Here is a 72089-nt window from a genome sequence, read left to right on the forward strand (position 1 = left end):
ATGCTACATTTTTGGCAGAAAGGTGCCACTAATACAAGTTAAATGCATAATGGTGCATTTTTGGCATAAATGTGTCACTCATACAATTTAAATGCATAATGGTGCATTTTTGGCATAAATGTGCCACTAATACATATTTAATGCTTAAAGGTGCATTTTTGGCAGAAAGATGCCACTAATGCAAGTTAAATGCTTAAAGGTGAAGTTTTGGCAAAAAGGTGACACTAATGTAAGTTAAATGCATAACGATGCATTTCTGCATAAAAGGTGTCACTCATAGTTTAACTGAAAAGGTTTTAAATGATTCTCATGAAGTATACAAATTATCTCAGATTTTGATAGTCATTATATGCTTATGTATGAATTGTAGTTTATTTACAGTATTATGCCTCACTAAGTAAATACTTAATGTGTGTTGATTTTATGCGTAGGTAAAAGCAAAGACTAGCCAAGTAAGGGGTGCAGTAGTAGCTATCATCTATATGAGGTTGACTCATCAGTAACAGTAGGAAAAAATATTTATTTTGAAAATTAGCAGGCATGTAATTGAAATTAAGAAAATGCTCTGGAATGTATTTAAAGCGATAATTTTTGGTAATATGTTTTAATGAATGTTTTATTATTGTACTAAATTGTTTTGTTTTAAATTTCGAAACAAAATTTTATGGGTTTTACAAATGGGTGAATATTTTTTAAAGTCATGTGACACCTATGACTTGTGTACGAAAACGTATATGGGAAATGGGTGTTAAAAGAAAGCTCATACGATAAACATCCATATATCAATATATATATATATATGTGTGTGTGTGTATCAAAAAAGCCGTAAAAAACATATACATAGAAACATACCAGTAATACATATATATCGAAACAGAAGCAAAAACAAGTGTCACCAAAGTATAAAAAGGTATATATAGATATACAGTGGTACAAAAAATAGGAGTAGTCGGTCCTCCTAATGCCAAATCTGCTAGCCTACGGTCTGCTACTGTTTGAAAAGGTTAAAATTTACAGAATGAGCTAAAAATCTAGTGTTCTCCTTAAGGTGTATAAAAAAATAAAGATAAAATGTTACAGTAAAATCAGTTAATCAAACATGTTTTAAAAATATGAACACTACCCTCATCCAATCACCAGAATGTGTAGGTTCCCAAGAACCATACACCCAACTGTACACCCGGTAAGGGCCTTACTTACAGATCATAAGGACCTGCAGTAAGGACTTACCCTAAGCATAAAGCCTAGGAGCCTGCGGTAAGGTCTTACAAGTCATAGACTAGGCCTAATATACTTCCTCCAATGGTACCCCTAATGACAGTAATAAACATATATGTATTCGAGTAAAAACAGTAGTTTAATTTAGAAAAATGAAAATATTACAGACTCAAATCAGATACAAAATACATCATTTAGAGATCATATTATAAATGTATAGTAAATCAATTATCATATAAACAATATTCATAAAATCAGGTATCACGTCATAAAAATATTCAGTATTATCAGGATTCTAAAGCAATTCAGATGAACAATTTAAAACAGTAATGTAATACCATCAGGAAACACACATGTATCAGTATGAGTAGTTTGACAAAAAAACCTATTAATGAGTTTGTCAATCAGCGACAGCTAGGGCTGTAAATGAGACGAGATAGATCGCGAGCTACTCGAGATCGACTCGATCAAGGCTCGATAAATACTCAAATCGAATGAACTCGTCTCGAGCTCGACTCGAGTTGAGTTCTTAATGAGCCTAAACGAGCTACTCGATATTCGACTCGAAAAGCTTGTGAGCACCTTGAAAAAATGTTATATTATAATTTTAGATTTTTTAAAATTACATTATTAAAAATATATTAAAAACACACTATTGATAATTATAAATTTTTTAAAATATATTAAAAATTCTAAAATACAACTACCCTAAACTTTTAATTAATGTCCTTGTAATGAATCCCAAACCCTAAACCCTAAATCCTAAACTATAAATCATAAACCTTAAACCTTGAATCATAAACCCTAAATTATACTCACCTCATAAATCGGTACCAAGACGATTAATTAATATCTTTACAATAAACCCTAAACCCTAAACAATAAACTATAAGCCCTAAACCCTAAAACCTAAATCCAATTATAGGATAGGGGTTAAGTTATGCACATGAAGGTAACATACAAATTATGCAAAATGATGTTATGTGACTCCTAAATAAATCAATCGCATACTTATACATAAACATATCAACATGCAAAATAAATATACACAACTAATTAAAGAAAACAATCCTAAACAGGGACTAAATTATGAGAAATCTAAATGTGAGGACTAATTTAAGCTAAATATACTAACTTTAGAATGATATTAAATTCACGTAAATGTAAAATTAAACTTACAAAATTGAATTAAACCAATGACTTAAATACAAAATGCGCATAAACTACAGGGTTTTATATGCAATTGATCCTATTCGGTTTAAGCTAAAATAATATGGAAAATAACATAAATGACACCTGAACATTTAAAACAATTAAGAAAATTTAAACAAATATGATTGAAATACAAAAATTAAAATATAACATACCAAACTATAAATTTATTAAACATGCATATACATATTAAACTAATGACTAAATTTAAATAAGCGTAAAATTTAACATACAAATCAAGAATTAAATTAGGATTTACAAAAGGGTTCTCAAGTTTGGGGGACTATAACTTAATTTACCAAAACATTAATATGAAACCTAAATTTAACTAAATTTCCTGAGATACGGTCATTGCCTTGGAAAGCTGATGCCAAACTCATCATTGCCCTGGAAAGCTGATGCCAAACTCATAGTATGAACTCTCATCAGCTTTTCAGATACGGTGTGGTCGGCGATGGCCTATCGTACTCAACCTCTTATTCAGCTTTTCCTTCAATACCTAACAGGCAAGCTCTACGTTTGCAACCACATAACACTGCTAGATCCACTTTAGTGTTCTTACAACAACTATAATGTTTGTAATAACCCTACAGTGAGTAAATTTTTTACTTGGACTCATGGTATTAGCTGAAAGAGCTGCAAAGATTACAATAAAGCATGGAACACAATGCCACAACCATAAATCAGACCAAAACTAAAGGAAAATGCCATGTTCATTATATGCAAAACACAAATGATTAGTTGTAATTGTTGTGGTTTTGAAGTAGCAGGTGAAAATTCAAGAATAAACGGAGAAAGAAGATGGTAAAAATGAAGAGAATTACCATAATCAAAGGGAGATCAAATCATACAATTGAAGAAAGATCCTCATAAACTTCATTTTTTTCTTGACAAATCACTCTCAAACTAACATAATCATTTTTCTTCTTTATTGAATCCTTAAGAAGTGCCTGAAACTTTGGGAGAAGTAATCGGGTTGAGTGGCAAGAGCTAAGGCTCGGGGTCTCTAGGAGTTGACATGGGCGATGGATGCAAGTAAAAGCCTTTATCAGCTATATCTTTGTCTTCCTCAGATGAATTCCCTAAAGAAGGTGAAGACTTGTTGTTAGGGTCCTCATTTAATGGTGTAACAGGGCTAAGAGCTAGCTTTGGGAACTCAAGCAAGCTCAGAGACAAGATCTCAGTATTCCTCGGTGAATAATAAGCACCACCGTCGCCGCCGTAGTTGTTTGCAACACTGAAGGAAAGAAAATATTGATCATCATGAGGTTGTTCTTCTGGTTACTGTTCCTCCTCTCGTAAAGCTTGAAATTTTATTGTTTGGGTGAGTTTGTTTTCATGGGAGGTATGGGAAAAGATGATCTTGATGGTGGTATCCCCTGATCTTGATGATGATGATGTTGATGTTGCTGTGTTGGAGTCTTCGATGAAGCTTGTTTAGCAGTCTCCGATGAACCAGTGAGCATTTGGACAACCTGTTTGAAAGTAGTTGTGTCAGCTTGCAAAAAGGTTGTTGGGTAAGGGTTTGCCTCAGATCTGGAGATGGGGATCAGAGTTGAAGGTGGGTGTGAATTTGGACAACCCCATTTTTGTTGTTGTTGCTATTTGAAAGTAGTTCATATCCTACATCTGTGGTTCTTGGGGAATAAGGGGTAAAGATAGTGTATAAAAGGGGGATGGGTTTCAACAAATGAAAATTAATCCGTCTTCGAGCTTCAATCGAGCTCAAAGTCGAGCTTGAATTGAGATCAAAATCGAGCTTGAATCGAGCTCGAGTCTCGAGCTTCAATCGAGCTTTTGAATTTTTTTTTTGAGTTCGAGCCTTTTCGAGTTCGAGTCGAGTTTTAATAATATATTTCAAGTTCGAGCTGAGCTTTATAATATTTAGCTCATGAGTTTTTGAGTCGAGACGAGCTTACATTTAAAGTTTTTGAGTTTGAGTCGAGCTTAGAAATACTCGAGCTCGACTTGGCTCGTTTACACCCCTAGTTCGATGTATCTTTTCCTAAGATTGTTTTAATTGGGTAGTTGTTTTAGGCTTTGATGTTTAACTACAGAAAAGCTGTTCTTTAGTGGTATTTTTAGCGGCGTTTTGAGAGTAAACGCGACTAACTTTAAACATATAGGGGTGTTTACATTCCAAACGCCAAAAAATAGTAACTTTAGCGGTGTTTTTTTAAAAATGTCACTTTAGGGTTCATCTATAGTGGAGTTTTTTCAATAAATGCCGCAACAGGTCTATCTATAGTGGTGTTTTTTCAATAAATGCCGAACAGATTAATACTTTAGCGGTGTTTTTATATAAACGTCGTAATAGGTCTATGTATAATGGCATTTTTTAATAAACACCTCAACAAATTATAACTTTAACGGAATTTTGGTAACAAATGCCACAAATAAATCGTACTTTAGTGGCATTTTTCAGTAAACGCCGCAAATGTTTTTAACATTAGTGGCATTTTTAATTAAAAACGTCGCAATTGTTTACACAGCAGTGGCGTTTGAATTGTTAAACAACACAAAGTCAATTTTAAATCTCCTATAGCCCTAGCCATTTTTCATCTTCTTTTTTTGTATACTTTCCGCCATTTAAAACTTACCCACAAAACTACAGTAGGCATCCACTGGTCAAAGCCATCATGGCCTTCACTGCGCCCAGTCTTCTTCGCCTCCAACGTCGTCGCTTCAAACACCATTCCTGGTGTGTTCTTCTCCCTTCACATTTGGCATCTCCCTCTGGTAATATCCTATATTATCTTTCTAAGTTTCCCATTCTCTCTCTCTTTTTCTCTTGGGTTTGGAGGACCGCTAATTTCAGGCTCAGCCCTTGTTCTTCGATTCTACACAATACATATAGGTAAGCTTCATTCTCCATTAATTCTTCGTTCTATTGTTAATGGTGGAATGAATCAAGATATGGGTAAGCTTTATTTAAAAATTTGATTATATAATTGAAGAAATTAAAAGTGAAATTTGCCTTCTCCAAATGTATATAGCATTAGCAATACTCAGCTTCCTTCAAATTTGTTTACCTTCTCCAAATGTATGCTCGAGAATCTCAGCTCGCACTGCTGTATGCCAGAACTAGTGCTATTTTTTTTTTCTACAAAATCTTGTTCATATTAATTTACTTAGTATTTTAGAAACGAAAATGTTCTTTGGGATTAAGAATTCCAATTTATGTGTGTGGATTTTGCCATTGTTATTGATAAGAGCTTGTATCATTCAGCATATTATCATATGTTGTTCGAATAATGATTTTACATAATAGGAGGTGTTTATCTATAGGAGCATCAGTAGTGCTAAGGAAAATTTAGCTGATCCTGGAATATAATTCGACATGATGATTAGATTATGATAGAGGTAGTAATAATTTTTTCTGGAAAATCTTAATCATAGAATGTTGGAATAAAAGCAATCACAAAATGATTGGAGTGGATTTGTGTGCTGTTCTTCAGCCTAATTTACTTTTCAGTCTGTACGTTTTTCTTGTTGATACAAGCGTCTATGCATATAAAAAGTTTGTTTTCAGCGAGAATATTCTAAAGAGTAGTAAGAGAAACTGATTGTGGATTAAACTTAAGAAAATTTATTCCACAATCCCTAAGCAAAATCGTCAAAATGTCCACGTGGCGTATTTGCTCTGACTCCGGATCAAATTATTGTTGGGAGGCTTCTGGTCCGTTCTTACCGTCAAAACCCGATGAAGACCCAAAAGGAACTCCTATTGATCAATATCATTCCATGGTCAATCTCCTACTTCAAGGTAATAATCTCTGAATATTTCTGCCGTTATATTTTTATTTTGTACTCTCAAATTTTATTGATCGTACGCAGGATGTTCGAAGCTTATTGAGAACGATGATAGAGGAGTGGATAAATACCCAATGTTTAGAACCGGATTGGGGAAATCTGTAGTATTGAAAGAATCTTCAATGGCAAAAGCAATATATATTCTCAATGAATACGACGCTGCCTCTATTGTTACTCCAAGTAAATGTTTCTCTATTTTACTTTAATTTTTTGTTTAATGATTGATTTTGTTCCCAAGCCACCTCCAATCAATTTTCATACTGTAGGAGGAAGGTCGTTATTTGTTTCAAGTGAAGCATTGAAGCGTGCAAGGAGTCTTCTTGGTGAACCGGAGCTAGGGGATTTATTTGTTGAAATTGATGAATCAGTTCTCCATATACAATTTACACGGAGGAAAAACTTAACGATGTTTTATCAAACAAGGAAAACTTGTTTTTTACTTCATTTCCCCATGAAGGAGCAATGAAGACTAAATTCTAGTGAATAATATTGTTTTAATTGAAAGTGAAAGTACCTAGACTAAATTGTAGAGAACAATGTCAGATTGCATTTAATTTTAATATTTATAAATTTTAATTTATTTTGTTGTTTAAATTTATGGTTGTTGTTAATTAGATAAAGCTACATGATATTTAATTTAGGTGATGTAGAGAAGAAATGAAAATTGCAAAATACAAATTAATCTTAGAACAAGAACGGTAAATAGCGACGTTTGTATCCAAAAACGCCGTTATAGATTTGAAATTTTGTGGCGTTTGTTCCAAAAACGCCGCTATATATCTTGACCTTCTACAGCGTTTGTTCCAAAAATGACGTTATAGATCTGACCTTTTGCGGCATTTGCTTCAAAAACGCCGTTATAGATCTCGACCTTTTGCAACGTTTGTTCCAAAAACGCCGCTATGGATATGACCTTTTGCGGCATTTTCTCCAAAAACGGCGCTATAGATCTTAACCTATTGCGGTGTTTGTTCCAAAAACGCCGCTATAGATCTAACCTTTTGCTATAGATCTCAACCTATTGCGGCGTGTTTTTTACAAACGCCGCTAACTTTAGCGGCGCTAGTATGGCCGGCGCTTCTTGCGACGTTTTTGCTATTGCTGCCACTGCTTTTAGCAGCACTTAAAAACGCCGCTATATGACTAAAAAAAACGCTAAAGAACAATTTTGTTGTAGTGTAAGTTGTAAACCTACTTATTAATTAGTTTATTTGTAAAGATTGTGTTTTGTATACCCTAGATGTAAGTACTCTTTTCTTCCATTTAAAATTAGGGACGTTTTTAATGAGGCTTAGATTCTAATTGTTTTATCTATCAATATATTCTATTGCCGAGCAAATAAAAATAATTTACTTCATCCTTTATTTGAGTATGTCCAGAAAGGCTTGGTCCTTTCATGTTTTTTTTCCAACAATCATTCAAGGTTTTATTATTAGAGAAGATAGAAAGTCCTATAGTATCAAATGCAACCAAGTTAGATTCAAATCAAAGCTGCCAATATCGAATGAAAACTCATGCCTCATAAAAAAACACCAATAGAATTCAAAGAATTAATCATAACATCGACACTAGAACGTAGCCCAAACTAGACAATCATAATATCCTAAAATTAGCATCGAAAAATCCTAAGGTGTTATATATTTATATAAGACTTCGGAAAGTACAAAATCTCTACTAGACAATGTCGTTAAACAAGTTTATATGCCAATTAAAGCCTCCAAAGAGCCTTCCTCTTTCGGACATGGGTCTCTAGAATGATTTCGAACAGAAACCTCTAGGATGACTATAGTATACAAACAAGACCATTAATAGACCCACATAACATTTCAAAATGAAATTAAAGGTCTGGGTACAAGATGTATCTAACTCGTTAGTCTACAAATAATTATCATTACCCTATGTCTGATACCACCAAACTGTCACCATAAATACCACTAACTAAAAACTCATAAAAGGGCCAAAATCCTTCACAATCCAAACTGATCTTCATCTTCCTTCTTATAACCATCTCTCTCTTATAAATAAACATTGGCCAAAGGTTGCTCTTTTGCTGGTCGAGATTCTCTATCCAAACCAAAAATGATGAACTACTAATGATCGACAAAATAAATATATTCAACTCAAAACTTGGCACGGTGAACGATACAAACCTCTTGACCTAGAGAATCAATCGAGAACCAATCTTAAAAGTCAAAACAGTTATCCTTACCTTCTCCTAAATCAAAACAACAATCCTCATCTCTTTATAGTCCATTGAAGGAGACTTGGGATGCTTATGAAGGGGAGAAGAAAGGTGAAAGGGAATAATGCAAGCTGGACTACCATTTCCTTTCACCAAGGCTGACCTTCACATAGACTTATTTACTTAGACCTCATACGACTTTTCTTAACTAGGGGTTTGGGCACAAAAATTGAAGGTACGAGCTATAACGAGGTAGTACGATGAGGAGAAACAGAAGCCAACATTTCACCCTCAGTTGTGGAAAGGATGAGAAAAGATTAACGACATATAAGAAGAAGAATCCAAGAAATCACAAGTAGTCGCACCTTGGATGACGTTGTCTACAAGAATAGCATGAAAAATCATGTGTGGCTACTACAATCTTTAGAGACTCACGAGCCTTACCTATAAACATGTAAGAAAGGAATAAGATGTAGTATTTAAACAACTAATACATGCAAGTATTATGATATTTCATTGTAATACCCAATTTTTTTTCGGTATACCCTTTTTCCAAGGCCCAAAACATTTTATTACAACCAATTTTAAAGTTTGGGATATTAGCCAACTTGTAACAAATTTTTATGCAATATCCAAATGTTTTCAAGACATGATTTCTTCTTAAGATAAAACCTGTTTTAAGTTAGCTTTCCAACGCATCTTGCAACACCACAATAAAACATCATAAACTCAAAATATGCTCATTTTAGTGAAGATAGCGCATGCAAAAAATTGGATAAGTGTGTAATATAGAAATTTTAATTTATTCCGAATTTTCAATTATAAAAAAAATCAGCTTTATACTTTCTATTATTTACTTAGTGCAATTTATGATTTTTTCCCATTGTGTTAATATTATTTTTCTTAATTATTGTATTCAAAATTAATGAAAACAATCTAAGATTTTTTGTTTTTAGGGTTTTTTGCTTTATTTTGTGGAGAATTTTTGGTTTTGAGAAGCTAAAGATTGTAACCTAAGAGATTTGAGCAATAAAGGAAAACTTTTAACCAATGCATTTCTTTTAATTTTTGTTTCTTTGTTCAATTTCGTCTTGTCTTTGTTTTCTTTTTTTATTTTTCTTTTCTTAGAAAACTCTATCGGAGGAGATAAAATCGAGGAACAAGGAAAAAAGGGCTTTTAAATAAATCTATATAGATTTAGCTTTCATTGAGTTTATCAAATAAAATCGACGATCATTTTATTTATTTTTATTATTTTATTTTACTTTTGTTGTTTTAGTCAATCACGATCTTGATTTTTTACTCTAAAAAATTCATTGAACGAGAGAGAAATGAAGAACAAAGGAAAAAGAGCTTTTAGATAAAAGTTTTATAGATTTATTCCTCCTTGAGATTTTTCGATGAAAAGCAATGGTTGATGTTTAATGAATTTCTTTACCCTTTATTTTATTTTGATTCAATTTTTATTTTTTTATATTCAATTAAGTGACATGTAACCCGATCTAAATTCCTATGGAATCAGCATGTTTTTCCACGGTTAGTAGATAATTATGATCATTGTCACTATAACTTCATCTGAAAATTTATTTTAGTCCTATTACCTACAATTATATTTTAATTTTCTTTAAATTAACCTTGAAATTTTATTTTTAATTTTTATTAATAATTTTTAAATTCACTTAATTTATATTTTACCTTTAATATTATGTTTATTATTGCATTTTAATTAGTTTCCATTTTTATTTTATTTGATTTCCATCATTTTTTACTTTTATTCTATCTTAATTTTTCTTTTTCTTTTAATTTTCATTATGACTACTTTTTTGTTTTGGTTTCTAGTTAAAACTTTCCCTTTTATAATTTGCTTATCAATATTATTTTCATCTTTGTTTTGATTTCATATTTACATTTCCAATTCAATTTTTGTCCATTTTCTAAGAGATTTAATTTCCATGGCTCACGCCATTTTTTTGTTTGTTTTATTTTTTTTAATTTTATTCTTCTTTATTTTTTTATTTGATATATCAAGGAATCTCCTTTTATTTTAAACTAACCCTTTCTTTTTTTTAACTTTAATTATTTTTATCAATGAAATTTCTTCTTATTTTGTATTATATTTTATATATTTAATTATGTCGTTGATTCATTTTTTATTTTGGTACACGTGACCCTTTTACTTCATGTTTGCAGATTATACCCATTTTTTTATTTTTTTAAACCCCTTAATTTATTTTATTTTACAATAACCAATTCTCAAAGGTAAGTAGTTTAGATCGAATCTTTAAATTTTTGCCTAAAATTAAATTTTCGCAAGTAAGACAATCGGGTAATCGTGTTAGTACCAAAAGGGAAATATAGGGGTGCTAGTCTTTCCTTGATTGTAGCCAAATCTTGAATCCAAAATTTCTCTGTTAAGATGCAAATTTGGTAAAATGTTAAGTTTAAGATGTCCGATCTACCTAATTAAAAAACGATCGGTGGCAACTCCATCACACAAATCCAAGTCTCGAAGAAAAACCGAGACCACTCAAAGGACCAATGCAATAGCTTGGCGACTCGGCTGGGGACATAGAGAGTCGACCCAAAAATTGATTACCATGTTGCCTTCTTAAGCGAAAATTGTAAGTTTAAATTTTAATTTATTTTCTATCTATCGTTATTTACCTTTTATTATTTTCTTTCAAATAAATAGTTGAACTAACAATTTTCTAATGATTTCAGTTTTCAAAAAAAATAAAAGGAATCACATTTCAAGAGCTAAACCTAAGCTCCGAAGACATTTAAGGGGGTGAAAGTGAAGTCTTCATGGGAATTTATTCTCCGCATAAGCCTAGCAACAAGCCTTCGACATTCATCTACCTAATGTCTTCGTAAGAATTTATTCCTCGCATAGGCATAAGGAAAGTATTTCCTCGAGTTTAACTTAGCCCGCATAAGCCTGTAATGAGCTTACGATTGAGGGTATGATTGGCCCAATGGGACACCGACAAGGAGAACTCGGGTCCTTTTCTTAGAATCTAAATTGTGTCACTACAGAAATTAGAGCCCATGCTGAAACCGCATGCAAACCCTAGGATAACGTTGTTTTACTTCATGCTCTTTTATTATTGTTCAAGCATGCAAATAGAAATTCACGCGGTTAGGATTTATTGTGAAATGTGAGTAGATATCATTTGGTATAGGAATCCTTATAATTTTTTCTTTTTATCAAATCTATATACTAACGTGTTTCTTTTTTCCCTTTTTCTCTTTTTTTATCATCTACATCATTTCATAGAGACGTTGATATGCAAAGTGTTTGTCACACTCCAAATAGTCTTTGCTAATGGATAAAGGGGTTATGGTGCAAGAGGTAAAGAATGCAGAAGTACGACTATGGTCTGAAAAGACTTAGAAGGAAAAGGGGAATAGTCTGACAGAAATTTATTTGTCAGGGTTATCGGAATACGCTTCAATCAGTCTAGAGCATAACTGTGGTCAATAACTACATAATATTTGGGATAGTTGGAAAGATGGTAGAAGAAAGAAGTTTCGTGAACATTATGGCTACATTACCTATCTACTGTATGTTAGGGTGGACGAGCCTTTGATCCAAGCCTTAGTTCAGTTATGGAGTCCAAGGTATAACTCCTTTACTTTTAACAAAGAAGATATGATGCCCACGATAGAGGAGTACGCGACTTTGTTACACTATGAATGATCCATTTGAATAGGGTATGCATCAATATCATTAGCAATCTGCCTTCTAAAAACATGCCAAAAAAAGATTACGGGGGTCGATGAAAAATGGGTGGTCAACCGAATGAGACACAAAGGTGTAAAAGAAGTAATCTCTTGGATCCACTTTAAGAAACTATTAAAGGATCACCCCGATGAATGGAAAGTGATAAATACATTTACATTAGGGATCTACGGTCTAGTCATTTTCCCAAAGACCTTGGGATATATTGAATCAGCTGTAGTGGAATTATTTGAAAAACTACTAAGGAGGGTGAACCCTGCTCCAATAATCTTTGTAGAAACATTCTAATAACTGAACCACTGTCAAAGAGTGAGTGGATACCACTTCATAAGCTACATATAGTTTTTGCATAGTCAATTCTATAAAACTAATTAGATCTCCTATCAACGGTTTGATGATGAGTATTCACCTATAAAAGATTTCCTCGAACAACAATGGTAGGATGATGTCCAGAGAGAAAGATGGCCAAAGATGTTCACACACCTTCAGGATAAGAGATTGTATAGTGAATCCCTTGGTTGACACTCAGTGATATAGTATACCATTACAGAGATTCGAGCATAGTGATGTTACTCGGACTATGGGGCCCGACAGTTCATTCCAGTCACTCATGAACATTGGAAATTTAAGTTTGTATATCATGAGGAAAATTAAAAAAGGAAGGTTAAAGTCATATATGAATCCTAAAATAAGATATTTTGAACTGATGCCATGGGAGCCCGGGATATGCTCACACCAGACTATGTTGAATGGAGAAAACAAAGGAATAATGACAACATCACAATAGCGGACCATGAAGACACTCGACCCATGGAAGAACATCTCAAGGTTGTCCCATCTAAGACAGAAATAACAATAAGTGAATTTGAGGAAGAACAAAGAGAATAGGAAGAAAATTTGAAAAGATTGGAAAATAAAAAGTTCTAATGGAAGGTAGAGATCCAAAAAGACACCCACAGGCAGAGAAAGAAATAAAGTTCATGACGAGCTCGAGGATCTGATAAAAGGGTTTAGAAATTAGGCTTAGGTGATTGCTAATCTAAAAATGTCATTGGAGTTTTGGAAAGATGAAATATACAGCATGAGGAAGAAAACGAATAAATAAGGTAACAGAGAAATAATGAAAGACCAATTGAAGGCTTCCCATAGACAACTATCATAAAGTCAGTACAAAAATAAAAACCTGAAAACAAAGAATGAACTCGAGATCAATGGGATGGAATCTCGTTCAAACAATCACTGGACCAAATCTCCTAAACAAGTTCCAGAAAAGACTCTCATTAGAACAATTCTTATGACATATGTGGAGTTACTCCCAGTGTTTATTGAGAAGAATCTTTTATCTATTGTTGAATCGAAGCCAAAAGAGCCCCATTATTCGGAAGACAATAATTTCAATTAATATGCTGCTACCATGAGGGGAGTTCAAGACATACTACTGAGAATTGTGTGGAACTAAAACACAAGGTCAAAATAATAGTAAATTCAGGAGCATGGATATTTGAAGAGTAATAAGTCATTCTAATGCATTCCCTATGATGCACATGCATTATATGTTGTTCGAACTTATTTTTCTGTTTTATTTTCTTTTACTTAAAAGTCGATGAACGTTCAATATGTCGAATAAAATATTACCTTCTGTGGTTATGAGCAATGAGAAAATTTTAATCTTTGAGTTATTTAAATATCAACTCAATTAAAGGCTCTTTTAAGATTTTGGGTTATAGACCATTGACAAGTAATACACCCCTCGTAAAATCGATTCATTCTCTCTTTCACCCAATACAAAATCCCTTGATTTTTTATCGAAGACAAAATCACCCGATTAGTCTTTCTTAAAGAGTCCAAATTTACACTATAGCCTTTTCAGGCATGAAAGAGTTATTCTTTCCATACAAATCGAAAGTGATATACAAGTCTTTTCATAAACAGGTAAGATGAGGCATTTGACATACATGATATTGCTAGACCATTTAGATTGTTGTTATTTTTAGGATGTTCAATGATTATTCATAATCTACAAAATTGAAATGGTGGAGTAGATAAATTTTGCTTAGGCTAGTTATTTGGAAATTGAGCTCTAAAAATGAAATTTCTTGACTTTCAATGGAACACATACTATAACAAATTCTTTTTGATGAGCTTAAGAAATCTTGAAATTAAAAACTTAGGGAAGTAATGTGGTATTAATGCAAACTAATATTATTGGGGGCAATCCGTTGAAAGTAATAAGCTTCTAATCTTTGAAGGTAATGTTTGAAGCAGCTATGGAGGTAATGTGCGAGCTTTATGAATTGAGTTTTGTTCAAGTTTTCACATCGAAGACTTTCTGACATTTGAATCCTCTAATTAGGGGTATTATGCTAAAGTAATAGACTATGTCAAAAGCCCTGAATTTATGAATAGGATTGCATTCTGATCATGATACTTGTCTCTATGTGTCGATAAGAATCTCCCATAAAATCAAAGCTAGGAAAAAGACATCAAATTTAATGAAATATATTCTCAAAAAAGACAGTAAGGCCTGAAATTTTGAATTGAGAATGAGTTTCAATGGAAGGTGGACTAAGGGAGTTGAGAAATATCTATTATAATTGACTACACAAAAGCACTAAGGACTTCTATTTTAGATCAATATTTCCACAATGTATATGCAATAAGAGTCTATGAATCTTTAACAAATGAAAGATTTTAGAGAGCTGAAATATGAAAACTCTCTAAAATGTCTAGAACTACAATACCAAATGTGCCTACATGGGCATTTTAAGCAACCACAACCGATTTGTGCATGCTCATTTAAGGTCCAAGAGCATCTCAAAGGTATACGTGAACACATGGAACTAGTGTACATGATCAAAAAAACCAATGAATCCCTTAAAAAAGTCTTATGGTGGAAAAAGGTTTCTCTCAGGTATTTTTAACTTGTACAAATGTTTTGTCACACTATTTTTTCTCACTTGCAGATTCACTCACCTCTAGTGGTCATTCTTTTGGCTTTTATCAGTTTTGACCTATTTTTCCTCTTTTTTGAAGTTTTGTAAATTATTGGAAAAGAGCAACATAAACACTAGGAAAATTATTGAGGCTAGTAAAGCAAAAAATATGATGTCTTTGAAACAGATAAAGATGCAAGTCTTATAGTGGGAAAAGGTTTCTCTTGGGTCTTTTTAACTCGCATAAATGTTTTGTGACACTATTTTTTATTACCAACAGATTCACTCACCTCTCGTGGTCATTATTTTGTCTTTTATCAGTTTTGACCTCTTTTTCCTCTTTTTTGAAGTTCCAAACCTCCTAAAAATTCTTTTATGATCTTGGAGAATGTCTGTTGGATGCATTGGTCGTAAACTATATGGTTTACCATTGATGTTCAAAGAATACTTGTTTACCTTACCATAGTAAATGACATCGTTGTCATATTTTCGTGGTCATCCTAAAAGAATATGAGATGCTTGCATCGAGAGTACATTACACCAGACATCATTACAATATTTGTCGATATTCATATTAATGAGGCTTTGTCTTGTGACCTTCAGTTCATAACTCTCATTAAGCCATTGTAAGCAATATGGCTTAAGGTGTTGATGTTAAGTGTCTCCACCACATAACTATTAATCACGTTAACAAAGCTTCTATTGTCGATAATCAAAGAATAAGCTTTATCCTTTATTTGACATATTATGTGGAAGATGTTTGTTCTCTGAATATCTGAGTCGTCAACTATTTGAATGCTTAGATTTTGTCTCACAACTAAGCATAATCCATCAAATCCACCATTATTGGTTTTAATTTTTGTCTCTTTTTTTGTATGATTGGGACAATCTATTTTCGAATCGATCCAACTAGTACCCTCCTCTCAGACTATCATGTTTTTCAAGTTCAGACAATTGCGATTGATATGACTATAACCTTTGCATTTAAAGCAAACATGTTCTTTAAGAAAATACTTTTTAGGGTTTTTAATCATATCCTTAGACACCTTTGGCTTTTCATCCCTCGATTTCTTATTCGCGACAAAATATGGAGTAGAAAATAAAGTGATAATAAATTAATTACCTTGGTAAAAGGATGATGTACCTTGATAATTTTATTTGAATCAAAAGCTTTTTCGAAGTTATGCTTCTATTGTTTCTTTAATGTTTCTTCTAAACTTTCATAGTCATGTAAGTCAAGAAAATCAACTATGCTTTTATTTAAGCCACAACAAAACATGACACGTTATATCTTATCTTTAGTGATTTCTGCTCAGTTTATGAGGGACTTCATTTCTTTGTAGTAGTATTCGACTGAATTCTTCCCTTGTCAAAGTAGGTGAAGTCGTTGTTTTACTTCCATCATATAGTGTGTCAGAAGAAAATGGTTTCTCATGACTTATTTTAATGTTGCCCATTATGTAATGTCTTGGATCTTGTTATCTTGAATTGCTTTTCTAGTCTAAATCCACCAAGTTTAAGCATAACCCACAAATTCCATAGTGACAAGTAATACATGTTCGATAATGGGACAATCGTGGTAGGAAAACATGAGATCGATAATTTTTTCCAATCTATGTAGTCGTCTATATCATAGTCTTCTTTGAATGGTGGGAATGTGAACTTAGGTTTTGCAAAGAGTGTTGGCATTTCAAATCGGGGTTGTGCACATCTAGGTATCATCACATTGCTCTGGTGATTGTCGTCATGTTGTCTTGCTTGCTTAAAGTGGTGGTTGTTGTTGGAGTCTCAATGTGTCATCAAATCATTTTTGAAGTCCACTAAGAGAGGTTGTTTGATGTTCTATGGAAGCAAAAATATTAGCCATTTTCTCATTGAAAGCATCTTCTCTTGCCATCCTGAAATCACAATAATCAAAGAAAAATTTAAGGAGAAAAAAAAGAAAAACAAGAAACCGCATAGTTACTCCAAGGAAGCAACACAATGAGAGGCAAGAAAGCCAATCTTGTACTCTTTAAAACTCTTTTCTCCAAAAAAATCCTTTAATGTTCACATCAGAGTTCAATCGCTGATAAAGGAAACAAATGTTACTTAAAGATTCTAAGAGTCCAACAAAGTAAGACTCCAAGAGAACGAGAATCAAAGGAAGAAGAAGTATACAAACTCTTTTAATCCTATTAAAAAAGGAAGAGAATATTTTAAATGATGTAGAGGAACAACGAAAGGTAAAACAAAAGAACCTAAGGCAATAAGAGTCAAAGAAAAGTTTGAAAATATCTAAACCCAAAAAAACCTGGATTGTTAGATTAACTTGAGAAACATTTATGAGGGGGTGTCTGATCTCCACAAATTCTAAAATGGTTTTTGGATGTCTTACAATAAGTGTAGTTTCTATATGGAAAATTTTAGCATCAAATTCTTCCCCGAAAATTCTGGAAAATTCTACAAGAACCAGTGCTCAAATCTATAATTCAATCTGGAACGATGGATTATAGGAGTCAAATGAAGTCTGATTGTAAAATTTGAACTGGTGATTTCTATTAGGATGAGTCAAATACCTGCAAAAAAATTAGTCCAAAATTCCTTTGTTTCATTTTCTGCATTTTTTATTTTTTTATTTTTTCTCTTTTTCTGTTCCTTTTACCCTTTTTTATTTTTTATGAAAATAAAAAACTAACAATAAGCAATTGGAACTAAACTAAAATAAATTGAAAATAACCTGAAAATGATGAAGTTGTCTCAACTAGCTTCGTTGGGGTACCTTGATGTAGTATGCTTATAAGAACAATCAAAAGTGCTTGATTTTCTCTAAGAATCATCCTAAATCTGATACAAATTCATAGAGAAGTGGTAGTGGATGATAAATGTTGCTCTTCGTTGAGGAATCAAACCTAGAAAGCTCTAGACTCGATTAAAGAACGGGAGGATGAGAGGGAGATGTGGGCGGCATCAAGGTAATTGGATTAGGGTTTTGATTTTCTTATTTTAAGACAAATAATAATAAGTTAAGACAATGAAAGCAATGTAATATAGTTCTAATGAAATTAGGACAAAAGAAAAACAAGGGTAATGAAATAAACTAAAGATAAAACATATAATAAGGGAATTAAGCTTATTTCCCTCATAATACACGGAAAAGGGGCTATTTTTTATTGATTTTGATTGATAAATACGTGTTTGAAAGATAACGAGATAAGGATTGTAACAGAAAAGATAGATTGAAATTTACTCCGGTAGGTTTGGTGCTTAACGTAAACCCTAGGGTTTGTGTATGGTGATGGAATGATTATTTAAGAAGAACATGGTGGCTAGTGGATGATGAATATAGATGTATATGTCTTATCGAACTCTCCAAGTCATAATAGAAGGCAAACTCGACAATACGAATCTAACCAGCCCTCCTAATCGCAATAAGAAGGAAAACTAGAGTGTGATGATCTTCCTCAAAAGAAATAAAAGAAATTGAAAGAAAATAATCTTTAAAGGCACAAGGCTATCAACTCTTGCAAAATCAATCTCTCATTTTATTGAATAATAAAGAAGAAAACTTGATGATTACAATGGTTGGAGGAGCATCCATTATATAGGTGTGTAGGAATCCTTGTTGTATCATGAATAAGAAATAAAATAACATTAAAATAAGAATAAATAAAAACTAAGGTGTATCATAATTGCAATGGGGTAGGTGACATTGATGTGAGTCGTTGATGTAGCGTTTTATCCGATGGCAATGATGAGATCAGGGACTTTGATGTAAGATGAATCCCTTTAACTTAATGAATAACCCGAATGAGTATTCTAGAAGATGAATTATTGATAATACCTTGTGGAGCAAGGAAGGGGGTAACTATGGAGGAAATTATAGTTATTTAAGGTTTCTTTCATTACAAGCAATTACCCTTTTACCCTTATCCTAAGAAAATAAAAGTAAGATAACTTAAATGACTAAAATTTAAGGGAGAAAGTAATCTATGCTTCATAATTAAACAATGGATACATTTTACAAGGGTTTTAGTAATTTAAGGAGGTTTAAAGCTGGTTCCAGGAATATCTTCTTGGATTGTGCATTTTGGTCATGGATTGTCTTCAACTTGGGATATTGAGATCCAAGTAGATGTGGGAGGGGAAATGCATGGGTTTCCCTTTTTGAATTCTTCTGTTTCCGTGTGGGCTTGAATTCCTTTACTAACAATACCTGAATTGATGTCTAGAGTTCATCCTTTAGAAGTTTGGTCATATTTCTTGTAATTGGGCCAGGTGTAAGAAGTTAGACATCATCTTTGGAATTTTGATGTGTGGTGCATGTATCAATGAATACTCGTAAGTGCACTCAAGCATCCTCAGTGTGCATCCCACTATATTACCCAATTAACTCCAGCATTTGGAATATCACAGGCTTCAGCTTGAAATGGGCAGCATGGATGCTAGGCCTCACAATGCTAGGATATAAATCATCTAATGTTGGCGCAACATACTCTCGGATTAACCTGTTGCGGTCATCAATGTTATAGCAATACTACAACATTGGAACATTTAGTAAATGTGGACCATAATATTAAGTCATGTTTGGTTGTTATTGAAATTGTTGCGTGCCATGCACCAACAACGCTATGATAAAAAAATTTCTACAAAAAAATAAAATTAATAAAAAAACAACTCTAATTTAATAACATTACTCCCTAACAACGGTGCCAAAAATTTGATGATAGAAAATTGATACAACATTCAACGCAAGTGCAGGTGTCGTAAATCAAGTAATAAAGTGGAAACTTCAAGAGTTTCGAGTGTAGAACCCACAAAAAGCGTTTGTCACAATAGAGTTTTGTTGGCAAAAAGAAAAGAGAAGTAATGTATATTTAAGAAGGTAACAAAAACACAACAAAGTAATAAACTCAAAATAATAGAAGTATTAGAATGTTATGGCGATTAGTGGAGCAATCAGACTAATGGACCAAAGAATGATGTTGTTATCATGTACCTAATAGTACGATTATATTCTGGCAATACGATTATGAGTCATGCAGCAGTTAACACATTAATCATCTTTCAAGAATTAAACACTTAACCAATTGGAATTAACTTTCATTAAAACAATCAATCAAACAGTTAATGAAGTAAGACAATCAGCATCATACATCTCTATGTAGTTAAGATTACTTTCATAAACACTGATGCTGAAAATAAAGTAGCATGTAATCTCAAAGATTTATATTTCTAAAAATAATTAAGATCGACATACATGTGGATGAATCCATCTCTAAAATCATACATTAAAAAAACTCAGTTAAAAAATAGTGTTTTAAGCAAACTCATAAGGAAGGCATTTCATCGAACAACTTATGTTCAAATTCGAATAACAACATAAAATTAAATAATTTAAACTTAGAAAAATGTCTCCCTTTTTCTAGAAAAGAATACTATGGAAAGCTTGAATCTTGTTGAACTATGTTTTGATTTAACAATTATGGAAAAATATTTTTGGACTTGAATTGAATTTATTCAAAGTTTTCAAAAGGTTTCAAAAATAATTCAAAATCCATTAAATTCAAATTTGAGCAAAATTGCAAATGTGTATCGATACCCCTATGAGTGTATCCATACACTGGTGTACCGATACCCCCTGCAGGTGTATCCATACACCTATGACTGCTCAAACACCGAATGCAAAAAGGGTACCAATACCCCTATAAGTGTATCCATACACTGACTGCAACGGCTAGTTTAATTTGAATTTAATGAAGGTGTACCGATACCCTATGAAGGGATACCGATACACCTTGTTATGGGCAGCCTATTTTTGCAAAATAAATTATCCCTAAACGGCTCCAAAACATCCCCAACGGCTAGATACGACTTCAAATACATTCCAAGCTATAAATACAAGATGAGGACACTTGAAGAAAATAGAGAAAAACCATCCAAGCAATCAAACACAAGAGAAGAGTTTTTCATTCTTATTTCATCTTTCTCTTGTAAATATTTATGTTCTTATGAGCTTAATTCTTGTAAACGCCTACCTTAGAGAGGTTTTCTTGTTTACATTTCCTTTCATTGTAAAGGGGTTTTGGTTATAGATTAGCCTACTAAAAGCTAGGGTTAAGGTTCTAGTTTAGCCCGTGAAAAACTAGGGAGCTGCAAATGTTATCTCTTTGTCCTTGAAAAAGAAATAACAAATTAGTGAATTTGTTGGAAAATCCTTGGTGAGGAGCTAAGGTAGTGGATGTATACTTGGTTGAGAAGTCAAACCACTATAAATCGCTATGCAATTCTTTATCTTTCAATCTTCTTACTCCCTAAACACAAAAACCGATCCCAACGCTCTTTGCAAACCATTCTAATTGTCGATTCGAGATTTCGCAAATCCAAACAATTGGTATCAGATCTTAACTTGTTAGAAGGCTTAACATCCTTGAGACAATCCTCAAAGAAGCTCTACCGATTCCCGATGCAATTGAAAAAATATGGCTTCAACCTCTGGTGCTTTCTACATTAAAGATTCACCTATTATTGATTCACAATCGGTCAACAAGCCACCCTTTTTCAATGGAGAAAATTATTCTCATTAGAAGAATAAGATTATGTTCTTTATTCGAGCTTACGATCTAGGTGCTTGGAAATCAATTATTAATGGTTACTTCACTCTACCCGGTGAATACGACTATTGGAGTAATGAAGAGAAGAAAAAGTTCCAGCTTAATTATAAGGCTATACATATTCTTTTTTGTGCTTTAGGCCCAGACGAATATGGAAGAATATCCTCTTGTTATACTGCCAAGGAGATTTGGGATAAGCTCCAAGTCACTCATGAAAGAATCGACGAAGTGAGGGAATCAAAGAAATGTATTCTCAACCATAGCTACGAGAACTTTAAGATGAAACCTGATGAAGACATCAAAGCTATGACGGATAGATTTTCCGTGATTATCAATGGTCCTAGGGGATTTGGAGAAGTAATCCCTAATGAGAAGCTTGTAAGGAAGATGATCTACTCTCTTCCAAGTTCGTGGCAATCGAAGAAGACTGCTATTATCGAAGCTAAAGAACTAAAGTCTCTCACTCTTGGTGAATTGATTGGTTCTCTTCTCACTCAAGAGATGATGGTAAAAGAAGAGGGAAAAGGTGAAAAAAAAGAAAAACAAGAAGAAGAAGAAGAAGAAGGTAGGCATTGCCTTCAAATCCACCAATGAAAGCTATCAAGATTCAGGTGATGAGGTGGATGAAGACGATGATGAATAAGAAAATGAGATGGCCAAACTCTTAAAAGAGTTAAAGAGATTCATGACTTCCAAGATAGTAAAGCATGATTAACCAAGAAGAAGAGTCCCCTGGTGTGCTTTAATTGTCAAAGAACAGGGCATGTCAAGTATGATTGTCCCCTTCTAAGAAACAAGGGATCATTCAAGAAGAAGGCATATGTGGCAGCTTGGAGTGATGAAGATGACTCCAATGATGATGAAGTAGTCAACCTATGCCTAATGGTCACTCATGAAGAATTCGAGGTATCTTCTAACTCAAATGAATTTAATTCATTTACTTTTGATGAGTTGCAAGATGTTTATAATATGTTGTATTTGGGATTTGATACCATGAATTCCAAATATACGAAATTAATTTCAAAACTTAAAATTTAAAATAAATCGATTTTGAAAATCAAAATGAAATTTTGAAAAATGATTTAGAGCTTTCAAAAATCAAAATATTGTATTAGAAGTTAAGCTTGAAAGCTTAACAAAATATAAAGAATTAATTTCTAAAAACACTTATTATGTTTATAAATGACTAAATGCTCACATTATCATATTCATGGTCACTTGGAACATGCTTGTCCTATAAAGAAAAGAATTTTTTTTTTAAACTTAGACAAGTATGGGTTCCTAAAAGAACAAGGGGCATTGAAACTAACGTTCAAGGATCCAAACCAATTTGGATACCAAAATCAAGCTAAATGCCTCTTATAGGTGTGTGGGAGCAATGGTGATGAAGATGACGAAATCAAGATGCTCTAGCCATACATGAAAAAGGAATGAGTAACCTCTAAGCTTAATTCTTTTGATTTTGATTATTTGGTTGCTCATTTTGGTTTAAGCATGCATGAGTTTTTATTTTAAATAATTATGTATTGTTTCTAATATCATGTATGTTGAAAACAATTGGTATGATGAACATTTTAAAGTTTAAATGATTTTTCATAATTTTTAGTTCATCGTAAGGAATTTTGGTCAAAATTGGTTTTAAATGCAAATGATATCTCTCTAACAATTGATATCAACTTTTTAAATATTTTGATTTTATAAATTTAAAATTTTTGACCTAAATTTAAATATTTATGCATATGATTTAAAAAGTAAATGATATCTCTCTAACAACTGATATCAATTTTTTTTAAATGCATAACATTTTTAGAAAACTTTATGCATATGCACTTAATTTCAACAATTGATATTGCATAAAAAATTTAGACTTGGATATATTGAATTTCATATGCTACTAACATGTTTATTATTCTTTGTTGAAATTCAATTTTGTTTAAGTGTCAAGTTTTTAAAGCTAAATTTTGTTTGGAATTCACTTAATGAGGGGGAGCTTTGTTTTTTCAAATAAATTTTAATTGTCAAATTTATCACTTACACTCCAATGTTATTTTAGAACTTCAAAGATTGAATTATTTTTTATATAACAAAAAGGGGGAGAAGTTTGGTTTGAAAAATTCAATTTCTTAATGAAAAAGGGGGAGCTTAACATTTTCATATATTTTCCAACAATTGATAACAATTAGTATCTTTTTAACAATTAGTATCTTTTTATTAAACATTTTATTAAGGGGGAGTTTTGCCAAAAATAATTTTTCAAATTTTTTGTTATATCAAAAGGGGGGAGATTGTTGAACTAAGTTTTGATATAACAATTATGGAAAAATGTTTTTGGACTTGAATTGAATTTATTCAAAGTTTTCAAAATGTTTCAAAAATAATTCAAAGTCCATTAAATTTGAATTTAAGCAAAAATACAAATGTGTATCGATACCCCTATGAGTGTATCCATACACTGGTGTACCAATACCCCATGCAGGTGTATCCATACACCTATAACTTCTCAAACACTGAACGCAAAAAGGGTACCGATACCCTTATGAGTGTATCCATACACTGGTGTACCAATACCCCCTGTAGTGTATCCATACACTGGCTGCAACGGCTAGTAAGAACTAGTTTAATTTGAGTTTAATGAAGGTGTAACGATACCCTATGAAGGGGTACCGATACCCTCTGTTATGGGTAGCCTATTTTTTTAGAAAAATCATCCCCAAACGACTCCAAAACATCCTCAACGGCTATATACGACTTCAAACACATTGCAAGCTATAAATACAAGATGAGGACACTTAAAGAAAACATATAACAACTATCCAAGCAATCAAACACAAGAGAATAGTTTTTCATTCTTATTTCATGTTTCTCTTGTAAATATTTCTGTTCTTGTGAGCTTAATTCTTATAAACACCTACCTTAGAGAGGTTTTCTTGTTTACATTTCCTTTCATTGTAAAGGGGTTTTGGTTCTAGCTTAGCCTACTAAAAGCTAGGGATAAGGTTCTAGTTTAGCCCGTGAAAAACTAGGGAGTTGTAAAGGTTATCTCTTTGTCCTTGAAAAATAAAGACCAAATTAGTGAATTTGTTGGAAAATCTTTGGTGAGGAGTTAAGGTAGTGGATGTAGACTTGGTTGAGAAGTCGAACCACTATAAATCGCTGTACAATTCTTTATCTTTCAATCTCCTTACTCCCTAACCACAAAAATGATCCCAACCCTCTTTGCAAACCATTCTCGTTGTTGATCTGTGCTTTCGCAAATCCCAACAAATCTCGATCGGTCATCGCTGCTACATTGTTGCTCAACACTGTTGTACACTCCTGGGTGAATGACTTTGGTGGAAATGGTGATGGTAGGAGAGAAAAATATAAGGCATATAGGGTTTTTGATGATGAGAAAAATGTGTAGAAAATATTATATTTATAGTCCATCAAAGTCAAACTTTCCACCAATAGAAAAATCCCTTTTTGTCTGAAAAGTACTTTTTAAATTCAAATTCCTACGTTTTATCCCGTAACTTTATCAACTCCTAAAATTTATCCAACCGCCTTGTGACACAATAGTTACTGTAAAATCATCTCAGCAATCCAGTCCAACATCAATGTACATCAACGACTACAACATTAACAATGCCACAAAATTAGTATATCAATTTGCAGCAAAAACATTAAAATTAGCTTAAGTATCAATAATTCACTCCCAATATGCAAATGATGTAAAATATACTAAAATAAACCTAAATATGATTCTAAAAATGCTAAATTACAAGCTTAACCTATGTAAAAAGGCTCTAAATAATAACTGTTTTGGAAAGTTATCAGTTCCCTCAAAGGAAATGTAAGATCTATCGACAATTTGAAGCATGACTGTGGTCGGTTTAGGATATCCAATGTCGAGCCATATGAACATAGATTTCAAAATAATATTGATGTATCCCCCTAAATCACAAAGTACTTTGCCCACATAACGATTTTCAATCGCACAATATGATGAAGCTGCCCTGGTCTTTTAGTTTCGAGGGAAACTGATTATTCAACATTGTCATGCAACCTTCAGTCAAGGTTACCCTCTAAGATTCAATCAGTCTAGTTCACTTGGAAGAAATTTCCTTGAGGAACTTGATATAATTGAGCATCTGATCAATTGCCTCCACTAACGAGAAGTTGATGTGTACTTGCTTCAATATGTCAAGAAAATTAATATACTGATGTTCTTGCTTCTACTTCCTGATTTTTTGTAGAAAAGGTGGGGGTAATCAATTTTCAAAGCTCAATTTTTTGCGCTCCTTGGAAAAATAAATGGGTAGGTTGTGGTTGTAACATCTATAGGTTCAATATTCTATGCTACCATGGCATCATCTATCTTTTCTTCCTTAGTTGTCGACTCTACCTGTTCAAAAATTTCCTCATATTTTTCTAGAATGTCAATTACAACTTTATCTACCTTAGGGGTAGGCCCTCTGTGCACTGTTTTACCGTTTCTCAAGGCAATCATTTTACACTGCTCATAACCGTGTTTCTTGCTACCTCTGTATCACTAGGTAGATTCCCTGACTACCTTGTGCTAAAAACTTAGGCAAATTTCCCCACTTGTTTTCTAACACCTTGAATGGTGCTCCTTGGTTTTGATATGCATTTCAGTAAGGTTCATAAAAGAGTCAGTCTTATTGATAAATTCAATAGTTGCACCCATAAATGAATCAGTTTTATGCATGAAAGCTTCTAAAGTAGCCTCTAAAGAAAAGTTTGAGAAATTTTGTTGTAGAGGCATTTTTTCTATTACATTGGGCGCAACACATTCTTCTAGAAAACTGGAAGTTCACCTATGGCATTTTGGCGTGCTTGATTGCCACGACATTTTGATTGGTACACGAAAATTTTAGAGATTGGCTCCATGAAATGATTATGAAATAAAAAGCTGGGACTCGACACAAATTATTTTTAGGTGCAATTGGAACACTAAAAATCGGGTAATTTTAATAAAATATTTTATTTTATCAAAATATTAAATTTGGTTCTACAAAACTAAAAATCAGGTTCTGGATCGGTTACACGTAGAGAAAGATTAACACTCCCACATCACCCAGAAAATTAGTACCTAATCAATTACCCTACAATTAAAAATTGAAAATTTTGAATTTTGAATTTGAGGTTTTAATTAATTTAAAATCATTATGGGTGCACAAGGATGTTCCTTTATTGAGATCAATAACATCCACCTTTAAGCATTTATGAGAAAGTTCAATTATTGATCACAATAAACAAACATTTACTTATAGATTAAGAAATCATGATATGGGGTTTTAAAAAGGATGTTGATTTACTTTGAGAATTACCAGTGGTAACCCCCTTAACATAAAGCGGAGGATACATTATTAATTCCTTGATAAATGAACATTTCCTTGTTATTTTAAAATCAAGGTGCAATTAGACAACCTTTTAAAGACCTAATTATGCTAGGTGGGTTAATTAAGGCTTTCCTAACTTAAGTGTCAAATTATGAAAATTAAAGATCTTAGAGGACTAAACCTAAAAAATCTCTAATATTAATCCTAATTTATTTTAACAAATTATTGAATCAAATAATAGATTCGAACAATTGAGCATCTTAATGTGAAAGACAAACCATATTATTCCCTAAATTAAAGGACTAAGGTGAAACTAAACCTAAAGTGACGACTCTAATTAATAACCTAATTAATTATGTCAAATGAATATCTAATTAAAAGATCAAGGATTATATTGCGAAGAATCTAAAGTTGAGGCTCTAATTATTAACCTAATTAATTCCTATCAATTATGGAATCGAATAATCGAAATGAACCCTCGGGCATCTTAATGCGAGAACTAAATCGAATTATTCCCCAAATTGAAAGATTAAGTGTGATAAGTCTAAATCTAGGGTTTAAATATAAAATCTAACGCTCTAATTATGAAGAAAATTAAAGAAGAACCTAAATCTAAAAGATTTATCCTAAAATCTACCAAATTAAAAAAAACTTAAAATAAAATAAATTAGCAATTAAAACTAAAATTAAAGATATCAACATGTAAAAATAATAAGTTAACGATGCAAATTTAGTGAAAACTAATTAATAATTTACAAATTTCAAATGAATTTATTAGGCTAAATTTATATTATGGTTAATAAAATAAATAATCTAGGGACGAAATTAAAATCAATAACATAATTTAGGGATGGAATTTAAATTAGTCGTACAAATCAGCATAGTAACTAAATAAAAATAAATAAAAATAAACATTCGAATTAAAATAAATCAGAAATGACGTAGTGACTAAAGTGTAGAAACACGTTAAAGTTATGGGATCTAAAGCAGAATTATACGTTTTATGAAACTAATATATACTAACAATTAAAAAATGCAAACTTTTGAGATCAGGATATTATGATTAAAACAAAAGCAAAAAGGGCAATACAGGTGACTAGAATGTAAACTCGCGCTAAAAGTAGAGTGACTAAAGAGTTATTAACCCTAAGTATTCTAATATAAACATCTAATTAAGACTAATTTTAACCCTAACATAAATTAAACCCCTCTCAGCCGTTTGTATGCTTATTCTCTCAAACCCCTCTACTCTTCATCTAGACCGGTGCCTCCCCAAAGATCCAAAGCCAATGCCACAGGCCACCGTGCATCAGTGGCCCTATTTCAATAGACCGTTGCTTACCCTGGCAGTCGAAAGTCCTAAACCGAACCAAACCCGAAACGCTCTTCTCCCCCTCTAATCCCCTTCGAATGAGAGCCATGGAAAAGCTTCACCGCCGCTCAAACCGTCGTATATCCGCTCTTTTGGAACTTCGGCCCCACCAAAGGTGGCCGGTTAAACCTAAATTAAATCTAGAACAACCTAAACTCAATACCTCCCTCTCTTAAACTTAGAACCGTGACTCACAATCCCAAAACGACAACCCTTAAATTTCCAAAAGCTTAACCTTTTCCCCTCTCCTCCGACGAGATCCCAGATGGCCTTAACTCCGGTGATGGCTTGGAAAACAAAGGTAAACGGCTTTCCTTATCTCTCTTTTTCTGTTTCTGTATTGAATAAAAGCTTTGGGTCGCTGAAAATTTTTAGAAATCAAATACCTTAAAAAAGGTTTTATGTATTGGTTTCTCTGAAAAAAATGAAAAGAGCCCCTTACAACTGTTCTTTTTGGGTCTTTATAACCAATATTACGTAGGTAAAAAATCTTAAAAAATCTTAAAAAATCCTCTAATTTTATGTTTTTTTTTTTATTCCCTTGCATGGAAAGTTGATCATATTTTGGGAGGCTCGATCGAATATTTTGTTGAAGAGGCACATTCTGTTGGAGGGTTGTTAAAGCGTAAGTTAGCAGCTGAAGGGTGACGTGGGGCAGGGCATCAATCTCCTGCTGATATGGTTTCACTAGAGGCTATCGAGATCACTATCGTGACCATTAACGTGGATGGTGGAGGGCAAAATTTGGGAGAGGGAGCGGAAGCAAAGGAGCTTGGGAACTAGGGTTTAATTTCTCACAAACGTTGTGCTCAAGATTGAGTCGGGTTACTGGGTTAATTGGTTCATGTAGAAATGGATTTGGATATCTTAATTTGGGTGTGTGAATTTGGGTTAAATGTAATGGACTTTGAAAATGTTTTCTTGTTGTATTTTCAATGTGAATGAGCATGGAATGTGCAAAATTGGGTCTGAAGGGTTTAATTTGTAAAATGGACCTTTTAATATATATATATTGATATTTGGATGAAAGTTCATAATTTAATTTGGGATTTAAATTCCCATAAATGAACTTATGGTCTTTAAAGCTTGCAACTCATCAAACGTTCAAAGCTCCAATTGTCCAAAAGCAACAAATGTATGCATTAACTTCCATTCCTCGTTTGTTGCCACTAGAGTTAGCCATTACGCAATTTTCAAGTTGGCCCTCGTTCTCTTTTCATCTGATATAAATTATTTGGACAAAATTAGGGTATAATAGCTACGCCTCTTTGCTTGTTGTTGTGAGACAATAACGAAACAAAAACAAAAGATAGCCTAATTTTGTTTGATCTCATTATAACTTTATTTTCCCAACACCGACTTCCTTCTTGAATCTTCTATTGATTCATTCTTCCACCTTTTAAATTGAACGATCTGTTCCTTTGCATCTGAAAACTCACTTAACTTGTCTCAAATGTTACATACGTTGATCTTTTCAGCCGATTAATTAGCTTCTCTGGTCTAGAAATCTTCTCACCTGGTTTTGCCCGCAACCTCATTAATGTTGCTAATACAACAACACAAATAGCATTTATTAGCAAGTCTAGGATATATTTATGTCATTTATTTACTCAGTTTTTTTTTTTAATTTTACATTTTTTTAATTTTTATTAAATGAGAAACGTTGTAAATCACTTTCTCATATTTCAAATATCATATGAAAACATCATGTTTGAATGTCTTATAGTTGGCTCGAAGGACTTATCACCCTACTCGAAATACTTATAGATGATGCGAATGATTTAAACATCATGCTTGAAAGACTTACTGATGGCCTAAAGGACTTACTCGTCTTGGAAATAGTCTACTAAGTAAGAAACTTTGAAAATTGCTTTCTGTTTTTTTTCAAAAATATCATATGCAAACATCATGTCCGAAGGTCTTATAGATTGCCCAAAGGGCTTATCATCCTGCTCGAAAGACTAACAGATGACCCAAAGGATTTAATCATCATGCTCGAAAGACTTACTGATGACTTGAAGGATTTAATTATTAAGAAACATTTGAAAATCAAATTTGACTTCTTTAAAAATTCATTTGAAGACATCATTTCGATCAGGTAATTAACAAGAAACCTTTTAAAATCAAACTTGGCCTCTTTAAAAAATCATTTGAAAACATCGTATTAGGCGGGTAATCATCAAGAAACCTTTGAAAATCAAACTTAGCTTCTTAAAAAAATCATTTGAATCGTATTAGGTAGGTAATCATCAAGAAACCTTTGAAAATCAAACTTGACTTCTTTAAAAAATTCATTTGAAAACATCATATCAGTCAGGTAGCATGTCCCACTTCAAAGTAATGATGATTATGTGGATTGGGCTCCTCAATTCTTGAGGTTCTGTCAATCTAAATATAATTCCCTCTATTTGAGACTAGAATTATGGTTTGCTCTTCTCTATTTTCTTTCTTTGGAATATTTGTAAGAATATGCATATATGTATGAAAATATGAATATAATTAAATACATCTAAATATAATGCATGACTTTCTCATATGAAAAAAATATTAATTATTAATCTTTCTCTTGCCTAAAAAATTAAAGAGCTTAATCTTCCTTCACTTGACCACTCTTGAATAGACCATGCCTCGATATCAGCATGGAAACTTAATAACTTAGGCTTGTATCTTCTAGAGGGCAATTTGATCATATTATGCAATCATGTCTTTTATATCTTCTATCTTTTGGTTTCTTCATTAAAATCTTAGAAGAAGTGTTTTCTCTCTTGAATTCTTGTTACGGTCAAATGTATGGGTGGACGCCCTATTTATCCCCGACTCAATTCTCAATCAAAATTGTTTCATTAGAGCCTTTCTACCGATTGAAGCATGAATGATTTTAATTTTCCAAGATAAGCTCTTCTTGTCTTCATATTTTCCCCCTGCCATCTCAAGCGATAAAGATCATCTTCAATGTCTTCTTAAATTGAATCTTGTTATCTTAACATGAATTGGGTCTTTAGTAATGCCCCAATATGAGTGCCAAAAAATTTCAAATTTGAATGTCTCATTTTCGTTCCATTTATCAACAATTAATACTCTCAACTTGGGTAAACAAAAGTTTCACCAAATGTTTTTCTTCTTTCCTTTTATGATCTAATAGTTTAAGGATTTCCCTCTTATGAGGTATCATAACTAGACAGAGACTCAAGAAGTGATCAATTCTTCTATAATAAATGTCTTGAATCATTGCTATAAGCTGAGATACTAGAATATATCATGCCCCATCTTATTAAGCGGTAGTCTACTTCCTGATCGAATGTTGATGTCGATAAAGACACCAAGAAGTGTGAGAAATTTTATCTTCAAATCTCCTGATTGTTTAACATTATTGATATGGAATTAGAGAATGTTTTATTCACTTATTTTCCTTGCTTTGGTTTTACTGTCTCTCTTCTTCATTTAAGACAGAATGATCCTCATCAACTTCAAGGACCACATTCATTTCTCGAGATTATCCTGTTTCAAATTTTTTTCTCCTTTCTTCGTTTTCTAGAATTAATAAGAAATTAAAGAATTATATAAAACAAAATGATGCCCCCTTTTTCAGGCTCACAATTGAAACAAATCAACAATTTAGTGAATATTGAGTAAATAAAAAATTTATTTTTAGAAATTATAACCCTTTGACAAGTGTCAAGATCAAAGGGTTAATTTTTGGTTGGCTTCTTATTTCTATGGTTTAAATCATCACGGCATCGTTTTTTTCTCAATGTTTTCAAGCATCATGACATGGCCATCTATCTCGACTTAGTATTCCAATCGAATGCGAACAAAATGAAGCAATCAGCATATTCAATTGGTAAACCTTTTAGAACACATCCATTTTGGTTCTCTGAAATCTTTCATTTGTTCAAGCTTTATCGAATTCTTTAGTAAAGACATTGAAGAAATATCAGTCTAAAAACAAAAAATTCCTGAGTGCTTGTGTGAAGTTTATTATAAAAAGTGTTTCTCAGCTCCCTTAGTCCATTTTCATCGATAATCCTTATTGACTCAAACACTAGGCATTATTGCCTTTGTTCCTTGAAATTTATCAACTTTAAATTCATTTGCCTTTATTTTGGCATAGTGAAGGATTCATCTCATCACAAAGTCTTTGACTTGATAACCATAGTGGAGCAAACATTGAATTACCAGGTATCCGATCAATGTCATGGTTTGAATGTTATCTATACATAAAGCCAAGGCTTTTGTATTACCGCTATAAACAATTTCTTTAGCGGAATAGCTCAGCCTTATGACATTTATCTTATGAAGACACTTCATTAACTTTATGGGTATATGAATTGGATTTCTTAAGCTTATCAAGAAGAACCTGTTATAGTCTGGGTGTCGTTGAAAGTTATAAACTATCATCTTTAGAGTTTAATGCCCAAGGAACTGACCTGAACTAAATTCATTTACTTCATTATCATATTTTTCATGAAGATTATGATCATCATTAAACGTCCTCAACAAAAGTGTGGTCTAATCAGTTTCGTAACTTCATACTTGAGAATTACTTTATTTTGTCATCCCCCAAACATACCTTAATTCATTGTCTTTGTATTCTTGGTCATGTAAGGGGAAGGTATAATCCTGCAAGAAAATGGTGTGATATTCGAGTGTAAACTCTAAATCATGATTAAGGTTATCATTTTATAAGGGTTAATTCTTGCCACTTTTCAATGGCTATAAGAATAGTTTATTGTATTCATTAAACTTCAAAAAGAAATTTTTTTCATTTCTCATAGTCTAAACATGAGTAGTGTTTGTTCAATTAGAACTTTAAAAGCATCCAAAAATAAAGAAAGACAGAAAAACAAATTCAAACAAAACATGAATTCAATTAATCTTCACAGAGGGTAAACAATAGCCTGATATGTTGATTCCAGAATGTCCTCTATTTTCCATCTGATGTTAATGCACTTGGTTCAATCAAATGCTACATTTTGTGTATTGATGTCATATTTGGGTTAGTCATCCACTGCTTCACCAAATCTTGAGTTAGTTCCCTATTGCTAACAAGCGTTTCTATCTATTTCATCAATGGCCCACAATTCCCTGTAGAATGCCCAGGTGCTTCCATGTGGAAATCATAAACACTATTTTCATCGTAACAATGAGTAGAAGGGTTTGAAATCACCTTCATTGGCCTGAGAGTAAGGTGTTGCGCTTTAATCAAATAGGGAAACAAATCTGAGATGGGTGTGTGTAAGAGATCTAAAGCCTTTCTTACTCGAGGAATCTTCTTTAGCTAATTTGAGTGATTAATTGTCTCCTTTCTTTTACGATTATAATGATTTTGAAAATGACATTCATTCACCTCATCATCTTTTAATTTTCGGTCGGTTGGAGTTTTGGAAGACACCTTCATGTTTCCTTTGGTAATCGCACCCTCTATTAACTCCCCATTTTTCACAAGACCCTTGAAGGCATTTGTTGCATTTACAAGAATTAACACAAAGAAAGGATATGAGAGGGTGCTATGAAACATGTATGACATTTCTTCCTTCGACATAGGAGTTTGAACTTGAGCTACCATGCCTCACCATCTCAATGCATACTCTTTAAAGCTTTCATTAGGTTTTATTCTCATTCTCTAGATATTTTGACGACTCAGAGCCAAGCCATTGACATATCGATATTGTTCTAGAAAATCATTGGCTAAATCGACCCATGAACTGAATTGTTCTTTGCTCAATCGATTATACAATACTACAGCGAGTCCAGTAAGGCTGTCATGAAAGTAATGGATCAACAAATTTTCGTCATTCAAGTATCCCTCTACCTTTGTATTATCCCTCCATCTTTCTAAAAACATATTTTAATGGATCAGAAGACAACTGTTACCATCATATTTTTCAAAATTGGACAGCCTAAACTCTTGTGGGATAACCAAGTCAAGAACTAACCTGAGTTCTCCCACATATAGATTATTGTGGGAAACATAACACCTTTCATCACTTTATCAAATTCCCCTAACTGCTTAAATTTATCTCTGATTTGCTCAAGATTAGTGATATTTTTCCCTTAATTCAAATAATATACCTCAGGGAAGGTTGCCAACCTTGACACGCCAATCTGGTAACACCGATATCCCTCAGCATGCATTTTATCTTTGTCAACAACTCTTGTAGGCAAAAAATATTGCCATTTGACTCAATAATTCTTTTTCAGAATTTAATGCTTAATTCCTCATAATTTGTTGCAATGTGGTTAACTGATATTGAAACCGATCTCGTAAATCACTTTGGGACTGCTCTATTACTTTCAACCTCTTATCCATAATGACGAACTTGGTGTTACTTTCACGTAATCCTCCATGAATTATTTTTATATTTTTATAATGAATGCATGTAACAAATATAAATAAATAAATACAATGAATGTATGCAAAAAAATGTCTCTCCAAAGTGACAATCTTAAACGATTTTCATTGAACACCAAGTTTTAGTAAATAAAATTGCCAAACTTTACATATAATAAAAAGCTTTAACTCCTAGCTTCTCTATCTCATTCTGGAGCCAAGTTAACATCCAATCATGATCTAGTGTTGAGTAGTCAATATGCTTCAAATCTCTTACAAATCTAACTAAGTTAAACAACTTGTGAGCCACATCACTTGCTTGAATAATAATCTTTTTCATTACATTTTCTTTTTCCTATTGCTTATGTTTCAAATTTTAAAGTTGTATACAATATTGATAACTTTCCCCTGTAAGAGACTCAATGTAGTTATGAAGTTATCATCTAAGATTTTTATAATCATGTATAAACTCTGTTAATGTCTTATTCTTGGCTCTAATGCCTACTAATTTAGCGTCTTTCTCACGATTGTGGCTTTGAAATGAAGCTTTTGTGTCAACAATGATTGTTCTCAACATTTCATTCTTTGCTTGACATATCCCTAAATTGTTTAAGGTTATGTTGTGTTTTCCTTATGTAATATGTAGACAACGAAATAACTTCTTAGCTCAACCTTCATTCACTTTGCAATTCTTTTTCCATTGTTTAGCTTCATTCTTCAATTTAGAGACTCCTTTTGCCCATTCCTCTAGAGTATCACCTAAACTAATATTTTGAAAATCTTGATTGATTCTTTGAAAACCATCTTGCATGACTTTCATTTCTCTATTCAGATTATCCTTTTTCATTTTACAACTAGCATATTTGTGATTCATCTTGGGTGCCCCCACTAATGTTTTTATCCTTGAACACTCTTAACTCCACCTCAACTAGGCCTTCATATATCGATCTAGGTTGACCTTCTATGTAAAACTCTAAAACCCCATGCTCTAAAAGCACTGAATTCAATGTTTAAAGGCAAAGTGGTTCTTCATATAGTGTTCTTGAGCTTTTGCGTGATATTCACAATTAGCATTGATATCATACCACTCTAGATATATAGTGGCCAAGGCTTTACATATTGTGGGTTCACTTTCTTTGCTTCCAAAAACTTACTGTACAAGTCTCCATATAATATAGGAATAAGATAAAAATAAAGACTATAACCTCCTAGCTTTTGGTCATCATTTAGGCGTGACACGGTTGAGTGAGGACATACTTTTGGAGCCAGCTTCGAACACTGAGTTGCTATGGTTGGGTTCTTGTTATCCTTCGTTTTCATATTCTCATGCACTCGAATAACTACTGAACTTTTGGGGAACATGAAAATACCTTGCTTGAAACTCAACAACCCTATATGGATAAGATCTCTGACTTTGTTTATTAATGCACTATAATTTTCTGTAGTGTGTCCTGAGCATCCTATGTGATAAGTACATTTGACATTAACATTATATCCCTTAGGATACAGGGGTTCTTTCAGCTTGGACTGAATTAGGGTCGTAAGGTTCCTCTCTACCAACATAAGCAATAGATTCTCAAATACTAGCAAGTCTTGATCACATGACTCATCTTCATCTCTTTGAACTTTTATAGTTGTAACCACTTCCTTGGTATCTACAGATAACTTGTTGATGTGAAAGATGACGGTGCATGATTCTTCGTGTTTGCTAGGATCACCTTGCTTTACAATATTCTCTTTTGTATCTGACATTACAAGATTATTCTCATCGAGCTCTTTCCCTTCTTGTGTAGAAATCTTTTTTCCTTTGGCCAATGCAACTATTTTATCCATCATACTGGCCATTTGCTTTCTCGTATATTTTGTGTCTCTTGGTACTCTTTTTCGGACACACGATCTTTGGTCACATGGCTTTTTAGTCTTCTCGGTGCGTCTTGACAATGTCACCTCCTAGATGCATCATGGTTTACTAGATCATGAACTCCTTATACATTGTGAAAACCTTTTAATTGGTGACCACTCAGAATCAACACCTTTTATGTATATCATGTCCATATGATGTAAGGAAAAGGAAAGCAGAAAGTAAACAAGTTAGGACATATAGAACAATAAAACAAGTAATGTGTAAAGGTAAATGCAAATGTGAAGATGTAAATGCGGGATACAAATGTAAAAGATATTGATATGTCATGTTTATGTAATGATAACGAAAATGCAAGGCTAAAGACAAACAAAAAATCAAGTTAGTAAAACTAAAACAGTTACAAGAAAGCAATAAGATTTAATTAATAAATTGTAAGTAAGATAAATGAGAAACACAAATAAATTTAAAGTCCTAACCTCATGCGTTCTAATTCTCTTAGGGTGTCCACATGGCTCTAGTGGGGGTAGGCTTGCTAAATTCTTTATATGAAGTTCGGTTCTAAAAAGGTTCCCAAATTGTCCTTACAACCTGCTAAGGTTAATAAAGACTTCAATTCTGGCCCATTACAGACTTTACGAATTGAATTCAGTTTTGTATCACACCACTAAATGTATGTCACATAAGACAATATCCGGACAAACACTTAGAATGCTTTCGAGAGGTACTTTTCTAGGCCTACACGAGGAAGACCAATGTTCCCCTATGGCGTGACGTTTTCCCCTACTTAGGTGAAACTGGGTGAAGCTTGGGTATAGAGTTATGATATGCAACAATTCTAAATGTATTCAATCAAGTGAAAGAATTAACTAGAGATAATATTTTGTTTGGATTTTAAAAAAAACATAATTATTCGTAAATAAAATAAATTTGAACTTAAAATTTCCACATTCCAAATGTAGGGTATTCGACTCGTAGCTCGACTCTCTATTTGTTTTAGAAAATAAAAGTCCCCAACCGAGTAATCAAGCTATCGCAATCAATCCCTTGAGGGGAAACACCGACTAGTTGTAATGATGGGTTCTTTGAAATGATTATGAAATGAAATGTTGAGAGTCACCATTAATCATTTTAAGATGCAATTAGAACACCGAAAAAGCATATAATTTTAATAAAACATTTTATTTAAAAAAAAAAAAAACAAAAGTTGGTAGTCACCGCATGGCACGTTGATCATGATTTTGGGAAGCTCGATCGAATATTTTGTTGGAGAGGCACAATCTGTTGGAGGTTTGTTAAGGCGTGAGCTGGCAGGTAAAGGGTGACGTGGAGCAGGGCATCAATCTCTTGCTGGTATGGTTTCACTAGAGGCTATCGAGATCACTGTTGTGACCATTCACGTGGATGGTGGAGGGCACCTTTTGGCAGATGTGGCGGCAGCAAAGGAGTTTGGGAACTAGGGTTTAATTTCTTACAAACGTTGGACTCAAGATTGGGTCGGGTTAATAGGTTAATTGGTTCATGTAGAAATGGATTTTTATATCTTAATTTGGGTGTGTGAATTTGTGTTAAATGTAATGGACTTTAAAAATGGGTTCCTGTTGGATTTTCAATGTGAATGGGTATGGAATGTTCAAAATTGTGTCTGACGGGTTTAATTTGTAGAATGGACCTTTTAATATATATATTTTGATATTTGGAATAAAGTTCATAATTTAATTTGGGCTTTAAATTCCCATAAATGAACTTATGGTCTTTAAGGATTGCAACTCATCACACGTTTAAAGCTCCAATTGTCCAAATGCAACAAATGTACGCATTAACTTCCATTCCTAGCTTGGTGCCACTCCAGTTAACCAATACGCGAATATTTTGAAGTTGGCCCTCGACCTCTTTTCATCTGATATTAATTACTTGGACAAAATTAGGGTACAACACTAACATTCTAAATTGATTATAGTTTCTATTGACACTTAGAAAAATCATGATTAGTATAACATAAAATACAATATGTACTGGGTACCTTTACCTTTTGAGTCTCAGTTGGACGTTGTAAATTATTAACCATGTTGGTTAAAGTGGCAATTTGAACGGATAATGCATCATTTGAATCCAACCCTATTGATGTATTTCTTCATCACATTCCTCTTTGTGTCAAAGGAAACTGGTATGATTCTGTCGAAACAAATTTTATTAAAATAAATAAATTTCATTTTTAAATCTGATTTTTAAAAAATCTCGTCTCGAATATTTTGTTGACCTTTTAATAATAAAACATGGTTCGAGGAGTCGCCACCAATATTTAATTAGTGTGTGATTGGGCACCCAAACATATTTTTCATTTTAATAAAAATATTAATTTTAATTAAAACAATAAATTTACTGTTTGTGTTACCAAAATTTGAGTTTGAGAGTCGGTTACACGTGAGGAAGGATTAACACCCCCACAACGCCTTAAATCGGTACCTAGTCAATTAATTAGTTGTCTTTACATTGAAATTTATGAATTTGAGTTTAATTTAATTTAAGATCCCATACAAATAATACTATTTGAATTTTAGGATGAAACATAATAATATTTAATTATTCCCTATCGAGAAGAATCGACCACTCATGCCTCGAGTCTTACTCCAATCGAAATAAAGAAATATTACAATTCTATCCTAAAGTTCATTATTAATTCCAAATTTAAATGCATAAATAACTATAAAATAAAATAAAAATAAAAACATTCTTTGAATTTTAGGAGGAAAAAGGAAATATTTAATTATTTTCTATCGATGAGAAACGACCTCTCATGCCTTAAAGCAATCATTTTTTACTAAAATTAAAATAAATAAATATTACTATTTTGTCCTAAAATTCATTATTAATTCGAGTGTTATTTATTTTTGAAATCATATTAAAACACACATAAAATAAGGCGAAAATTAAATACATATATCAAACAAATATGATTAATCAATCATTTTACCAACCATTAATGAGAATAATGATATTCAATTATTTAAATACATCGAGACGAGATCTTAGATTCTATCTAACAATCTTTTCTCGGTGAATTTAATTAAAATAATATAATCTTTTTCTCAGTCACAAATTTTAAGTGCAATCATTTTTATTTGTTTCACTTGATAGGATACCATTTTATTTTAAGATTATTGAAAGCGACCTCTTATTCTTTAAGACAATCACCTCCTTTAATCTCAAAATAAACTGATATTTCCTTAGTCAAATTATTTCAGCTTGAGTCAAGTAATGCTTATGAGGCTTATGCATATTAATTAAAAGATGTCTTGTACCTAAATTTGTATATCCAAATGAAAGCAACTATATATATGTAATTTATAAACATTGTCAAAAACTAATAATAACTAAATATGATTAAGAAAATATGTAATATCCCAAACATCGGGTCGGTGACCATAGTGAAATGATTTAAAATTTTAGTGGGTTAATTTGAATTAATTAAAAAGTACAAGGATCTAATTTAGAGATTTTGTTCAAGACTTATTAGTAAGAATGGAAGAATGAAGGGGCATTATGGTCTTTTAGAAGGAAATGATTTTATTATTTATTTTATTAGAGATATTTTTTATGGGTTAAATAGTAGAAAAAGGGAAAGAAAGCTGAAAATTTGGTTCTCCTTCTTCTTCTTCTTCTTCTTCCCGTAGTCCACGTACTCCCCATAGCAAAGGTAAGGTTTCTTCAATGTTGGTTTTTCCTTTCGTTTATGGATTGGTTTTGATGCCTTAAGTGATATAGAAGCTTAAGGAAAGTTTAAGAGTCAATAAAACAAAGACATTAGTGATTTATTAAAATGAGTTTTTAAGTGATTTGATAAAATAGAGTCAGTTATTGGAGTTTAAAGGCATATTTGACTTTTCAAAGAAGTAAATAAGATTTTGGGAGCCTTAGGAATGATTAAAAACATGTTTGGAATTTGGGGTATGATTCTTAGTTTTGAGTGTTCTGTGGAGATTTTGGATGTTAAAAGAAGATTTATGGTTGTAAGTTAGTTTAGATAAGTGATAATGAGTTTTATAGTATGGTTGGAGAAAAGAGTAAGTGAATTAGGTGGAATTTATGCAAAATTCGAAGTAAAAGTGGTTAAATTTGAGGAAAAATGATGAACACGATGAAGAGTATCGATACTGATGCAAGTAGTATCGATACTGATGTGGAGGTATCGATACCACGAAGAAGGTATCGATATTGTGATTGGAAAATGAATTCTTGAATGCTAGAATGGTATCGATATCGAAGTGGGTATTGATACCATAGAAGAGAAGTATCGATACCAAAGGAGGGGTATTAGTACTATTCAGTATAAAATGTTAAGTTAGGGTGAATTTTAATAGACTTCAAATTTAATAGTACTTTTAAGTATTATACTTTGGATAAATGTTAACAAGTATACTAAAATTATATTTGTATGTGTGATTATGGATGTTTGTGTAGATCATAATCAAGCTCATGATTCAACTAAACAGAAAGACTTGGATAAAGTCGTAGAATAGTCGAACTATATTTGAGCTTTATAGAAAGGCAAACCAGGTGAGTGCATTTATTATGTACTTATATGTTATGATAGTAATTGATGCATTTTGGTTAATGTATGTATTACAGTTACCGAATGAGATCTTAATGAGTTTACGAATTTCTATATCGGCACTATGTGTGCAACCCACAAAATTCATAATAAGTTTATGAATGACCGTATAAGCAATATGTGTCTAACCCATGGAATTCATAATAAGTTTATGAACGATTGTATCAACACTATGTGTGCAACCCAAGGAATTCATAATAAGTTTATGAATGACCGTATCGACACTATGTGTGCAACCCACGTAATTCATAATAAGTTTATGAACGACTGTATTGGCACTATGTGTGCAACCCACGGAATTCATAATAAGTTTATGAACAACCGTATCAGCACTATGTGTGCAACCCACATAATTCATAATAAGTTTATGAACGACCGTATTGGCACTAAGGGTGAAACCCACGGAATTCATAATGACTTTATGAATGATCGTATCAGCGCTATATATGCACCCCAAGGATTTTAAAATGAGTTTTCGAATTTCCATATTGGTAATTAGGTGCAAATTCAAGTGTCATGCATTCCTATTCATCATATATTGGGAAAAATAAAAGAATAAGTTAGATAAATACTGATTGATAAGTATGCTGGGCATACTAAAGATGGTTTCGTAGGTTATGTGAAAGAAACTTGGTTTACCAAGCCAACTTTATGTATTATTAAGATTTATACGAGTTAATTCATATTTTTGATATTTATGATATACTAATGTTTTGATTTCACTTCATTATTATTATGCCTCATTAAGTGAATACTTAGCGTGTGATTGACTTTCACATGTAGGTTAAAGCCAAGATTAGAAGTAGAGTACAGAGCAATTCCAAGCATCAAAGAATATATACTACAATATTAGTAAGACATCGTATGATGAAATTTTGACTCAATTTAGTGGCATGTACTTATGAATGTCCTATTAGCTCAATTTAAAGATTTTGGAAATTGGTTTGTAATAGATTAACTGAATTGCCTTATGCTGATTTTAAATATAGATGATATGAACTAGTATTGCTAATTAGAGTAGATGTGTTTAATATATATATATAATTAAAGAATATCTTATAAATATATTATTAAATTGTTTTATCTAAAGAAAACGGTTTTACTGGTTTTCAAGTATTGAAAATGTTTCAAAAGTCATGTGACATGTGACATCAGAGCTACAGATTTAGCCATTTCTGGACATGAAATGAATATTAATTTTGTTAAGAATGTATACATGCCACTAGGATGTCAAACGTTTAATGATAGTTATACATATATATATACTGATATGATGCTTAATAGGGATTAAAGTTACTCTTGACTAATGTAAGATGATTTTGACTGTGTTTAGATGTCGGAAACTAAAGATAAAGGTAAGAAAGTTGATAATGTTGAAAAGAAGGTCGAGATCGAAATCGACCCAAAAGAATCTGACATGACTTCAGTATCACCCTTTAGAAGGGTAGAAGCTGCTAGGGATTTTCCTCCATTCTATGAAAGAAATGTCCCAGCGTTTAATGACGTTTCTATATTTGAGGAATCCATGAAAAAGTTTGAATGATTTACAAGAGAAGTTGAATCAGATGAGGATCCAGAGGAGATTTCAGAATCTAGTGATGACTCTAAGGTTTCTTCAAGTAAGCTTAAATTTTGAGAAATATTTAAGTTAAGTATTAAATGGTTTAAAGCATTATTAAGTTGAGTAAGAGGAAATGAGAGAGTGGTAAATACATTGTCCGCCAAAAGCTTAAAGAAAACTGAGTTATTAGTTAACCAAATGATTATGAGTTTGTATGAGAATAGATGTTAAGATTTAGGAACTAGATAAAGTTACATTTTGAAGGTAAATTTGTGAAAGTGGATTATCTACCTATTCCATGCTACAATAAAGTAATGCTTAGATTTAGATTGACTCTCGAGGACTTGAAAAGTGTCAAGTTCGTAATGATAGGAAAAAGAGTAAATTTGTTTACTAGTTTAATTTTTAACATTAACTGTTATGAAGTTATTGTTGCGAAATTGTCAAGTCTTCTTATTAAATGATGTGGATATTTAGACTTTCTTAGTTGAGAGGGAAAATATTTCAACTGCTCAAGAATATTTTCAATGGTTCAAGAAAAGTTACACGGATTACCTCCAGAAGGAAATAAGAAAGTTAAAATATATGTATTATATTCAACTTGATCTCAAGTGAGATGATAGCGGTAAACCCTATGAGTCATGGGGCAAGTGTGAGTTGGAGATGTAGTAAATATCCTATAAAGATTAAAGCGATTATGTTCCCGGTGAATCTAATGGAATTATCATTTGACAAGTATGAGATCATATTGGGTATGGATTGGTGTCTCCGCCTTATGGTTGGGTTGTTGTCTTAAGAAGTGATTACTTCAGAAATATACGGAGGATATGGAAATCATAGTTATTAGAAGAAAAACAAAATCATCACCCAATGTGATATCATCAATGATTGTAAAGAAAGTATATTAGAAAGATGTATAGTTTTTCTGGTTAGTGTTATAGATACTTAAGTATTTAAAGTAGGATTTTATGATATTCCCACAACTTGGGAATTTAAAGATAACTTTTCAGATGAATTACCTGGGTTACCTCAAGATCGAAAGGTGGAATTCAAGATTGATGGTTAACAGGGTATTGAGCATGTTTCTATGGTTCGTATCAAATGATTTTGATTGAGTTAAGAGAACTAGAGACTCAATTTCAAGAGCCGATTGCTCAAGATTTCTTCAGACCGAGTGTTTCACCTTGGGAAGTATTTGTGCTATTGGCTAAAAGAAAGATGAATCTATGTAGTTATGTATATATTATCGACAGTCAAAGGAGGTAACAATAAAAAACAAGTATCCTCTTCCGAGGATTGATGATATTTTTGTGTATTAAAAGTCAAGAGAGGATCTTGACGCTCATATTTGTATTATTCTATAGACTCTTTGAGAGAAGAAGTTGTAAGCCAAACTATCCAAATGTGAATTTTGGTTAGCAGATGTTGCTTTTATTGGCCACATAGTCTCCGCAGATGGTATAAGAGTAGATTCCAAAAAGATTTATTCTATAGTAGATTAGAATTTCCCAAAGAATGTTCCTGAAGTTCAGAGTTTCTTGGGGCTTGCTGGTTACTGTCAAAGGTTCGTGAAGAACTTTTTGATGTTAGCTTCACTGCTAACCAAGTTTTTAAGGAAAGATGTGTCTTTTGTTTCGACAAATAAGTGTCAATAGAGTTTTGAAATACTAATGACGATTTTAATAAAGGCACCAATGCTTATACAACTTGAGTTGGGTAAAGATTGTGTGGTTTTATGATGCACCTCATAATAGCCTGAGATGTGTGCTTATGCAAAAAGGTAAAGTTATGGCTATGCCTTGATAAAGTTAAAGATTCATAAGAGGAATTACTTTACGCATGATTTAGAGTTGGTAGCAGTTTTGTTCGCTTTAAAGATTTGACGCCATTATCTATATGGTGAGCGGTGCTATGATTATACAAATCACAAAAGCCTGAAGTATTTGTTGACTCAAAAAGAGATACACTTGATAATAGAAAAGATGAATAGAGCTTTTAAAGGATTATGACGTGATCACTTATTATCATCCAGGAAAGGCAAATGTTGTTACAAATACACGTAGTCAAAAAACTTTTACAGTTTTGCGAGTTATGGATGTAGGACTAGTGTTGAAAGAAATGACACTGTTGGCTGAATTAAAGATAAAGCTGATGTTTTTAGATTGGAAAAGAGAATTACAAAGGAATGATGAAAATTTCTTGGTAATAATTGCACAAGTATAAAATTATGAGATTAAGGACTTTTGAGGTCAGGTCCGATAGATGTTTGTACTATCGTGAGAGACTTTGTATTTTCGACAATGAAGATCTAAAGAAAGATATTCTTTTTGGGGCATTAAGTTAGTTGACTATGCTTTCAGGTGGAAACAAAAAGTACCAAGTTTTAAAGAGTTGATTTGGTGGTCTGGTTTGAAAAGAGCCATCTCGAAAACTGTGACAAAGTGTCTAACATACCAATAGAGGAAAACTGAACATCAAGTATCTTCCAGATTATTTCAATCGATCTCAATTCATGAATGGAAAAGGGAAACGAGCCACTGTAGGCTTTCTTACAAGGCTACCTTTGACACATAGCAAGAAAGACTCAATATGGGTGATGGTTGATAGATTTACCAAGACAACTCACTTCATTTTGGTACGAACATATTATTCGATGGATAAATCTGATGAGTTATGTATATAAGAGATAGTTTGACTGCATGGAGTGACAGTATCGATTATATCCGAAAGAGATCCAAGATTCACTTCAAGATTTTTGAATTTCTTTCAAAAAGTTTTGGGTACTCGATTGAATTTTAGTACAGTCTTTCATCTGCAGACGGATGTTTAGTCGGAGTGTACTATACAATTATTGGAAAATAGGATAAGGGCATGTTGATTGATTTCCAGGGATTATAGGAAAAATATTTTCTTTTAGCAAAAATTGTCTACAACAACAGTTATCAATTAAGCATTAAGATGATTCCTTTAGTTAAAGTGCTTTGGTAAAAGCATAAAGTCTTAAAATTTGAGGACGAGCTTTCTTAAGGGGGGAGAATTGTAATACCCCAAACATTGGGTCAGTGACCATAGTGAAAGGATTTAAATTTTAGTGGGTTAATTTGAATAAATTGAAAAGTACAAGGATCTAATTTAGAGATTTTATTTAAGACTTATTGTAAGAATGGAATAATGGAAGAATGGAGGGGCATTATGGTCTTTTAAAAGGAAATGATTTTATTATTCATTTTATTTGGGATATTTATTAAGGGCTGAATAGTAGAAAAATGGAAAGAAAGCTGAAAATTTGGTTCTCCATCTTCTTCTTCTTTTTCCTGTAGTCCTCGTACTCCCCATATCAAAGGTAAGGTTTCTTCATGTTGGTTATTCCTTTTATTTATGGGTTTGTTTTGAAGCCTTAAGTGATATAGAATCTTAAGGAAAGTTTAAGAGTGAATAAAACTAAGAGATTAGTGATTTATTAAAGATTTAATAGAATGAGTTCTTAAGTGAATTGATGAAATAAAGTAAGTTATTGGAGTTTAAATGTATATTTGACTTGTCAAAGAAGGAAGTAAGATTTTGGGATCCTCAGAAGTGATTAAAAACATGTTTGGAATTTGGGTGTGATTCGTAGTTTGGAGTGTTCTTTGGAGATTTTGGATATAAAAGGAGATTTATGGATCTAAGTTAGTTTGGATAAGTGATAATGAGTTTAATGGTATGGTTGGAGAAAAAAGTAAGAGAATTAGGTGGAAATTGTGTAAAATTTGAAGTAAAAGTGGTAAAATCTGGGTAAGGGTATAGATACTGTAAGAACTGTATCGACACTATAAGGTTAAATTTGAGGAAATATGACGAACACGATGAAAAATATCTATACTGATGCAAGTAGTATCGATACTGACGTGGAGGCATCGATACCATGAAGAAGGTATTGATACTGTGATTGGAAAATGAATTCTTGAATTCTAGAATGGTATCGATACTGAAGTGGGTATCGGTACCATAGAAGAGAAATATCGATATCAAAGGAGGGGTAACAGTACTATTCAGTCTAAAATGTTTAGTTAGGGTGAATTTTAATAGAATTCGAATTTAATAGTACTTTTTAATATTATACTTTGGATAAATGTTAGTAAGTATACTAACGTCATATTTGTATGTGTGATTATGGATGCTTCTGTAGATCGTAATCAAGCTCCTGAGTCAAGCAAATAGAAAGGCAAAGATAAAGTCGCAGAATAGTCGGACTATATTTGAGCATTATAGAAAGGCAAACCAGGTGAGTGCATTTATTATGTACTTATATGTTATGATAGTAATAGATGCATTTTGCTTAATATATGTATTGCATTTACCAAATGAGCACTATGTGTGCAACCACATGAAATTCATAATGAGTTTATGAATTTTCGTATCGACACTATGTGTGCAACCCACAAAATTCATAATAAGTTTATGAACGACCGTATAGGCACTATGTGTTCAAACCACAAAATTCATAATAAGTTTATGAACGATCGTATCAACACTATGTGTGCAACCCACAAAATTCATAATAAGTTTATGAACAACCGTATCGGCACTATGTGTGCAACCCACAGAATTCATAATAAGTTTATGAACGACTGTATCGACACTATGTGTGCAACCCAAGGAATTCATAATAAGTTTATGAATGACCGTATCAGCACTATGTGTGCAACCACAGAATTCATAATAAGTTTATGAACGACCGTATTGACACTAAGGGTGAAACCCACATAATTCACATTGCATTTATGAATAACCATATCTACAATATATGTGCACCTCAAGGATTTCATAATGAGTTTGTGAATTTCCATATTGGTACTTAGGTACAAATTCATGTACAATGCATTCTCATTCAACATATATTGGGAAAAATAAAAGAATAAGTTAGATAAATACTGATTGATAAGTATGTTGGGCATACTAAATATGGTTTTGTAGGTTATGTGAAAGAAACTTGGTTTACCAAGCCAACTTTTTATATTATTATGATTTATACGAGTTAATTTGTATTTTGATATTTATGATATACTAATGTTTTAATTTCACTTCATTATTATTATGTCTCACTAAGTGAATACTTAGCGTGTGATTGACTTTCACATATAGGTAAAAGCCAATATTAGAAGTAGAGTACATAACAACTCCATGCATCAAAGAATATACTACAATATCAATAAGATATCATATGATGAAATATTGATTCAGTTCAGTGGCATGTACTTATGAATGTCCTATTAGCTCTATTTAAAGATTTTGAAAACTAGTTTGTAATAGATTAACTGAATCATCTTATGTTGATTTTAAATATGGATGATATGAACTAGTATTGTTAATTGTAGTAGACGTGTTTAATATATATATATATATATATATAATTGAAGAATGCCTTATAAACTATATTATTAAATTGTTTTATCTAAAGAAAACAAAATTTTACTGATTTTCAAGTACTAAAAATGTTTCAAAAGTAATATGACATCTGTGACTAGTGTACGGAAACGTATACAAGAAATGAGTGTTACAAAATACACATATACATAAATATTGTAATGAAACATATAATAAATGCATTTAATATTAATAAATATCATAATCAAAGGAAAAATGTTTATAATCTTATAATTAGTAAAAAATATATTAAAATAAGGGTTAAAACACAGTATACATATATATGCACACACACGTGAAATAATAACTTAATAATGAAACATATTTAACATTCACACACAAACATCCACTAAACTTTAAGGAGCGTATAGTACATGCATTAATGACTAAAATGCGATTAACTCACAAATATTAAACATGACTAAAATGAAAGTAATTAAAATACACATCAAATGCGAAATACATAAAACAGAAAATCCCTTCTCCCTTCTCCCTTCTCCCTTCTCCCTTCTCCCTTCTCCCTTCTCCCTTCTCCCTTCTCCCTTCTCCCTTCTCCCTTCTCCCTTCTCCCTTCTCCCTTCTCCCTTCTCCCTTCTCCCTTCTCCCTTCGCCCTTCTACTTTCTTTCTTCTTTCATTTTATTTTTCTTTTCTATTTGGATCCTTTTTTAATCTATTTTTCCTTTTTTCGAACTTTTCTCCCTTTTTTCCAGAAAATCCCCATCCCTTTCTTTTTATTGCTGGATGCTTATTATAATGGTGATTGTTGGTGTCATGATTGACTATAGCTAGGGTTGGTCGGTAGGGGAATGGGTCACGGTTAGGATCCCAAATTTTTCAGGATTGGTTAATGTTATATTATTTTTTACTTTGATTTGATATGGTTTAGTGGGGCTTGATTTTTTCTTTCTTTTATTGTTATGAAACAGTGGAGGTTGTTAGCTTCCTAACAGTGAGCAGTATGAACGGAGGTACCGTGATTGGCAGGAGTGACTAGAAGCTCTTATTCTTCTGGGTGGTGGTGACGGAAGGTGGAGACCTTAGGGTTTCAAACCCTAATTAATGTAGGCAAATGTTTGGGCTTAGACCAGTTGGGATTGGGATTGGGTCGGTTGTTCTTTGAATTGTATTTAGGCCCACTTTGGGCTTGCTGTAATATAGGGGCCTATAAAAGAAACAAATATAAATATAAACAAAAATAAATAATAATAATAATAATTAAATTAAAAAAAACTACACAAAACGAGTGTCTACATCTAGACCTCTTTGCCTATGCTTGTGTTAACAAGAATATGGAAAAGATAAAAAAAGACAACATGTTTTTGTCTGGATCAATCCTGATGTTGTCTCAAGTGAGACTACCAGATGACTCGAAAGATTTACTCACCATGCTCGAAAGACTTGCTGATGGCTCGAAGGACTTACGAATTTGGGAAATAGTTTACTAAGTAATAAACTTTGGAAATCGCTTTCTTACTTTTAAAAATTTAAATTTTCAGAAAAGATTTAAATGAGAAACTTTGGAAATCATTTTCTCATTTTTCAGAAATCATGTGAAAACATCCTGCCCAAAGGTTTTATGAATGGCCTAAAGGACTCATTATCTTGCTCGAAAGACTTATAGATGACCCGAAGGATTTAAGCATCATGCTCGAAAGACTTACTAATGTCTCGAAGGACTTATTAAGTAAGAAACTTTGGAAATCATTTTCCTACTTTTAAAAAGAAACCAATTTTCAAAAAATATTTAAATGCGAAACTTTGAAAATCGCTTTCTCATTTTTTTTAAAAATCATTTGAAAACATTATGCCCGAAGGTCTTATGGAAGGCCCGAAGGACTTGTCATCTTGCTCGAAAGACTTATAGATGACCCGAAAGATTTAAGCATCATGCTCGAAAGACTTACTGATGGCCCGAAGAACTTACTAAGTAAGAAACTTTGGAAATCGTTTTCTTACTTTTCAAAAGAAACCAATTTTCAGAAAAGATTTAAATGAGAAACTTTGAAAATCGCTTTTTCATTTTTTGAAAATCATGTGAAAACATCATACTCGAAGGTCTTATGGATGGCCCGAAAGACTTATCATCTGGCTCAAAAGACTTATATATGGCCCAAAGGATTAAAGCATCATGCTTGAAAGACTTATTGATAACCCGAAGGACTTACTAAGTAAGAAACTTTGGAAATCATTTTCTTACTTTAAAAAAAAAACAATTTTCAGAAAAGATTTAAATGAGAAACTTTGGAAATCACTTTTTCATTTTTTGAAAATCATGTGAAAACATCCTACCCGAAGGTCTTATAGATGGCCCGAAGGACTTTTCATCTTGCTCGAAAGACTTATGGATAACCCGAACAATTTAAGCATCATGCTCGAAAGACTTACTGATGGACCGAAGGACTTACCAATTTGGGAAATAGTTTACTAGGTAAGAAACTTTGAAAATTTCTTTCTTACTTTTCAAAAATTCATTTTTTGAAAATGAGAAACTTTGAAAATCGTTTTCTCATTATATAAAAACAACTTAATAGTCGGGTAACATGCCTCACTTTAAAGTAATACTTGTTCTTTGGATTGGGTTCCTCAATTCTTGAGGTTCTACCACTCTGAATGTGATTTCGTCTATTCGAGGCTAGAATCCTGACTTTTCTTTCTCTTATTTTCTTGAAAGATCTATAAGAATTATGTATATATGTATGACAAGATGAATGAACTTATATGTCTTTAAATGTAATGCATGACTTTCTTGTATGTAGAAATGTTGACCATTCTTCTTGTCGCATAAAAGTGGAGACCTCAATATTCCTTTACTTGATCATCTTTGAATGGATTCTGCCTCAATATCGATGTAGGAACTTGTCAACTCAAGTTTGAAATCTTATAAGGATCAACATGATCATCTTGTGATCTTTATTTTTTTTCTTCATTTCGGAGGAAATGAATTTTCTCTCAAATTCTTGTTATGAAAAGGTATACAGCCTGAACGATATTTCTGTCCTTGACTCGACCGCTCGATCAAATTTGGTTTTCAAGGCTTGTCTTCCAACTGAAGCACAGATGGTATGTTTCTCGAGGTAAACTCTCTTTATTTTCATTTTTTGAAGTTAGCACTCCAAACGGCGAGGCTCATGCACTATGTCTATTTGATTTGAATCTTTTGATCCCAACAAGATCTAGTTTTGGTAATGCCCTAATATGGGTACTCATGGCTCTCTTTGTGCCAAAATATCTTAATATCGAATGGTCTCATTCTGGTGTCACTAAACAAAAATGTTATAGAATAGCTTGAGGACTTCTCTTCATGATACCACAAACACTTAAGAAGTAATCAATTCTTCTAACAGAAATGTCTTGCATTTTTGCTATGAGCTGGGATATGTGCCCCTTTCGAATAAGGCGATCATCTTTATATTGACGGATTACCGATAACATCACAAGGAAGTATTACAAGTTCTATCATTCAGTCCTTCTGATCTCTCATACTATTTGCTTTCAATATTGTGGAATGCTTCATTATTCTGGCATTGTTTATTCTTTTTCTCTAATAGAGGCAGAATGAGCCTCACCAGCTTCAAGGACTTTTTCCACTTGAGATTGTCCTATTTGAAAATGTTTTTCTCATTTCTTTTAATTTATAAATCAAAAAACAAAAGAATTTTGTAAAGTATTGCCCCTTCATTCATGCTCAATTGAAGCAAATCATAAATTTGAGTTCATAGAATATAAAAAAATCAATTGTTCTTTAAATTTTCACATTTATACTCCTTTGACAAGTGTCAGGACTGGTGGCTTAGCTTCAGGCTGGCTTTCTATTTTCTAAGGTTTCAGCCATCGAGATATCCTTATTTTTTTATATGCCCATGTGAACCTTGTGACATGCCCCTCTTCCTCGACTTCACATATTAAGTAGATGCAGACAAAATAAAACAACTAGCATATTCAATTACTAGACTTTTTGGAGCAATTTTGTTTTAGTTCTCTAAAATATTTCATTTGTTCAGGTTTTGCAGACTTCTTCAGTAGAGGTGATCGCTTGTGAATGTATATGCTATGGCAAGCAATTATGTGCAAGTATACACAATCGAATCAAGTAATATAGGGTAAGTGAGTTATCATCTCCTCAGAGATTAGTCGAAAGTTTTTAAACTTCACCACAACCAGAACTAGTTGTCAAACACTAATTCTTACTATCATGTCAAACTAGGAAACTACTATTAATAAAGCAAGAAAATACTATAAAATATGATTTCAGAAAAGTTTGGTCGAGACAAAATAAATATACAAACTAAGCAAGTAAAATAAACAAAATAAGGACAAGCGTTGATTCAAATATACTCAAAACAACCTCACATATTCAGACTTATCACATAGCACACATGCTAATCTTTTGAATAGATAAGCAATTATTCTAAGTCCATAATGACAGGATTACTAAATATTCTTAGACGGTTGCTATGGCAATACTTCTCAGCGTGAACTACAACCCTTGGTTTGTCAGACTGTTGTTGTAACTGTACCTCTTAGCGTAAACTATAGTCGTTGTCTATCCTACTTTAGCGTCTATCCCTTTTAGTCGATTGAAACCCGCTCCATATCTCTAAGGTAGACAAGTTAAAACATCACCATCCCATATCCATTCCATTGTTCACGTAGATCTATCTTAATTCTCTCGAATTTAAGAATTAATATTTAGACAAAAGGCAATCTCTCGACGCTCTTACATTGTCAAGACATGTTTCACCAAGACCCTAGACAATCTCTCGAAGCTCTTTCAGTGTTAAGGTGAAATATTCAAATGATGAACAAAACAATCATAAGTATAATCATAATTTATCATTCATAAAGCAGAAAATGATTGTTTAGGCAAAACAAAGATTAACACCAAGTAAGACAGTTCATGGTTCTATTAAAAAGTCATCCAAGTATCATCGTTTTAATACAACCCCAAATACATAAAAAACTTACAAACAAAGGAAGAACGAGTCCCAAAACTGGGGGCTTTGTCGTGATAATTCTGATCAACACCGTGCCTACCTTGGCGATCAGCCTCTCTCGAGACCTGACCGTCACTTTGCTATAGTCTGACTATGGAGGACACCAAGGAAGGTCGGTTGGTAAAGGTGGGGAAGCACTACAGTTGTTCGCTCACACTTCCAGTAAAGCTCTTCTAACTTTCTTGCCTCCTTTCTTTGGCGGCTATGGCTGGGTATTTATAGAGAGAAATCTCTTAGGAGTTTCACACAAGTGAAGATTCCCTAGATACATGTTGTTGTTTTGTCCAGGTTAAAAAAGGAAAGGTGGTTGGTGAAACCAAATAAATTTTGCCGAAGCAAAAATTATCCACCACAAACAAATATAACCTAAATGCAACTAAAATGTTGTGCATACTTTGTTTAGACGAGAAATATCTTAAGTGAAAAGGTTAGAAATTGAGTCTTTTTATAGAGTTATCAATCCCCCAAACTTAAGCTATTGCTTGTCCTCAAGCAATGTATAATAGATAGAAAAAAAATTAAAATTCTCATAGAAAAGCAATGTTAAGAAAATCATGTCGTTTGAGATTTTATCCCTCAGCAAAAAAGTTGGCCTCAACATGTTTGATTGTTATATCAGTCAAGTACCCTCCCTAGTCAGGATTCCTTGCTATTGTGTGTGTGTGATTGTAATCAGTCTATGCATTAAAGTAATTAGAAAACTTAAAGTAAGTGCTTCTGGTTTGTCAAGGCATTAAATTATTTGTCAGGCTTAATTTCTAGTCCAAGTTATTTATCAACTCTTTTTTTTGGGATTTAGCTCATTACACCTACCTTCCCACACTCTAAGTGAAAGGGAGCATACCTTCCACCCCCAAGCTAGTCGGGTAGAGTCATCCTATGACTACTTTCATTCACTCATATGCCTAGGCAACTCTTAGTGTTTTCATGGAGTTTTCTGATTAAGTCATTGCATAGAGGAGTGTCCCTTTTGTTCTTCAAGTTTTAAATACTAAGGAGTTCAACCTTAACCTTTAAAATTTTTGATGTCTCGACAAGTAGAAAGTTCTTTCCTACAAATTTTACTGATTACCTAAAGCAGAGACAGCCTACAATCGTGTTTGTAAATATTCAAGGAATCAGGCTAGGGTTGGTTCTCTTCTTTAGATAGTCTCGAACAATAATTCTGGTCTAGGCAATCAAATTATGCATTCATCATTGGGCATACTTAATTCGTTCCAAACAATAAACTTAACATGCTTATGTCATGACAACTAAAATTTTCAACCAAATATCATCTATTGCTTTTTAACAAAGTATGTTACAATACCTCCCCCAAACGTGAGGGATGCATTATCCTCAATGTATGAGAAACTAAACTACATGAATCTATATGCAATTGCTAAAACAAAAGAATTTAAAATGCGATCTTACTGTGGTGGTGTGGCTTGACTGGACGCCCTCGTTTGACTTTATTTAGGAAGAGGGTGACTCTCTGATCCCGAATCTACTGCTGCTATCGTTTAGGGTGATGGCTGAATGACACGGCCTGTCATTCGCTTGATGCGTCTCGTGGTGCTCGGGGCTCATGTTGGTGTTGGTTGTTCTTCGATTGGGGGGTTGTGCAGGAACTGGAGCTTTTCTTTGAGCTATTTTAGGGACTGGCGTTGCTTGACAGATGGGGGATTGTACTGGAGCTTGCTCGGGTTGCGTCGGGGCTAGAGTGAAATCTTAATTTGTGAGGAAGTTAGGTGGAATCTCTTGAGTGCTTTCGGATATAGAGAAGGAGGAAGAGCTGAGGATTTCATATGTGTCTCTGTGGCCTTCCTCTGGTATAGGCGAGACATGAATAACCAGTGGTGCAACGTCTGTGGGTACCTCTGGGGGGGACATTCGATGTTGAGGCTTGGAATGTGATGCCGCCAGTAGTGTGCTTCAAAATGACATTGATGAAATGAGGTAGATTATCATTTGTGATCGGGAGAAACTACTTGAAAAAGGCGTTGAGTTGTGCGTCCCGTGCCTTGACGTACCCAAAGAAGATCTCCATGTGATTCTCAAGGCGCTCGATCTTCTCACGTGTTTCTCGTATGTACATGACCACTGTAGTCATTCTGGTTGCGATAACAAATTTTTCTCCTCTCTCCAAACCTTCATACGGGGCGTTGTCATAAAAACTCATCAATTCTCGTACTTTCTTTTTGGTGATTCCCTCATTGGATTTGATGAAATCCTCAAAGGTTTCCTCGGGGACTATCTTTTTCTTGCACAGAGCAGTGATCATGTTCCTGATTTCTTTTTGGCGTATTCATGGATTTTCTCTAAAATGAGTTCTCCAACATTGATTTTTCTCCCGTATATTATCAAGTGTAAAAGCATCAGTCATTTCACGAGCATAATCATGTTATGATAGGTTGGCATAAGTTTTCCCTTGAGAAAATGATTCCACAATTTTACAACCGAGTTAAGGGCTCGACGATCGATCCTTTTCCTTGTTGGCACATTTCCCTCGAACTTAGCCCACCAAAAACAAAGGTCTTCGAGTACTTTTTTGTAAGTTTCTTGGTCTGCCTCATCCACAAAACTCTTATGATGCTCCTCTATTTTCCCTAACTTGAAATATCTGTTGAGAGCTGAAGGGGAAAATCGAATGAGTTTCCCTCTGACATACATAGTGTGGTTGGAGGGGTCTTCCAGATGAGCGTAAAACTCTCTGACCATCACCGGTGTTACGGCTTTGGGGGGATAAACTTCTCACAGTTGTGCTTTCGAATCACATCCATGACCTCCTGTCCAAATGGCTCTTCGTTCTCTGATGGAAAAACGAAATTGTCTTCCAAATATACTTACCGGTTTTGGAGGTTATTGAAACATGCCTCGACTTCGGTTGTCTGTAAATGCTTAAAGCTTAGTGTTTTTCTTCGATCTGGCCATGATACTTTTTTTGTACAGTGAGTTAAGAGGCGACGATGGGGGAAATTTTGTTAAAGACATTTTTTCTTGAAGTAGAGAGAGTGAAGCACGCTGATGAAGATGGAGTTGAGGGTGGTTTTTTGGAAAGTTAATGGGTGGTTTATTTGGGGTAATTCGGTTAAAACAAGAGTGGAAAATATTTTGAATTGATTGCTTGATATCTGATTAGACATAAAGTGGGAGAAAAGATACTTTCCCTCTTTAAATCTGCCACCCAAATTTTCCTTGCCCTAGGGTTTCTCTTTCTTTCATGCGTGAACTTTCTCCCCATGCTGCCACATGTTTTGCATGCCCATAATAAAGAAAACTAAAATAAAGAAAAATAGATAGTGGATGCATAAAATAACTTAATTTATTTATGTACAAAATTCAAATTTTCGTTGCCTAGGCAACGAATTTTGTTCAAGTAAGGAAAACTCTTGGGCATCATAGTTGTTGATGCCGATTTATCGTGCAAGACTGGTGCTATTTTGTATTCCTTTAATCTCTTCCAGTTCATCTTGAAAATGGATCCATCATCACGGATCTTGATTTCTATTGCTTCATTGTTATGAACTTGATGCACGATGAGCGATCCTGATCATCGTGACTTTAGCTTGCCTGGGAATAATTTGAGTTGTGAATTATAGAGTAGTACTTGTTTTCCAGAATAAAATTGCTTAGGCAATATTTTTCTGTCATGACATTGTTTTATTTTTTCTTTGTATAGGCTGGCGTCTTTTTAGGTGTGTGCTCTAAATTCATCTATTTTATTCAGTTCCAAGAGTCTTCTTTCTCCAGCAAACTGATCATCCATGTTAAACTTCTTGATGGCCCAGTAGGCTGTATGTTCAAGTTCCATAGGTAAATAGCATTCTATACCATAGACGAGTTTGAACGGGGACATTCCTAATGGTGTCTTGAATGATGTGCGATAAGCCCATAGTGATACATCTAGCTTTGGTGACCAGTCCTTTCAACATGGGTTGACCACTATCTCAAGGATCTATTTGATTTCCCGATTAGAGACTTTGACTTATCCATTAGTCTGAGCGTGATATGCCAAAGCTATCCGATGTCGCACTCCATATCGTTTCAATGCCTTAGAAATTAATTTGTTATCAAAATGTGTGCCTTCATCACTAATGATAGCTCGTGGTGTTCCAAAATGTGTGACTATGTTCTAGTGCAAAAACTTTAGCATGGTCTTGGAATTCTTTTTAGGTGTTGCAATGGATTCAACCCACTTGGATACATAATCCACTACCAATAGGATGTACATATTTCCAAAAGATGTGGGAAAGGGTCTTATGAAATCTATTCCCTATACGTCAAAAAGTACAACCTCCAAAATGTCTTGCCATGGCATCTCGTGTCATTTTGATATGTTCCCTGTTCGTTGACATCTATCACATGACTTGTAGAATTCATGCACATCTTTAAACAAGGTTAGTCAATAGAATCCAGATTGAAGGACTTTCACCGCTGTTCTCATGCCACCAAAATGTCCTCCATATGGTGATGAGTGACTTTGAAGCAAAATTTATTTGTTCTCTTCTTCTAGGACGCATCTTCGGATTATTTGGTCTCTATATTTCTTGAATAGGAATGGTTCATCCCAGTAGTAGTGTCGCATATCATGTCGAAACTTTTTTCGACCTTGTCTACATAAATCATGAGGAATAATACCACTAACAAGAAAGTTAACTATGTAATCACTAGCATTGCACATGAGCTCACAAAGTTCATTCCAGTCAGGTGGAACTACGATTGGTGTTGCTAAAAGTTTTTTCTTCAAATCTATAAAAGTATTCAGACAATCATTACTAAACTCAAATGGTTGATTCTATTGAAGTAAAAGACACAAGGGTTTTGAGATTTGAGAAAAATCTTTTATAAACCACTTATAGAAGCCTGCATGTCCAAGGAAACTGCATTCACCTCTCATGTTGGTGGGTGGAGGTAGGTTTGCGATTACTTCCACCTTGGCTTTATCGACTTCAATGCCTTGACCATAAATTTTGTGACCCAACACTATTCCCTCGGTTACCATAAAATGACATTTCTCCCAATTTAGTAGTAGGTTAGCTTCTTCACATCGTTTCAGTACTTTGGCTAAATTGCCGAGACATCGGTTGAAATCGTCACCTAAGATGGAGAAATCATCCATAAATATTTCCATGCACTCTTCCACCATATCTGAAAAGATGGCCATCATGCATCTCGGAAAGGCTGCTGGAGCGTTACACAGCCCGAACGATATTCGTCTAAATGCATAAGTGCCATATGGGCATGTAAAAGTTATCTTCTATTAATCCTCTGGTGCTATGGCTATTTGGTTATATCCTGAGTAATTATCAAGGAAGCAATAAAATGATTTTCCCGCTAGCCTATTGAGCATTTGATTGATAAAAGGGATGGGAAAATGGTCTTTCTTTATGGCTTTATTGAGCTTCCTGTAATCCATACATATGTGTAACCCCATGATTGTTCTACTAGTAAGGAGCTCGTCATGTTCACTTTTAACCACGGTCAGACCACCCTTCTTTGGAACACACTGCACCAGACCTATCAGATATAGGATTAATCACTCCCGCATCTAACCATTTAATAATTTCCTTCATGACTACCTTCTCCATGATCGGGTTGAGTCTTCTTTGGGGTTCCACCGAAGTACTATGGCTATCTTCTAAATTGATCTTGTGCATGCATATGGTAGGGCTAATTCCCTTCAAGTCTGCCATTGTCCATCCGAAAGCCTTTTTGTGTTGTGACAAAACTTTCAATAGACTATTCTCCAATTTGGAGGTTATATTGGCAGAGATTATCACTCGTAAAGTTTCATTACTACCTATGTATGCATACTTCAAATGTGATGGTAAGGTTTTAAGTTCCAATTTAGGTTCATGATGTAAAGATGGTTCTGGAGAGTTAACTTCATTAAATTCTAAGGGTTCAAATTTCATACCTGATCTAGTATGAAGGAGACTAGATTGTTCCTTTTACTTTTCTTCATACTATGCCTTGGTGTCGTGTGTAGGGAACCCATTGTGTGCTTTATTCAAACTACTATTGTCAGGGCCATAATTCTCATAATCATCTTCTGAAAATAATTCACCTGGGCTATAATTTTCTTGTTTATGTGTCATGGTTAGTGAATTGTGGCACAAAGCATTGTATTTGTCTAGCTTTAGAAATTCATCGTGGCCAAGAATTATCTTTTCTTCCTCTTCTATTGAGTCGACTTCTTTAATGCATTGGCATTCTTCTAAGTCATCCACATATTTCATGGAGTTGAATACATTGATTGCGACACTTTACTATCCTACTCGTATTGTGAACTCTCCCTTTTCGCAATCTATTAGGATTCTTCCAGTGGCTAAAAAGGGTCGTCCCAAGATGATAGGTGCATTTTCATCGGCTTCACAGTCCAAGATAAGGAAATCATCTGGAAATACAAATTTGTCCACCTTCACTATGACGTCTTCTATTATGCCCTCAGGCCGCAGATAAGACTGATCAGCCAACTGTAGGATAACTATGGTTGGACAAGCGTGATACCACTATAGTTTAAGAAATATGGACTTTGGTATCAAGTTTACACTTGATCTTAAATCCAGGAGAGCTCGTCCTACAAAGTTATTACCAATTGAACATGGTATTATAAAGCTGCCAAGGTCTTTTTGTTTTGATGGGAGTTTGCTTACTGCAGAACAGATTTCTGTTGTCGTGGCAAGATTTTCTACCTTCCTTTTCTTTGTAACGATGTCTTTTAGAAGCTTGGTATAAGAAGGCATTTGCTAGAAGGCTTCAAGTAAGGTCACGTTGATATACAACTAATCCAGAACATCAAAAAATTTCTTAAACTGGATATCATCATTATACTTCTTTAATCGTAGAAGGAATAGTGGTGGAGGTCTCACATTACCTACGATTGGTTATGAGGAATCTCTGGCCTTGGCCATGAATTTCTCATTATCTGGATGATATTTTTCTGTGCCTTCATCCTTTTCCTTCTCTTCGGGCGATTCATCATATTCCTCTTCTTCATCTCAATCCTCTAGTTGTGTTGTGACTTGGCGAGAATTGTTCAGTTGTTATCCCACAAACTTGTTATTTTGGTTAACCTGTGTTCCATTCCTTAGTGTAAGTAAACTGCATTTCTCCTTTCCATGATGCTTAGTGATTTCAGTATCACTAGGGATATTTCCTTGTGCGCGAGAATTAAAAGCCGTGGCAATTTGACCCACTTGGTTCTCCAATACTCTTAGGGATGAACTATCGCTTTGCAAAAGTGCAGGTTGGCTTTGCAACAAATTTCATTGGTTTTTTATTGTTGCAGAATGATCGTGCATTAAGGTTTTTGTTGAAGCCATGAAATCTTTTGTTGAAGCCATAAATTCCTGTAATGAAACTTCCAAGGAGTTAGTATTGGAATTAGTATTAGAGGAAGAAGCTATACCTTTAGTGTTTTGCCAGGGCAACTAATGATGCTGATTCTGAAAATATTGATGGTTTGAGTTACTCTGATGTGGCCTATTATAACTTACTGCTTGATTGTTATTGTTTCCTTGATTACCCCATGAAAAATTTGGATGTTGTCTCCAACCAGTATTGTACGTATTTGAATAGGGGTTATTATTGTTTCGGTTGTAATTATCCACAAAATTGGTGGACTCATGGTTTTCTAGACATTCCCTATCCTGATGGTTGTTGTAACAAAATATACATGCGTTATTTGTTGCCTTGACATCCCTTACCTTATTAGGACGCTGCAAATTTTTCAACATATTAGTTACGACAAAAAGTTAAGCAGCTACTGAATCCTTACCCTCTAATTCGTATACTCCAGATACTTTTCCTCCTGTTCCTAATCTTGTATTCGAGAATTGATAGTCATTATTTTCTATCCTATCGAGTATATCAAAGGCTTCATCGGGTGATTTGTAAAGTAAGGTGCCATTTGCTGAGGCATCTAACATCATTCGAGTTGGTGCATTAACACCGTTGTAAAATACCACTACTTGAGTCCAGTCATGAAATCCATTGTTGACACATTTGGGAAGTGAACTTTTATACCTATCCCAACATTCGTACATTGATTCATCATCTCCTTGGTGAAAACGTGCAATATCATTGCGAAGCTGTGTATTCATATTGTGTGAATTGTATCAAACTAGGAAACTCATGCATAAATCTACCCACGATTCCATTGAGCCTGAAGGAACTCCACTGAGCCAGGCTCTCACTCTATCACATAGGGAATAAGGGAAAAGATTTAGTTTAACCACATCTTCATTCACTCCTTGTTGTCGGATTGAATCACATACATCAAGGAAAGCACGAATATGATGTCTAGCATCCTTATTAGGTGAACCACCAAATTGACCGATAAAATTTAGCATATTAAACATCACTGATTTAAGCTCAAAATGAGTTGCATGTATTTCAGGTGCCACGATGCCTGGATTGAGATCATCAAGAATTGGATTCAAATGATCTCGTATTACTCGTGGTCATGTAACTTGAAGATTAATTGTTGCATCAGGATCTTCTTGATCCCCCATGTTATTGCCTTGTAATTTTAGTTGGTTTATATATTCTCTGGTTCGTTGGTTACGTCGCCTCTATCTGAACTATTGTTCAATTTCAGGGTCGAGTGGTTCTAATAGGTTACCAATAGATCTTAGGGTCATGCAATAATAAAAACTGACAAAAGAAAATAATAAAGTACGTTAAACTAAGTAAATATAAGGTGACAAGAAAAACTTGTTATGGCGAAAAATAAAAATTTAGTCAGTTGCCAATCCCCTGCAATGGCGCAAAAAACTTGATCGCTTGTAATATATGCTAAGGCAAGCAATTTTGTGTAAGTATACACAATTGAATCACAAAATATAGGGTAAGTGAGTTATCGTCTACTCAGAGATTGGTCGAAAGTTTTTAAGCTTCACCACAACTAGAACTAGTTGTCACAAAATAATTCATACTATCTTGTCAACATAGGAAACTATTTTTAATAAAGCAAAAAAATACTATAAAATATGATTGCAGAAAAGTTTGGTTGAGACAAAATAAATATGCAAACTAAGCAAGTAAAATAAACAAAACAAGGACAATTGTTGATTCAAATATACTCAAAACAATCTCACATATTTAGACTTATCACATAGCATTCATGCTAATCTTTTGTATTGACAAGCAATTATTCGAAGTCCAGAATGAATTGTTATGACATACATAAACTGCCCGACAAGATTACTAAGTATTCTTAGATGTTTGCTCTGGCAATACTTCTCAGAGTGAACTACAACCCTTGGTTTGTCAGACTATTGTTGTAGCAAGACCTCTCAACGAAACTATAGTCGTTGTCTATCATAATTTAGCGTCTATCCCTTTTAGTTGATTAAAACTCGCTCCTTATCTCTAAGGTAGACAATTTAGAACATCACCATCCCGGATCCATTTCATTGTTCATGTAGATCTATCTTAATTCTCTCGAATCTAAAATCAATATCTAGAAAAAAGGCAATCTTTCGACGCTCTTTCATTGCCAAGACATGTTTCACCAAGACCCTAGACAATCTCTCGAAGCTCTTACAGTGTCAAGGTAAAATATTCAAATGATGAACAAAACAGTCATGAGTAGAATCATAATTCATCATTCATAAAGCAGAAAATAATTGCTTAGGCAAAATAAAGATTAACACCAAGTATGACAGTTCATGGTGCTATCAAAAAGTCATTCAAGTATCATCGTTTTAATACAACCCCAAATACGTAAAGAAATTAAGAACAAAGGAAGAACGACTCCCAAAATCGGGGGCTCTTTCGTGACAATTCTGATCAGCATTGTGTCTGTCTTGGCGATCAGCCTCTCTCAAGACCTAACCGTCGCTCTTCTACAGTCTGGCTATGGAGGATACCAAGGAAGGTCAATTGGTAAATGGTGGGGAAGCACTGTAGTTGCTCGCTAACACTTCCAGTAAAGCTCTTCTAACTTCATTGCCTCCTTTCTTTGGTGGGTATGGGTGGGTATTTATAGAGGGAAATCTCCTAGGGTTTCACACAAGTGAAGATTCCCTATATACCCATTGTTGTCTTGTCTAAGCTAAAAAAGGAAAGGCGGCTAGCTGTTGTCAAAATCTTGAGGGCTTGATTGTACGTGATGGAAGTCGTACAGATGGCACGTGATATAGGTGATATTTTCATATCCACTTCAAACTTTCCAGATAAACCTTGCAATGGCGAGATAAATCTGATCCTCACATTCTTTAACCTCTATTCCATTGGCCCTTACAAATTACGTTGTCGCGATTGAAATGTTCTTCTCAATAAATTTTTTGCACATACACAATCCACACAAACCCTTTCTCCCCAGCATTATCAGTCAAACCAAATAAATTTTGCCGAAGAAAACTTATCCACCACAAACAAATATAACCTAAATGCAACTAAAATGTTGTGCATACTTTGTTTAGACGAGCAATAACTTAAGTGAAAAAGATTAGAAATTGAATCTTTTTATGGAGTTATCAAGAGGCAGTGTAGAAAAATATCAGTCTAAATATAAAATTTCTAAGTGCTTGTCTGAGGTCAACTATAACATGTCTTCCTCGACTCCCTATCTCCATTTTTACTGAAACCCCTTACTTAACGAATTTAATTTTCCATTGTTTAGCTAGCTGAATTTAGCTTCATTGTATATATATATATATATTATAATCACCTTTATTGGGCTAGCTGAATCTATTCATAAAGACGGTGTTTTTAACCAATTACTTTAGAGGAATAACTCAAGCTTTATTGAATACATATTATAATTACATTCATGAGTATGTCAATTCTATTTCTTAAGCTTATCGAGGAGAACCTATTATAGTATGGGTGTCGTTGAAGGTCAGGAAATCTCATCTTTAGAGTTCAATTCCCAAGTCACGGACCTAAACTAAATTCATCTGCTCAACTATTCCATTTGAATAGATTAGAATCATCATCGAACGTCATTAACAAAAGTAACAACCAATCAGATTTACAATCTCATATATAATATACCCTATTTTGTCTGCTCCTATACATATCTGAATGCCAAACCCTTAATTATCTCTTCATGAGAGAAGAAGACTAGCTTGGTCCCTACAAGAAAAGGGTATGTATTCGAGTGTATCTTATGGGGTAAGGTCAAGGATCCTTATTTTATCAGTTTTCTATCTTGTCACTTTGTCAAAGATTTATAACTCTAATTACTTAAAGAACCTTTAATTCAATTGATATTCAAAGAACTGCAAGATTGTAAACTTAATTCAATTCTCATAATCCTTAAAGTAGTATTAGTTTATTTAAACATTTTTACAAAATATTTAGGTAAATAATGAAAGAAAGAAAGAACACAAGCTCCAACAAGACAATGCAAGTGAAATAAAGCTTCATGATATAAGAAATTATCACTTCATAAATAGGTGCCCCATACCGTTCATTTGGGTGCTCAACTGGTTTTTTAGTGTTATTACAATCTAATGCCCCACGTGCCCATTAAAAGACCATGCCCCCAAATCGATCAGATTCTATAACTTACTTTTCGGTACCCCACAGTTCTTAGTGGCATTCCCCAAGCTTCATATTCATGGCTCTCACTCCTTCTCTAGGTACGATCGGGGTAGCTTTAATTTATCTTTAATATTTTCTTCACGGAGTCTTCCATAAATTACCCCATACTCCATGGTTGATGCATGTAATAATGCTTAAATTAAAATAGTGCGAATGCAAATGTAGATACAAAATACAAATACAAAAGGTGTTAATTCCATAAGTGATCACCATAGAACAACCTTCATCAGACCATAAGTCCTCCTGACAATAGATAAATGAGCGTTATTTTCTTCATTTACTTGATCTAGGTCTTTCTCACGATTTGATGTTGTCTTTATAGTCATTGTTGGACTTCTCAAAGTGTATAGCTGCCTATCTTTGTTTTAATTCACCTACTGTGATTGTTAGATCTCTAGACCTGCGACCTTGATATCTCGTGAAAGATCTCCTCATTCTTGACTCAACTAGCATCTGACGATTTGGTACCATCTCGATCTTTTTTTCATTTAATAGGAGTCATCGATTAACTTTGAGCTCTTCTTTCATCGATCAACTTTGTTTGTAAGTCATCGCCCTTTTGGATTTGACTACCTAGTTATGGAACTCTTAAGTTGATATGAAAACCTTCTAATTTGGTCAATCGCTTCCGAATTAACACCTTGTTTGGTTATGATGTGAAAACCCAAATGCAAACAAAAGACCGATAAAAACAAGATAAAACAAAAGAAATTGTTAGTACCACTCAACCAAAAAAGTAGAAAAAATATTTATGAAAAGTAAAGATCCTACCCCACATGGTATCCACCTTGACATGCTTTCATATAGTTTTATCCAGACATGTTTTCTACCCCCATCCTTTGTTCAACATATAAATCCTAACCTCATACCATTGACTTCACATGCTCGTTTGAAAAAAAAATGAACCTAACCACAGGATCTCTTGTTCTCATACATTTATTAAAAAAATAAAATTAAGATACAAAAATTAAAAGACTCAAAAGAGCTTTTCCTTTTGTACTCTCCTCACGAGATTCTTAAGGTTTGGTTTAGGCTCTACCTAGGTTCGGGTTCTAGGTTCACTACATGCTAGGTTTGGTTCTAAATTCAAAGGTTCTCGAATTGTAATTGTCGACACCCCCAATCCTAGCCCATCACAGGCTTTTGGATCAAGTTCAATACGAGGGGACACACCTTCTTATGTCCATACGGAGGTAAAAACCATCACAATCACCATAAGGTGTGAGCCCCAGAAGCGATCCACTATCCCATATGGAGGTGAAAACCACACGAATGAGTAGTTTCTAATCCTAGTTAAATTAGACGGAGTGGGTTTTTAGCTCATGTTATGCAAATGTAGCTATGCAGTGTGTGAGGAAAATCAAAAACAAAACAAACAACAGAAAACAAAATTCTCAAATTCTTGAACATTTATTTAATCTGAAACCATCAGCAAACAAATCAGTACAACTATTTAATAGTAAATCGAATTATAAACATAAAATTTATTTAAACCAAATAAATGATCAAAACTAAATTAGAACGAACTTGTAATTTTCATTACAAAGACGATTAATTAATTGAATAACGACTCGACTCTCTAAAAAAGTTCCCACCAGAGTCGCCAAGTTGTAAAAACGATTTTTCATTAGAACAAATTAAAATTTTAAATCTCATCTCAAATAATTTGGTGACCTTTTAATAATAAGATGTGGTTTAAGTAGTTGCCACCAATTTTTGATTAGGGTGTGATCAAACACCCAAAAACATATTTGTCATTTTAATAAAAATATTAATTTTAATTAAAACAACACATTTACAGTATATGTTACCAAAATTTGAGTTTGGGAGTCGGTTACGTGTGGAGAAGGATTAGCATCCCCAAAACACCCTAAATTGATACCTAGTCGATTAATTAGTTATCTTTGCAGTGAAATTTACAAATTCGAGTTTAATTTAATTTAAGATCCCATACAAATAATACTCTTTGAATTTTAGGACGAAACACAATAATATTTAATTACTCCCAATTATTCGTGTTTTTTAGTACTATAAAATTATACACAAATAATGTGCAAGTATACACAATCGCTCAAGTAATAAAGTGATGAGTGAGTATCATCTCCACAGGGATTGGTGGATATTAAAAAGTTTATCCAAAGGAAAGAACTACTCTGTCTAAGTATAGCTAGTAATGGTATGTTCCAATGAGAAATGTCAAGGCAATATATATTGGTGGGGATGGAATGATAGTATGATGTGGCAACAAATGGTGATGTCGAGGCAAAATGGATGTAAATGTCATGAAAAATTATATTGTGTATATTGAAATAAAGTGAAAATTTAAAGGTAAAACAAAAGATAAAAGAAATGGATAGAATGAAATGACTTGATAATCCTCACACAACAAGCTACTATGGGAATGAATGATTGGAGTCACTAGGAAACTTAATTCTAATATCTCAAGATGGTTGCATTTCTATGTTTTACTTGCCTAACATAGTTTACTAAAAGTGCCTTATCCTATCTCTAGTCAAGGGACTCGATAGGTTTAGAAAGCCATGTCAATACCTATTGGAGTTAGCAGGTGTATCCCATCAGAGTAACATAATATGTCCCAACAATACCATTTAGTATTCGTACTAACATCTACCCTCTCGACCAAGCACTAGTCCTTTTACTCGATTGAAATCATAGCCTTGTTTAAAGGTGGATTAGACTTAGTTACTATCTAAAACCCATTGTTTATGTCGATCCTCCTTAGTTTCTCTCGAACACTAAATATGAGATACTTAGTTTTTCTCAAACAATAAGTCTTTTCCTAATGAATGGCTGCTCTCATAGATCCTACAACCTTAGGACATTAAGCATAATAAATAAAATAAATAAAATCATAGAAAATAGCAATCATCCATTGAAATAAAAACTTAAATATCCATCGTGAACTACCACCAAATAAAGATAGTTCACGGTGGGGTTTGAATCATCCATGAAATAATTCATAAAAATTATTCGTTTCTTTCAACCCAAATAAGAAGACAAATAACAATAAAGGGGAAGGAGGAAAAAACCTTCGATGTTGCATTTTCGGAGCTCTCCTCGGCCACCACGAACTACTTTAGCTTGCTATATCCTCTCGGATGCCTAGCTCACCACTCCTTAGAGCTCGTTAATAGAGGAACACCAATAAAAAATTAGAAAGAAAAGAACGGTGAAGATGATAAAGGGAATGGAGAATTTTTCGATTGTAGTCTCTCACTTACGAGGTGTCTTTTTATAATAAAAATATCTAAGGGTATTATTGGATTTTTGCACTCAAAATACCCATTATACCCCTAGAGTCATCTCTTGTGCTTGAATTCTATCCTCGTAGGTGGTAGTGGTCCCCAATAGGCGATTATAACTATCAGACACGTGCCTTGCCAGCTATCATTTTGTTAAAAATATCTTTTTGTCCTTTTTTGCGCCATAAATGCCAAGGCATTTCAGTCTGCTTCAGCAATGTGTGATGTCATGACATTCCTTCCCAACTCACCATTTTTCTTGTTATTTCATGCACATCACTAAAAACCACACCTTCCTCCTCCTACAAAACATGAACAAAATAAAATAGCACAACCACCACAAATACAACTATATGCAGCTACATGCATGTAAAATGACTTGAATGAACCCTTAAAAAATAATAACTTAAGTGAAAAAGGTCATAAAAGCAACATTTTTATAGAGTTATAACACCCCCAAACCTAAGCTCAATGGATAGCAATTAACACAAACAAAATGTCATGGAAATTTTCAACAACAAGATAATTAAGACAAAAATCGAATTTCAACCCTCAGAAAAATTGGCTTCAACATGATAGACATATTAAAAAATCAAGTACTTTCCCTAGGTCAAGATTCTTTGTGGTTCTGTGTGTGTGTGATTATATTTAATATATACTTAATAAATTTAAGAAATTTCTAATTAAGCTCTCTGGTTTTGTCTTGACATTATTTATTCATTAAGCACATTTATACTCCCTTTTTTTGTTTTATAAACTGCTACGAGGAGAGTCAGCCCATCATATCTATCATCCCACACTCTAGGTGAAAGTGAGCATACCTTTCACCCCCAAGCTAGTTAAGTAGAGTCATCCCGTGATTGCTTTCTTTCACTCTTATGCATTTAGCTACTATTTATTCAAGAAATTTCTCGGCAATGCCACAACAATGACGAGTGTTGTTCTACAGTTATGACGAAACATTTATTCACAATTTCATATATAAGAGATTTCTCATTGATTTCTCATTTCAGCATAATATCAAATTTCAATGCCATGGCTAACCAGAGTTCCTTAATAAAAATTTCATAAATTTCTTAAGTGTAGAGAATATACAAACTGTGTAAGAGTAACTCACAAAGTATCAATCTCCAAAGTCAGTTCTATCATTCTCAACAGTCATTTACATTCATTTTCTAGCCTAAAAGTTCATCATCATCGGGTATACCAAAACATTTCATCTAATTGTCCTACCATTTATTGATGCCATGGCATATTGTTATGCTAATACTATTATGCATATGTTCTACCATGAACATTCCCCAAACATAAGGGAAGCATTTTCCTCAATTCTTAAAGAGAATGAACTAATTAAGAAATTAAACTAAATGCCATGCTATGAAATGCAAAATGAATTCAAAGGGAGGTACCTCAAATTTTTTATGGTGGTGGCGGTGTTGCAGTGGAAGTACTGGAAGCTCCTCGTCTTGTTCTCTTTTCAGAGGGTTGTAGGGTTCTAATAGAAAGAAGTAGAACAATAATGGGAGATATTGACATATCCGGCTGAGGTCTTTGTGTAACGGATGCTTCGGCGAGCGGCAGATGTTTTAGGTGCAGGAATGGGACTGGATTTTTTTAGCTGGTACTACAGGAGAGCCTGGAGCCAAGGACTGGGGGTCTGGAATTAACTCATCAATAGAAGAGTTAACTTCACTGGGCTCAAGAGATGCCTCGGCATTAAATGCTGGCAGAATTTCATCGGGAAACCCCCAAAATATTCTGTTAAATGTCAGAAAGCATTTCTTAAAACATGGCTTCCTCCACAAAATCGATGTACTTAATATAACCAAAGAAATTTTTATGTCACCGTGCAAAGCATGCAAATAAGTCTATATTTGCAAGATATCTTCTTTGAGAGCAAGCATTTTTACCTCAGCATTGAAAGGTGTGTCATCCATAGATTTTCATTAATAGTTGCCTTAGACTTTGGGTTCTCCAAACCCAACAGTAATTGAAACCTAGCCCTAATTATGCCTTAAACACTAGAAAAACTTCATCAAAAGAGTGTAAATGCTTTCTTTCGACACAAAGCAGTAATAAGATTTGGAAAGGCCAAAGCACTAGTTTTCTTACCCCAAGCATTCATGCACTTTCACAATAATAATTTTACCCATATCAATAGAACGTGTGACCATAATAGAGTGTAAAAGCATTAACCGGGGAAGGGATACCGTTGTATTTTGGGTAGTTGCATGAGCTTATGCTTTATGAAATGGTTCCAAAGCTTTGCTCGTGGTTGGAGGCGTTTGCGATTGACAGAGTAATGACAAGTCTGTTGGTCATTCCAAGTCATGCTCGAAGAGCATAAATCATCCAAGACTCCATCATATGTGGCACTGTCAGCATGTTTCTCAAAGCTTGCATGTTGTTCTTCAACACCCAATAAATGAAAATATTGATTAATGGCAGACGATGTGAATCGAATTTACTTACCTCTAATGTAAATTGTATGTTGATTCAATTTGGAAATATTCACGTACAACTCTTTTTCCAATGACGCATTCACGGAACCGGGGTACCTCGTAAACTTGTGCCATTTGTGGGGTTTAATTATATCCATAACGTCTGGTCCGAAACTACCATCTTGTTCATCAGTGAAAATGAACCCCAACTCAAGGAAAAACTTGCAATTTTTAAAGTTTTGAAATCATTGCATTGGCAAGTTATCAACGAATTGTTGAGGAATAGGGGCTTCAGCCTCCGTAGGTCTCGTTCGTACCATTTTTGTGCCGGTTTGAGAGTGAAAGGAATAAAATTTGAGTGCTTTTTTTAATTTAATGGCGTCGGCTACGGAAGAAAATGAGAGAAGAAAGAAATGAAGAGAAAAATTAAAAGTAATATTGGGAGGGATGGAGTGAGTGGACAATTAAGAGAAAATGAGTAGATGTGGTAAATGGGTAGTTGAAAACGTAACTGCATGTAATAAATAAGATGTGAAAAGAAAATTTAAAAAATAGAAATAGAATAAAATAAAATAAAATAAAGAAAGAAAAAATAAAAGAATATATCTATTTTTTCATTGCTTTGTCTTTTTCCCATCCTTGGTAATCGTAACGTACGGTTGCAGTACTGGTGGGTCCATGCAAAACAAAACAATATGTAATTATTCATGAAATAAAATAAAAATAAAAGGACATAATAAATTTATTATTTATGAACAATTAACGAAATTCAATGTCATGCCATTGAAATTTGGTTTTCAGGCAGGCACACTCAAGTGTTGCGTAAGTAAAGCATCGACTTGTCGCACATAGGAGGAGCTCCATTGTAAATTTTTAGACGCTGACCATTGACTTTGAATATCGTCCTATCATCTATGTTCTTGATGTCAAGTACTCCATAGGGATAGATATAATGCACCTCAAATGGTCCTGACCATCGAGATTTGAGCTTCCCAGGAAAAGGTTTAAATATGGAATTGTAAAGCAACACTTGTTGGCCAACATAAAAATGTCATGACATCAGTTTTTGGTCATGCCACTTCTTTTTCCTTTCCTTGTATATCCTCGTATTCTCGTATTCTTGTTCCCTAAACTATTCCAACTCATTAAGTTCTAATAATCTCTATTACCCAGCTAATTGAGCATCAAAATTTAATCTTTTAATAGCCCAATACGCCTTGTGTTTGAACTTAATAGGGAGGTGACAGACCTTCCCATACACCAACTTGAATGGTGACATCCCTAGAGGAGTCTTGAACGTTGTTCTATACGCCCATAGTGTTTCATCTAACTTCGGTGACCAATCATTCCGTTTAGGATTCACCACTTTTTCTAAAATCTGCTTTATCTCGCGGTTGGACATTTCAACTTAACCATTTGTATGTGGATGATATGCATGGAAATCTTGTGACGGACTCCATAACTCCTTAATGCCTTGGCAATCAACTTGTTATGGAAGTGGGTTCCTTTATCACTAATGATAGCTCGAGGTACACCAAACTTAGTGAAGATATTCATGTGCAAAACTTGAGCACGATTTTGGAGTCATTCTTTGATGTTGCTATTTCCTCCACCCAATTGGATACATAATCCACAGTAAGCAAGATGTATAGATCACCTCCAGAAGATGGGATT

The 72089-nt window shown here is 33.5% G+C and overlaps 1 pseudogene; it reads right to left on the bottom strand.

The window, feature by feature from the left end:
• Positions 1-3369: 3369 nt before the first annotated feature.
• LOC120187703 lies at positions 3370-36583 on the bottom strand (annotated as a pseudogene).
• Positions 36584-72089: the final 35506 nt, after the last annotated feature.

The sequence above is a fragment of the Hibiscus syriacus genome, unplaced genomic scaffold (assembly GCF_006381635.1).
Source record: "Hibiscus syriacus cultivar Baekdansim isolate YM2019G1 unplaced genomic scaffold, ASM638163v2 tig00113725_pilon, whole genome shotgun sequence".
Lineage (NCBI taxonomy): Eukaryota > Viridiplantae > Streptophyta > Magnoliopsida > Malvales > Malvaceae > Hibiscus > Hibiscus syriacus.